Below are 72,089 nucleotides of genomic sequence, written 5' to 3'. Positions count from 1 at the left end.
CTCCACCCACTCCCTGCTTCAACCCTGCCTGCGTCCAAGATGTCCACCTGCCAGCTGGCACTTCCCTCCAGTTTTATCTCAGACGGTCATGTGTTTCAAAACCCCACATTTCAGAGACCCCCGGGGTTTAGATCCCCACCGACTATCTTAGTGGGAGTGTCTCACTAAGCAATGGCAGGTGCCGGCTTGCCTCAGAAAACATTCATGGGATCACACAGCTGCAGAGGTTCAGAGGTTATGGCAAATCACAGCACACAGCTGGCACCAGGTTTCACTGCACTCTGGCATCTTTGTGCCAATATCAGCAAATGTGGCTGCTCTCTGGGTTCCACTGGGCCTTTGCCCATGGAGAGGCCATATGACCTCTACCAAATGCATTCCAAGCAGGGGAACAACTTCTCCCTGTTTGACACATGGACCCCTCAGATCCTGCTGCCTGCTCCTGGGGATTCTCCCTGCTTCCTCACCAGAGCATCGCCAGGCATTGGGCTCCAGAACTTTAGACTGTATTGTTCTATGTTACAGATTATAATAGTTGAATTATTTGAAACAACTTTAACATCAAGAGTAATGGAAAACCTTGCAAATACAGGTTTCTGTGGTATTTGTTTCATAAATAATTTACACTCAATAGTAAGTTATTCATTTCACCAAGGGTAGATCAGAGGACCAAAATAATGAAGAACAATTAACCTTTAAAAATGTGACAGGGGCGCCTGGGTGGGTCAGTCGGTTAAGCGTCCAACTTTCACTCAGGTCATGATCTCACAGTTTGTGAGTTTGAGTCCTGTGTCAGGCTCTGTGCTGATAGCTCAGAGCCTGGATCTGCTTCAGATTCTGTGTCTCCCTCTCTCTCTGCCCCTTCCCCACTCACACTCTGTCTCTCAAAACTAAATAAATATTAAAAAATAAAAAATAAAAAAATAAAAATAAATAAATAAAATAAAAATGTGACATAATCTCCATCTGAGGATTCAGAAATGCTTAGGATACTTAAAATTGTGAAGGACCATGACTCATGGTTACCATATCCACACAACATTATTCAATAAAACCCAGAAAGGCCTAGAGCGTACTAATTTCACTGATCTAAGCTAAACAAAAACAAAAACAAAAAACTGCTCTTCTAATAGTAATAAATGTAGGTAAACTGTGCCAGAATTGGGTAGAGGAGATCTGCCTATTACAAGGTTTGACTGATTTTCATTGTTTTAGATTTACTGAAGTAAATTCACATATAGTAAAATGCAACTTTTATACCTATAAATTGGACACACTAATACAATTATATAAACTGCTCCACAATTAAGTTATATAGTTTTTCCATCAACCTAAAAGATTACCTTGTGCCATCTTGTCAGTTCCTTCCACCAACCCCAACCTCTGAAGACCACCTACCTAATTTCTGTATTTATCAACTCTATTTATGTTGAATTCAATTTAGATTCACAGGAGTTGCATTAAGAGTGAGTTCCTGCATAGTCTTTAAGTAGCTTCATCCCATGAGAACCCTTTACCTAACTAATCACAGTATGGTGTCAAAACCAACAAATTGACATGGTACACACTAGTACTGAGTAAACTAAAGATCATACTAAGATTTCACCATTTTTAAAATGAAATGAATTCTGTTTTTTTTTTTTTCTTTTGGTGCATAGTTCTATGACACTTTCCATTTAAGAGGGGCAATGATATTGGGAAGACTGGAGCCTGCTCTTGGTTCCTGTCTGCTCTATTTTTATCATCTCTATCTCAAAGCCATAGCATTCTCTATCTTTTCCACTACTTCAGGGATAAGTGCATTATCTTCATGAAACCACAGTACATAATCCATGTGTCTAACATTAACTTTACTGGTTAATTTCAAAACCTTTTAGCCTTCTGGGCTAATAGGCTGGGTTTTTTGTTGTGGTGGTTTTTTGGGTTTTTTGTTTTGTTTTGTTTTGGCTTTGCTTTGCTCTCTGCTGATAAATACATGTAAAATAAGTCTAGTGCAATTTACATAAGGGCTTCCCAGTATTTTCAATTCGAAACTTTGCATTTGCTTTTCCCACAAAAGCCCTACTTCAGAACAATTAGTCCGCTGTACCTTTTCTGATGGTGTCTATATAAAAAATTTAGTAAGCATAATTTCACTCTAGAATATTAAAGGAACATTTTCTAGACTTGAAAGAATTAGGGTTTTTCCATCGAATTCACTTTGAACGTTACCAGTTTAAAGTTTCTTTCTAAATCCTAGATTTCTTCAGGGTTAAAAAATCACTGGGAGGTTTCAGGTGACAAATAGGGTCCTCACACACAACTTAAGTGTGGACAGTTTTAATATTTTATTTCTAGTATTTGTGACAAATCTATGGGACAGGAATTATTGCTATCATGTTTAAAATACATAAACATGCACTGGAAAGTCTAGACATGGAGATCACGTGAGATGGGATTTGAACTGAACTCCCAAGTCTCTTTCCCCTGAGTCAGTCTGTAAAGCTTATTCTTAGGAAAAAAATAACTGGTCAAATCTCTCTTAGTTTAAAAGTTTTTAGTGTCTCCCATGTATCTCTGAAGTGAAGATAAATTTATTTAACATATAATATAGGCCAGTTTCTCGCTTGGTCTCAACTTCAGTCCCCAACTTTTCTTCTCTCCTATCCCAGAATTCACATTCTGTACTCTATCTCAGGCGTTCTCAAACCTGGGTGCACTTAAATTTCGAGTAGGAGCTTGTAAAACACGCCAATGCTAAAGACTCATGTACTAATAATCGATTCACAGTCTTGATGGTGAGTTAGTACATCCTCAGGCTTCAAAATGTCCCCAGGTGAGTTTTTAAAACTACTAAGGATTTAAATGCTTGTTGAATAAGCATTTGCAAACTCCTTTTTCCCATTTGATGCTTTGGTTCCTTTCCAACTCACGTGCCTGGAGTTTTCACTTATCTTCTCTATCTTATAATCCATAACCACACGCATTACCTTCTTCTCTTCTCATGCTGCGGGGCTCATCAGATTAAATTGTCTCCATCCAAGTCTCCTGCTGAGGAAAGATGCATTGTGAAATATTTGTAAGGCATCTCGCATGACCCACTTTATAGCCTCCAGGGAGGACGCAGATGTGTTTTGTCTGCTGCAGCCCCCCTATGTTACCCGCTAAAGCTCCTCACTCATGTATCAATAAAAGAGACTCAGCTGGATGAATATGTATGGTTGAAAATAAATACTTGATATGATTTCAATATTCTCAAATTGTTATGAGTTGTTTCATGACTTAAAATGTGACCTATCTTGGAAGAATATTCCATGTGTGCTTGAGTAGAATGTGTATTCTGATTCTGTTGCATGAAATGTTGTGATACATCTGTTAGGTCCCCTTGGTCTGTAGTGTTGTTTAAATCTCTCTTTTTTGGGGCGCCTGGGTGGCGCAGTCGGTTAAGCGTCCGACTTCAGCCAGGTCACGATCTCGCGGTTCGTGAGTTCGAGCCCCGCGTCAGGCTCTGGGCTGATGGCTCAGAGCCTGGAGCCTGTTTCCGATTCTGTGTCTCCCTCTCTCTCTGCCCCTCCCCCGTTCATGCTCTGTCTCTCTCTGTCCCAAAAAATAAATAAACGTTGAAAAAAAAAAAAATTTTTAAATCTCTCTTTTTTTTATTGATCTTCTGTCTGGATGTTCTGTTATTGAAAGTAGGGTAGTAAAATCCCCTGCTATTATTTGTTCCTGTGTTATGCTTTGATTTCATTATTTTTCTTTTGTGTATCTTCTATAGGTATTTTCCTTTTGATTATCATGGGGCTAACATAAGACATCTTCTGGTTTTATTTTAGGCTGATAATAATTTAACTCCAACACATACAAACTACACTTTAACTTCTCCCATACTTAATGTTATTGATGTCATACTTTGCCCATTTTTAAATTTAATTTTTTTATTGTTGAAGAAAACACTGTGTTTTTTGTTGTTGAGTTGTAAGAGTTATATATTCTGGATACAAGTCTCGTAAAATTTTTTTATTATTATTTTTTTAAATTTAAATTCAAGTTAGTTAACATAGAGTGTAATAATGATTTCAGGAATAGAATTTGGTGATTCATCATACATATAACACCCAGTGCTCATCCCAACAAGTGTCTTCCTTAATGCCCCTCACCTCTTTACCCTTCCCACCAGTCAACACCTTGCCAGCAACCCTCAATTTACTCTCTGTATTTAAGAGTCTCTTACGGTTTGTCTCCCTCCCTGTTTTTATACTACGTTTGCTTCACTTCCCTTATCTGTTTTCTATCTTAAATTCCACATATGAGTGAAGTCATATGATATTTGTCTTTCTCTGACCTATTTCACATAGCATAATACATTCTAGTTCCACCCACGTTGTTACAAATAGCAAGATTTCATTCTTTTTGATAACTGAGTAATATTCCATCGTGTGTGTATCTGTGTATTTATATATCTTCTTTTATTCTGGATACATGTCTCTTATTGATTGATAAAAAGAAGAAAATGTTATAATGAAAAAAAGGTTTGGCCCTTTTGTCATTATAAAAGGAATTTTAGATATATGGTTTGTAAATACTTTTTCCCATTTTGTGGATTGCTTTTTCTCTTTACAGTGTCTTTTGAAGCATAAAGCTTTTAGTTTTGGTGAAGTCCAAATTATCTACTTTTTCTTTTGTTGCTTGCATTCTTGGTGTCAAATCAAAGAAATAATTGCCTTATCTGAGGTCGGGAAGATTTTCTTCTACGTTTTCTCCTAGGTGATCTTATAGTTTTAGCTCTTGTCTTGTTTACATTTAGTCTAGGATTCATCATGAGTTGATATTTGTGTATGGTGTAAGGTGTCCGACTTCATTATTTTGCACGCAGACATCCAATTACAGCAGTGCTTTAAAATGGTAAATTGCTTGGGGATAAATTAAACAAAGAAGTATAAGATTTATATGCCTAAAAATAGAAAATATTGTTGAGAAAATTCAAGGAGACATACATGACTAAAAATACATCCCAGACACATGCTTTAGACTTAATACTGTTAACATGGCTGTACTTCCCAAAATGATCTATAGATTCAACCCACTCAAAATTGCACATGCCTTTTTGTGGGCAGAAATTAAGAAAGTCACTGAACATACTTTCTGCAATTACAACCCTCTGAAATTTATTCAAGTTTATTTCATCATCTAACAAATGTTCATCATCTAACATTTGTTATATCCTGTAGAATGTTCATGTGTGCTAGAGAAGAAATAATATTCTGTTCTTTTGGGGTAGAATTTTCTGTAGATATCCGTTAGATCTCATTGGTTTATACTAATCTTCAAGTCTTTCATTTCTTTGTGGGTCTTCTGCCTACTTGTTCTATCTCATTGAACATGGAATACTGAAATCTCTAAATATTACTGTCAAATTGTCTTTTTCTCTTCTCAGTTCTGTCAGGTTTTCCTTCATGTGTGGGAGGCTCAGTTATTAGGTGAATATATGTTTTAATTTATGCCTTTCTAATGGATTGGCCCCTTTCTCATAAAATTTTCTTCTTTTTTTTTTTTTAATTTTTTTTTTAACGTTTATTTATTTTTGAGACAGAGAGAGACAGAGCATGAATGGGGGAAGGGCAGAGAGAGAGGGAGACACAGAATCGGAAGCAGGCTCCAGGCTCTGTGCCATCAGCCCAGAGCCCGACTTGGGGCTCGAACTCATGGACCGCGAGATCGTGACCTGAACTGAAGTCAGACGCTTAACCAGCTGAGCCACCCAGGCGCCCCAAAATTTTCTTCTTTTTATCGATCAATAATTTTTGTCTTATATTTCATATGATGTTAGGTTAGCTACTTCAGCTCTCTTCTTGTTACTATTTGCATGGCATATCTCTTTACGTTATCTTACTTTCACGTTGTTTGTGTCTTTAAATCTAAAGTGGGTGCTGTAGACAGCATTCAGTTGGTTCATTTTTTCTTAAAATCTGTTCTGCAAATCTTTGCCTTCTGACTGGAGTCTTTAGTTCTGTTTACATTTCATGTAATTCATGGTAAGTTAAGGCTTACCTCTGTTCTGTTATTTACCAAATGTCCATTGTCTCCTCGATTCCTCTATTACTACTTTATTTCATTAAACCTTTTTTTCTAGAATACCATTTTTATTCCTTTATGATTTATTTACTGTATACTTTGAAGTTACATATCTTCCAACATGAGATGTTCTGAGCATGTCCGTCTTTGACCTCTTTAGGGATAGGATCCAGTTTTGGGCCACATCTTTCCACCTTTACACAGTTAGAAGAGGATTTCAAACCTGCCTCCAGTTTCAAAGTTTAGCTTCTTTGATTTCCCAGATAATTGAAATGACCTGCCTCCATGGAGTTCCATGGTTAGTTTTTCTGTTTTTGTTGTTCTCCATAAAGTTGATTCTTTGTCTTCAATATCCAAAACACACTCCTAAGCATCATAGATTTCAGGATGTTGGAAAGAGGAATGTAATGAGCATCTAATTCACCTTTCTCAGGCCAGCATTATTTTGGGAACTTCTAAATTGATGTGACAGGCTAGATGTGAAGGATTCACTCATCACTACTTCAAACAAGCTCTTTTATTTTTATTTACCTTTCTCTATACGGATATAGATTCCATACAATATCAAATTTCAAAAGATAGATTTTATGTTAGGACATTTTGCAAATCATCTTTGCACTCCAAAGTTGTAATTTTACAGAAGACAAAATAACTATGAATTAATTTAATCAGAGAGAAATTCTTTCTTCACAGATAGAAGACTTACAAAAATAGGGAGATATATCATGTTTTTAGATGGAAATCCTTGAAAGTATAAAAGACAAAAATTGTGACTCTGATAACTTGTTTGAACAATTTTATTTTGACTCCTAATGGGTAAATCTTGTAATTTAACAAAATAGCGTTGAAGTTAAAAAAATAATTTCCTAGACAATTTTGATAGTAGAAATAGCACAATTCTATACAGGTATTACAATATTATAGAGTATAGATCAAAAATAGTTATAAACCTTATTTAAATCTCCAATCATCTGATAATAAAAGGTTAAAATAAAAAATAAATAACTCAATTGAGTCTAATGTGCTTGTAGTGTAGAAAACTTTTAGGAGGTCATGCCTGTGTCTAGTTATAGTTCCTTGAACTTTTTCTTGCTCTGATTCTCTTGCCCCTTCCTAGGCCACTTGTTTCTCTATCTTAGAATCTATAACCACTATTTTTACTTTTTTCCCTTCCCTATATTTCTGGGTTTATCACATCAAATTGTTTTCAAATTGTCTTCAACCTTGCATGAGCTACTGGAGAGCCTCTAGGCAGAACACAGACTACCCCAATGTTTTATTCATTTGTTTTACTCCATCAAGCTCCTCATACACAAAGAGATTAAGGAACTCCTCAGACAGATCTGTGCAAATGAGGAAAAAAGTCAAACAAGATAACCAATCTCCAGAGCTATCAACTTCCATCTTCCCTACCTTCTCTGTGTGAGATAGGTCACGTGCGGGATCTTGGAAGGTAGCCTGGTGTATAACATTCCTTCCAGAAATGATGTAGTTTCTATTTTCCTGAGGAAAATACTGAGATTCAAAGGTAAACATTTTCTTTAAATGCACTAAGCATCCTTGTAGGCTTACCAAAGGACTGGGAGAGTAAGTAGCTCCTTCTTATGTGTGAAAAGAGGACTTTATTCCTACACTTTTTCTCACGTAGTTAGGAGGTCTTCTGTTTACATGTTGTATCTGGTTGATCTTTGGGTTGGGGTAAGGAAAAGGGACTAGTTGACCTTAATTTGGATTCTAGATATTGGAGAAGTTCCTTTGCAAGTAGTAAAATGTTAGAAACTTTTAGGAAATAGACCCAGGCTCTGTTTGTCCATTAGAAATGTAGAGACATACACATACATCTCTTTGTTCTGTCAGCTGAGAGAGCCTGGGAACAATGATACCCCGCAGCCAACAGCATACCTAACACGTAGATTGTGATTTCTAATCCCAGCCTCCAATGAAAGGAAGTGGGGGTTTTTAGAGAAATGGCTGATTTTAAGACTGAGGAAATAAACAGGAAATAAACAAGTTGCGCCTGAGGCATCTTGAAGTGCCAGAAAATAAAGAAGTGCTTAAATAATAAAACAGTAGTGGTTGTGCAAAGAGACACAGTTGCCAACTGAAAGGCCAAAACTGGAAAGAACTGTGCTTTGGTAAAAAGTGGGCTTATGAGGATAAACATACATTTCAGGTAAGAGACTGTTCAAATGAACAACAGGAGTTCAAACTGACTTTTTGGTATGTTATTAACTAATTGAGTGTAAGTTACTTGAGGCAAATGATCTTATCTGTTTTGTTTACCATTCTATCCCTACAGTCTCTCACTGTGACTGGCATATAGTAGACATTTAATAATGTATGTTGAAGTTTTAAAATGCTTTAATGCAGATATTGACAAATAATAGTTCTTGTGCATCTACTACCTAAAGCAAAGTATTGCATAGCCTATTGAAAACACTTCTACAAGTGCTTGAAACAATTTGGTCACACTGTTTTCAAGCTGCCTAAACTACCTTGAGGATGGGAGGGATGAATAAAAGCCTACTATTTACTTATACATTCATTGAGCAACTTCAGTTCTCCTTGCCTGTTTCCCAAACATCAGATGTCTCACAGGATTTCTGTTTAGATGCTGTATTTCATTCAGCCCAAAACACACACTGTATTCTGAAGTTCCCTGATCATAAGATTTATAGGATGCACTTGTTAATCGACTGTAACCCAATGTGCCTATCCTGGAAATTTTAATGCTTATGAATGGTGTGATCTTAGGAATCTATTATTATAAAAGCACTCTGATTATTCTCATCAGTGTGTGTATTTAAAATACACTTCCATACATGACATCCTATTATATGTTAACCATCTTCCTAGGCTTCCATTAAAGAATGAAAAATAATATAGTTAATATAAATCATATAACTTTACTATTTAAAAGAATGTTTAATGACAGAACTGTTTCATATCTTATAAGCCTCAAGCAAATAATAATAAATTTTAGGAGTTCTATAAAAACTTGATATAATTAGTATTTTAGAAACATAAAATCACCAAATCTTATAATTGGATGAAACATTAAAGGTTCTTGAGTCTCAGGGGCGCCTGGGTGGCTCAGTCGGTAAGCGTCCGACGTCAGCTCGGGTCATGATCTCGCGGTTCGTGGGTTTGAGCCCCGTGTCCGGCTCTGTGCTGACCGCTCAGAGCCTGGAGCCTGCTTCAGATTCTGTGTCTCCCTCTCTTTCTGCTCCTCCCCGACTCACACTCTGTCTCTCTCTCAAAAATAAATAAACATTTAAAAAAATTTTTTAAAAAAAGGTTCTTGAGTCTCATTTTTCCTGGAAATAAGCAATCTCTTAACCAGTAGGTATTACTAGGGTTTAGGTGAGAAGTCCATATATAACTGTAAAATATGTGAGACAAATGGGATGGCAAGAGGAATGGCTCTGTGGTTACAGAGCCACAACAAATCTTCAGCAATCAGTACAATAAGCAAATCTAAGTAGACCCTCCACTTTTTCTAAGGTAAGTTGGGGACCTTAGCATTCAGCCACAACAGACTAGCTTGTATCAAAACAATCTTTCCTTTGAAAACAACCAGAAAAATTAGATTAAATAAATAAATAACATATGCAATTTATTATATATTTACATATATAAATATATGTTATATAAATATATTCTATGTTATATATAAAATTACGTCTATAACTTATGCACGGGTAGTCCAAATTCTTTGTGGCAGATGAAGAAATGGAAGCTCTTCCTGACGAAGTGACGTAGTTAAGGTTGCACAGTTGGGATCAGAGCCCGTATTTCACCAATTTCCAGAGTTTAGAGCTCTTTCCTCCGTGTGCATCTGGAGTGGGTAGGACCTTCATTTGTTTCTTTGGTCTTAGTTTATGCTCCCTATAATCAATACTGCTGATTCTCTGGAGCAACCTTCTACTACAATGTGACATTTTCAGTCCTTCCAGGACATGGGAAAGGGACTAGTGAAGTGTGTGTTGGGGTAAGGGGGAGTGGTTGGACTTGAAAATAGTCAGCATAATTGGCTGAAGGAAACCCCATGGCAGGAGTTGTGACTCATACTTGGTAGTATTAGACCATGAGTTTGTACTTGCCAGATCCAGGAAGGAGTTTGTAGGACAGAGGGCTCTGGAGTCAGATGATCTGAGCTTGAATCCATGCTCTATCACTTAGTAGCTAAATGACCTTGAACAAGTTATCAATCTCTGTACCTCTGTACTCTGTATCCTCTCCAACGAGGATAATTATAGCACCTACATCATGGTGTCATTGTAAAGACTGAATGAGTTAGTACAAGTAAAACTCCTAGACGAATGCCTGACACCATTTGACCAATGTTAGCTGTGATGTAAGGGGGGAAATTGGATGTAAGCAGCAGTCATTGGGCATGACCAATAGGGCTGACCTATGAGACCACTAGATACCTTAGAAGTTTCAAATAGGGCCTGCTTCTGGAACCTACTTGTGGAGTGTGATTTTTAGGGTATTAAAAGGGTCCTTTAATCCAGAGCTGACACAATGCCTGAAAATCTCAGCCCCAGATAATGACATTAAAGACTGTGTTACAATCAAATGTGTTATATAGATGTAGTAAATGTAATCGTATCAGTCATTACCAATCTCATCGCCAATTCACTTATCATCTGAGTGAGGTAGTCATTTTAGCCGAGCCTTTGTGGTAGGAAGAACAGTCAAGAATGATACTGAAGGGGTTTGGTGAGTACCTGCAAATCAGTCATAGCAGACGCTGTGGCAGCCATATTCCCCTGGCATTCACCTCAACATACAGAAGGCTGCTTACTCAAAAACCTATAACTTTGCCTGGGGGTGCTCTCTTTTCTAACTGTCAGACTTCATTTAGCCCTTACTCAGGACAAGCCAGAAGTGCAAGAAAGTTAATGACCCTGGGGGGGGACTCTTCAGCAATGATGGTCGGGATGTCAGTGGCTAATATCCCAGCTTCCTAGCTCCTTCGTTAGAATAACTGTGAGGTGTGTTCTATACTATCACCCAGAGGTACCCCATGGGATTGAGCTCCCATTGTCCATGTTGGTAACAGGCAAAAAAGTGGACCTTTTGTTGGATTTTTATTCTCTCCTTTCTCACTCCACTACTGCCATGTTGGTTTACTAGTGTGCCTCATGACTCGACTACTCACACACTAAAATTCTGGTATCAACTCCAGTGTGTGTAGAAAGAGTGGCGTTCCCCTGGCCCGTGAAGCAATGCTCTGACATCAGTTGCATGTGTTACTTGACTCAATTCTGACTCTATCTACCCGGAGATAACATCAAGTGGCACAGGTTAAAGGCTCAGTCCAACAAGAATGCCCCCACTCCAAATGCCAATCAAAAGTCCAGGGTGTTGCATATGCTTCTGACCAATTGGCTATAAATCTGAAATTTCCATGACCCCCTCAATTAAGTTGCTAGAGGGGCTCGCAGAACTCAGGAAACCTGTTTGCTTGCTAGATTACTGATATGTTCCAGAGGATATTAAAGGATATGAATCAACAGCCAGGTGAAGAGATACATACGGTGAAGTCCCAAACAATGGAGCTTCTGTCCTCATAGAGTTTGGGGCCTGGCATAATGGCCTGTGGAACTATTTTGGTTCACGAGCCTGGAAGCTCTCTGAACCCCGGCCTTTTGGGTTTCTATGGAGGCCTCATTACACAGGCACAATTGACACTGGTCATTGGTAACTAATTCAACTTCCAGTCCCTCTCCATACCCTGGAAATCAGGGGGTGGGACTGAAAGTTCCAACCCTTTATTCATGCCCTAGCAACCAGCCTCCATCCCTAGGTGCCTTGCAAAAGTCATCTCATTAACATAAATCCAGTTGTGATGGAAAGGGGCTTGTGATGAAAAAAAGACAGCCATTTTACCTTTATTGGCTCTGAAGTATTTTCAGGAACTGAGGACGAGAGACCAAATATAATGACAAAAGATGCTTTCATTGCTGCTACTGCTCAGGAAATTCCAAGGCTTTGGGGAGCTGTGAGCCAGGAACCGTGGACAGTGGCCAAATACATATTAGAATTATAATTTGGTATATATTTCTTATAAATCACAATATCACACATTAAACTTGTGTCTCAGGATCTTCCTTTGTGGAAGCCCAAACCAGGATAGCAGCCTTCAAGTATTTGGTGGGGTTCCCTCATTCGCCTTCTTTCTGCCCCCCTCTCTTCCCCATCTTTCCAAATGCAATTCCAGCCCCAAAATTTAAGGGCTGTTTTTCTGACATAGCTATGACTGCAGTGTGGAATACACACCCTCTTTGCCTCAAAGATTTCTACGGCAATCCTCTTGGAGTAAGTAAGGAGTATTCAGGGGGCGCCTGGGTGGCTCAGTCAGTTGAGCGTCTGACTCCGGCTCAGGTCATGATCTCACAGCTCGTGGGTTGGAGCCCCGAGTCAGGCTCTGTGCTGACAGCTTAGAGCCTCGAGCCTGCTTCAGATCCTGTGTCTCCCTCTGTCTCTGCCCCTAACCCGCTCGCATTCTGTCTCTGTCTCTGTCTGTCTCAAAAATAAATAAACATTAAAAAAAAGAGTAGGTATTCAGAGTTAATAGTATCACACAACCCTCCTGAGAGAAGAAAGCCACACAGAATGACATTTGGGAAGGGGAAATTGTCAAAAAAATATTTTCCCTGCAGAGCTCAAGACAAACAATTCCTAAATGAAATCAGGAGAGTCAAGTTTGGGCTGGCTGCAGGTTATCTGACATCTCTTACATCATTACCACCACCAGCAAGATTTGCAGGTTGTATCCACCCTCAGCCTTGCTGACCCAGACGGTATTACAGTGAGCACACTAAGTTCATCAGCCTCCTTTAAAAGTATAGTTTTTATGGGGTGTCTGGGTGGCTCAGTCGGTTGAGCTTCCGACTTCGGCTCAAGCCATGATCTCACAGCTCGTGAGTTCGAGCCCCGCGTCAGGCTCTGTGCTGACAGCTCGGAACCCGGAGCCTGCTTTGGATTCTGTGTCTCCCTCTCTCTCTGCCCCTAACCCACTTGCATTCTGTCTCTGTCTCTCTCAAAAATAAATAAACATTAAAAAAAATGTTTTTAAAGTACAGTTTTTATGGGAATGCAAGCTGGTGCAGCCACTCTGGAAAACAGTATGGAAGTTCCTCAAAAAACTAAAAATAGAACTACCCTAGGACCCAGCAATCGCACTACTAGGCATTTATCCACGGGATACAGGTGTGCTGTTTCAAAGGGACACGTGCACCCCCATGTTTATAGCAGCACTATTAACAATAGCCAAAGTATGGAAAGAGCCCAAATGTCCATCGATGGATGAATGGATAAAGAAGATGTGGTATATATATACAATGGAGTATTACTCAGCAATCAAAAAGGATGAAATCTTGCCATTTGCAACTACATGGATGGAACTGGAGGGTATGATGCTAAGTGAAATTAGTCAGAGAAAGACCAAAATCATATGACTTCACTCATATGAGGACTTTAAGAGACAAAACAGATGAACATAAGGGAAGGGGAAACAAAACTAATATAAACACAGGGAGGGGGACAAAACAGAAGAGACTCATAAATATGGAGAACAAACTGAGGGTTACTGGAGGGGTTGGAGGGGGGATGGGCTAAATGGGTAAGGGGCACTAAGGAATCTACTCCTGAAATCATTGTTGCACTATATGCTAATTTGAATGTAAATTAAAAAAAATTAAAACTAACTAAATAAAGTGGTTTTTATACTGTAGGGGCCAAGGGCAGGCCATCCCAAGATGGCCTCTTTGGCACAAATATTATTTTGAGTTAAAAAGCAATGGAAACCCAGTAGATTTAAGAAAAGCTCCTTACATCTCCCCTCCCCCCCTCAACTACCTCAAGAGTTTAGATAGAGAACCTATTGCAAGAAGAGGACTCTCACCATGATAACTACAGTTACGTATGGTAGACACGGAGGAATCTGGCAAGACCTGTTTGATCAAAGTCCTCTATGTCCTATGGTTTCTGAGTGGCCCAGCAAATATTTGTTTACCAAACATTTACTTTTTTTCATCTTCCCGTGAGTTGCACTCATTCGCTTGGAAGTCCCAGACCCCTACCCCCTTTCCCTTAACTCAGAATGACATAGAGACCTTATTTTGCCTCGCTGTCTTTGGAATTTTCACTTCTGTGTGGATTCCCTGTTCGTACACTATTAAATTTTATTTTCTCCTGCTTATCTGACTCATGTATTTTTGATTCTTTGGCTGGAAGGACTTTGGAGGGGACAGGAAACTCTTGCTCCCTCACACTACAGAATTGGAAAATATTAACATTTCTAAATCTTTTAAGCATACAATGAATTGAAGAGAACAAGTACTTTAAGAAAATTAACATAATAAATCGCCACTTAAATTCAGTATTACTAAAATCTGACTAAACTACTGTAGTATTTAGACAATGATGACAAAGCAAAAACAAGGGACTCTGAAAGCAGTCTCTTTCAGACCAGACATACTAATTATTTTGTAACCTTTTTCCCCTTCTTGCAAAACAATGACAACGCTTACCAAGTCTTAAATAAAGGATGGCTCATTGAAACTTTCAAATAAATAATAGTACTCAATGTTTATATTGTGGATTTTTTCACCATGGAGCTCTAAGAATTATCAAATAATCAGGGACTTTTTGGGTTACCTACTTTACATCCAACATCATCTTAGCCCTTGCCTTAACGAAGAAGTTTTAAAAGTGATTTCAAGCATATTATCATTACATTCTTAACTGGTTCCAGAAGTAGAGATTTAGTAATTCATCATTTATTTTTTTTCAATGAATTGTTCACCAGTATAATAACTTTTCCGTTCACCCATCCATTCACCCACCCACTTATCTAGCTACTTACAAATGTTTCTTAAACAGCCACCACAAGTGAGGTCTTATGCAGGTCTCAACGCAGACATGGGCCCCAGCTCTCACGGAACCAACGATATAGTGAATTCTATAGCATAAATTCTAGTAAGATCTCTATAATTATACTGTTTCCATCTAAAATATTTTTTGAAATATATTTTTCGCAATTAAAACTCAGGAAATTAATTTGAGATATATAATATAAACTACACAGATATAAAGGTAAGGACACTTCGAAAGAGAATGGAGTCCTTGTGTAAAGATAGCTGAGTTCAACAGACCCTGACCTGTGCAGGCTGAAGTGATTAGATCACACAATGAGTTGTGCCCATCCCCCACTTGGCAAAGCAGGGTGGTGGCCCGTGGAAATCAACAGAGTAGTCAACTTCTGTTTTAATGTTTTGTTGAAATGCCTTTTATTTTTTATTTTTTATTTTTTTTAATTAAGAGAACAGAAGCTACAGGCAAGGCAAAGTTTGGGCTGAGTCTGTCCTAGATTCCCATGTCAAGTTAGGGTTCACAAATTCTTCTGTTTCCTGGTCTCTGAAGCGTCTAAAAAGGCAGATTAATAATTATTCCTGATTCACAGGACAAACTGAATCATCATGCTAAGAGAAATGGAACATTTCCTCCTGAGAGATCTACACATATTGCTTAGCTTTGGATGTCTCTCTGGGGGGATTAGCTCACAGAGAGAGAGAGTTCTTAACAAGAGTCAATGTATTCACCTTCACTGCCATGGCTTCACTACAGCAATTGCTATAGCTGTTTTCTTTTATTTGGATTAGAGGTGGGTGATACAAACCTGGTAGTTTAGATCTTTCCCTCCCTCTGCCTTGGGAAATTGTCGACAAAACTACAAGAGAATCACTGGGGAGCCTGGGTCGCTCAGTCAGTTAAGTGTCCAACTTCAGCTCAAGTCATGATCTCACGGTTCGTGAGTTCGAGCCCCGTGTCGGGCTCTGTGCTGACAGCTCAGAGTCTGGAGTCTGCTTTGGATTCTGTGTTTCCCTCTCTCTCTTCCTCTCCCCTGCTTACACTGGGACACTTTCTCTCTCTCTCTCCCTCTCTGTCTCTCAAAAATAAATAAACATTAAAAAAAAAAAAAAAAGAAACAACTACAAGAGAATCAGGCTTTAAATGTATAGACCCAGAATGACAGAATGAACTGTCTGTCCTGTAGGAATTCTGAATGACTCACACGAGCTTTCTGTTCTTATGCTCGTGTCTCAATTATAACAATTTTTCGGATCATAATGTAGTTGTTTTGACATTCTCTCCATTATCACTATTTTCTGTATGTCACCTTTGTAATAATTTTCGGAGCATGGTATATTTGTTTATTTGTGTGTCCATGTTTGCTCACTAGGCTATGAGTTTCTGCAGGGCAAGAGTTGTGTCTTTTCCCTTTGGTATCTCCAGCGACCAGCACAGAGCCCTATACACAGAGGAGATCAGTTAAGCGTTTGTTGAGTGAATGAATGAATGAATGAATGATTGGGAGAATCTCTCTGAATGCTCAATGGTGAGGATTCAGGAGTCTATATCGATTGGTTGTTAACGCAGTCGCTCGGCACAGTGGGCTGGTCTGACCACATGTGGGCCTGCTTTGCTTTTCTACAACATTATTAATATTCAGGGTATTACTATATCCCACTATCTTCTAATGGAGTTATTTTTGTAGCTTGGATGAAAAAAAAAACTGCTATATTATTTCAAACGATTGTGAAATAATAAAACAAACAAAAACCTCAAATGCCAGAAAACATAATTTTCATGGAACTTCACGAAAAACAGCTCTGCCAGATCCACTCACAAATTATACCCACAAGGAGAAAATGGCCTTACAGAGTACCAAGTGCCATCCATTATTTGTATAATAGGAACAAGAATGTTTGCCATGCAGCGCTGTGTGGTTAAGATAAAAATATCTTCTCAAGTAAGCCAGGGCATTTCCTCCACGTTAAGCCACATGATGGAACAGTGAGGGAGAAATGATTTATTGATTATAACATTGAAAAGTTACTTTTCTGAATCAATTCTTGTTTAAATAGGACAAGGTTGAAAGCTAAAGCCATTTGAGATTTAGGATTCGGACACAGGGGCGTAAAGAAATATGCTCGTCATTGTTTGGAGCATACATCAGGAAATTTTAGGTTTCTGGTTTTATCTATTAGGATTGAGTGGGGACGTATTTAACAGAAAGCCCCAAGTAATGGTGGATTAAACCTAAGTGTTTATGATCTTTCATGTAAAAGAAGTCTTTGGGTAAAGAGTACAGGATTGAGGGGCGCCTGGGTGGCGCAGTCGGTTGAGCGTCCGACTTCAGCCAGGTCACGATCTCGCGGTCCGTGAGTTCGAGCCCCGCGTCGGGCTCTGGGCTGATGGCTCGGAGCCTGGAGCCTGTTTCCGATTCTGTGTCTCCCTTTCTCTCTGCCCCTCCCCCGTTCATGCTCTGTCTCTCTCTCTGTCCCAAAAATAAATAAAAAACGTTGAAAAAAAAAAATTAAAAAAAAAAAAAAAGAGTACAGGATTGACATAAAGGCTCCTCCTCCTTTCTGCTTCACCATCATAAACACTTGGTTCCATTCAAGTTTGCCTCGTGGTTCCAGCATTGCTGCTGGCGTCCTAGCGACCACATCTGCACTCCAGGCAGTAGGAGGAAGGAAGGGGGAAAGGTCACTCCTTCCTGCCGAATCAGCTCTCTTTAAAGGAAATTCCTGGAAGCCCCCATCCAATGATTTTCACTTACATCTCTTTGACCGCTTCTAGCAGTGAGAGAGGCTGGAAAACACCATTTTCATTCTGTGTACATGTGTGACTCCAAATAAAATTTGAGTTTTGTTACCAGAGAAGAGAGGAGATGGCTGATGGGTAGCAAACCAGCAGCCTCTGCTACAAGAAGAACCAGACAGAACACAGCTAAAACAAAACATCATTTTTTCTCGGAGTTATTGGATAATCAGGGTACTAATGGGATCGTGTATGCAGAGATACTCCAAGTGTGAGCACATTTCATGCCTGAGGCCAGAGCAGGGATGCGCAGAAATACTCTCTAGGGGAAAGGCAGGCTATTGATCTGTTGAAAAGTCTCATGGGGTAGTTAATATTCATTACTTTGGTGAATTTAACAAAGTTCAGGGTTTGGTCTCCATTATCGTGGGGATTGAGACTTGAGACTTGGCACAATGAGAGTGAATTTGACTCTTTAAAAAGATTTTTTTTGGGGGGGTGGGGAGGGCGCCTGGATGGCTCAGTCGGTTAAGCATCCGACTTTGGCTCAGGTCATGATCTCACGGTTCGTGAGTCCAAGCCCCGCATCAGGCTCTGTGCTGACGGCTCAGAGCCTGGAGCCTGCTTCGGATCCTGTGTCTCCCTCTCTCTCTGCCCCTGCCCTGCTCACATTTTGTCTCTGTCTCTCAAAAAGTGAATAAATATTAAAAAAACATTTTTTAAAATGTTTTTATTTTTGAGAGAGAGAGAAAGACAGAGCATGAGCAGGGGAGAGGCAGAGAGAGAGAGAGAGAGAGAGAGAGACAGAATCTAAAGCAGGCTCCGGGTTCTGAGCTGTCAACACAGAGCCCGACGCGGGGCTTGAACTCGTGAACTGCGAGCTCATGACCTGAGTCGAAGTCAGAAGCTCAACCGACTGAGCCACCCAGGTGCCCCAAGAGTGAATTTGACTCGTAAAGAGAAGTCCAAATAACCCTAATTTAGAGGTTAAAAACTATTATCACAGATAGCAAAACGTGTATTTGTATGCAATAAGAAATGCCCGTTACAGGGAGAAAAAACAGTCACAGAGGTTTGCTTGGTGAGAGTGGGATTAGGAAACGACCAGGTAAGTCAGCTGAATGCTTAGTGGAATTGGGCTACAGTGAAAATGGTCTTGCTGGTCCCTCCTTCCCTTTTTCATCATTTCTGGTTGGTCCACTGCCTGTGTTGCCTCCTTTTCCCAGTATCCACAGCTGCCCTCCTCCCCTTCAGCCTGGGCTGCTAATCTTAAGAATTTTTGACCTTCAAACGGCAGTCTTGCAGGCTTGGGAACCTCACCATCTCTTCAGGGCGATCTTGTGGGTCTCTGCTTTGATCCCATACATACATGGAGTTTAAATTTTAACTCTCAGAGGACAATTTCCTTCTACTTACTTCTAAGTTCTCAAGACAAGCCTCAGGGTAAACCTCGAGTAGGCTGTTACATAGACGTGCACCGTCAAAACCAGAAAATGAACACAGTCTTTTCGCGGTAGGGAATAAAAGGTGATGAGGAGAGCGTGCCATTCTGGAGCTGACCGATGTGACTCAGCAAAAGAGACTGAAGAAGTTAACGTTAGTAAACAGGAAGTCAACGTGTGAAACCTTAAAAGCAGGGCTGAGTCACTCAAGATACAAAGAACCCAAATGTGCAGTCAGAGTGCATTTGGTGCTCAAATAACTTGCAAGATGACATACGAATGGCTGTGCAGGTGTGCCTCGGTAATCCTGTGAAAGGGTAAGCTTTGGAGAGATCTAGAAGCATTACCCTAAGACAGGTGGAGCTATCTCCTTTCTCCATCACATGTGTTCCCTGTCCCAAACAGAGAGCTTAATCAAGAGGAAGAGAGTGTCTGGCAGACTGAGAACAGCTCTCCTTTAATGAGACACCTTTCTGAAGTAATCAAGTTTGAAGCACTTCTCTTCTTATCATTTCAGGGTAAGTGGAGATTTATTACATGCAGAGGGTCAGACAGTAGGACTAATCCTGCTACCTGGTTCTGGACTGGTTTAGTCACTCACCTGAATGCGTATCCGTTTAGTTCTTGCATTATATTGGTCCTAATTGCTTTTAGGGCTGTCACGTTGTGTTAAAAATGGTTGGACGTAAAGTGAATCACGAAGCTCTTTTCAGTATCTGTGGAGAAGGCAAATGTGATCCGTCCACAGTCGCAAAGAAGGGAAACAGTGGGATCTTTTAGAATGACAGCAGCCAAGCGTGTTCCCCTACAGTCTTTGAGCAGTTTTTAAAATCTAGGTATTTACCTCCTTTTGGCTCTCAGCTTTTCTTAGAGGCCATAGAGGGACTCAAATAATCTCTCAAAGATGAAATTACCCAAACTAAAACACTATATATTTTTTTAATGCTTGTATTTATTTTTGAGAGAGAGACAGTGTGTGAGTGGGGGAAGGAGCAGAGAGAGAGGGAGACACAGAATCCGAAGCAGGCTCCAGGCTCTGAGCTGGCAGCACAGAGCCCGACGCGGGGCTCGAACTCACGAACTGAGAGATCATGACCTGAGCGGAAGTCGGAGGTTTACCGACTGAGCCACTCAGGCGCCCCCCAAACTAAAACACTATATACTTTTAGTCTAGTTTGGGAAGATTTTGGTATGTTTCATAAAATACTACTTCCCTGGGAGGATGAGGGATACTTTTCAATTGTGGGCTCCATCACCAGTACTCGTCAAAATAAACTGTTGATCTTCCAGTCAAAGAGTCACCAGATGTACCATAGCTGTTGACAGAAGCTTCCTCTCTGGCGGTCTTACCTGGTTTGACTATTGGATGGGAACAGCATGGAGTCTAAAATCAAAACAAGTCTCAGGTTTTAGTGAAAGTTTTCAGGATACTCACCAACTGTAATCAGAGGGCATCTCAGTAGTCCTTTGGCTAGATTAAAGAGACTAGCAACTGTATATTCCATAGATTTGGAATTTAGATGAAATGTATAATACCTTCTAAAAAATGTTTATTTATTTATTTTGAGAGAGAGAGAGACAGCAGGGGGAGGAACAGAGAGGGAGAGAGAGAATCGCAATCAGTCTCCTTGCTGTCAGTGCAGAGCCGGATGTGGGGCTCTGTCTCATCAGCTGTGAGACCATGACCTGGGCCAAAATCAAGAGACGGATGCTCAAATGACTGAGCCACCCAGGTGCCCCTGATGGCGACTCCAGAGTCTCAATTTCTCCTCTTTCTTCTCTTAGGAAATATAGTCTGGGATTTATGGGTCAAAATCAGTATATTGTTAATGAATCAAAATGACACAAAATGCAATACTGAAAGAACCTATTTACTACTTACTTTCAAAGTGGTGCTATAATTTTAATTAGGTTCCTTTTTAACCGAGTGCATCTGCTCGTCTGAGTATTTCTAGTAGAGTAATCTTGGTGACTGATTTCTAAGAACCGTGACAACAAACAACAACAACAACAAAACAAATAAAAGCATCCACCTTTATGTGAATGTAAGAAAACCCAATGGTGGCACCTAGAAATGAGCACTATTTATCCTCCGGAACCCAAATGAAATATGGCGGCTGAGATTGACTCTTTGGTTTCTGACTGTTGACGGAGAAGCCTGAATGACTCCCCCCATCCTCCACCACCATATTAGAAATTGTCAGAACTCTAATCACGAATCAGGGGACAGTCACGGTCAAGGACAGTGAGACTCTTGGGTGCCCTTACTGAGTTGCACTCTGGTCTTCAGTTCGCAGTTCACACTGTAGGATTCATAAAAAACAATCCTAAGACACTTACTGTCCTTTTCTATTAGATGTTTTTAAGGGTGGCTTTATCAGTGGCTTTCAGAATTGTTCTTTTATCAGAATCAATTGAATTGCTTTTCAATAGTGCAGACTTTCAGGTCCACCTCAAGCCTATTAAATCTGAATTTCTGAGCGAGGGATTGGGGCAATGTGTGTTACAAAAGTATCTTCACAAGGGATCTGATGCAGCTGAGAAGGATACAGGAACGCTGACACAAGGTCCTTCGACACAGATCACCCCAAGTTCTCTCCAGGCTCTGTGCCAGCCCCAGTGGTCCCACTTCTGGGCAGATAAGTTTATTTTTATTTCCTGGATATCGTAATTCATATAACTGATTGTGTTCCTCTTTTTGCATCGACTGATGTGAAGCATAAAGGCAAATATGGCTCCTTCGAGCAACAGTGTGGGAAGAAAATTGTGGCCCTTTGGGTATTAACACCCCTGTCTTCATCATTCTTCAAAGCTCTCATTCCCCCTTTGCCTCGGTTTCTTTACCAAATTATTTCTTTGTTTATAATTTAAAAAATTCTTTTTTTACCTTTTTACCCCCTTCACCCATTTCTCCCCCCCCCAACTCCCCACCTCTGACAATCTCCAATCTGTTCCCTATATCTATAAGCGAGAAGATTCTGCCTAGAAGAGAGATCATATAGTATTTGTCTTTGTCTGACTTATTTCACTTAGCATAATGTCCTCAAGGCCCATCCATGTTGTCACAAATGGAAAAATTTCATTCTTTTTTATGGCTGAATATTATATATATATATATATATATATATATATATATACACACACACACATATAGAACAGATAAAGAAATTATATATATATATACATACATATATATGTATATATATGTATATATACATACATATACATATATATACGTATATATATATATATATATATATATACGTATATATATATAATTTCTTTATCTGTTCTTCCATCAATGAACACTTAACTTCTTTCCATATCTTGGTCATTATAAATGATGTTTCAATGCAGATATTTCCTCTCAAGTTAGTGTTTTCATTTTATTCAGGTAAATACCCAGAAGTGGAACTTCTGGATCACATAACATTTCTACTTTTAATTTTTCAGGAAAAATATTTTTAGTTTCATATTTTGTTTTATTGCAGGTATTTTTATACATTGCCTTAAACCCTCTTTGGAACAAAGTGACATCAGTAAATAATACTATTTATAGACCTTGATGATTCTTTCTTAACTTGAGTTGGAGTGTTTGCACTTACTGTTTCTTATTTTATTTTATTTTATTTTATTTTATTTTATTTTAAAGTTGACTTGTCTATTTTGAGAAAGAGAGAATACCAAACAGGCTCCATGCTGTCAGCACCGAGCCTGAGGTGGGGCTCAAGCCCACAAACCACGAGACCATGACCTGAGCCAAAATCAAGAGTCGGATGCTTAACCGACTGAGCCACGCAGGCGTCCCACTGGTGCTTATTTTAAAAATGCAGTTTAGGGGGCGCCTGGGTGGCTCAGTCGGTTAAGCGGCCAACTTCGGCTCAGGTCATGATCTCGCGGTCCGTGAGTTCGAGCCCCGCGTCAGGCTCTGTGCTGACAGCTCAGAACCTGGAGCCTGTTTCAGATTCTGTGTCTCCCTCTCTCTGACCCTCCCCTGTTCATGCTCTGTCTCTCCCTGTCCTAAAAATAAAACGTTAAAAAAAATAAAAAATTTAAAAAAATTTAAAAATTAAAAAAAAAATGCAGTTTAGGATAAAATCCACGTTAGAAATCACAGCATAAACCTGGCTGAAGATGGAGCCTGGCTAAGGCCTTGCTTAATCACCTTTTGCCCTTTGTGAGAGTGTGAGTGGAGTGGGGGGTATATCGTTTGCCGGACCTCATTTCCATAAAAAGAAAACGCCATAGTCTTCTAACTTTTATTCAGAATGAAATCAGCATAGTAAAAATACAGCAGTTATAGATGTGGAAAAGAACTTGATTCCTTGACAAAATCAGTCCTAAGGGGGCAGGAGTGGTCCCGGACTGAGTTCCACTTAAACGACATCCAACTACATATGAAGACAAAGTGGCCTCTAGAACATCTTACGAAAACACAACAAGCCAGCTGGTGGATCCAAGAAAATCACTCGTGGTCGTAGTTTGCATGAGATGGGGCAAGCTTGCTTTTAATCCAAGCTTGGTATTTCTGGGTTATTAGGGTGTAGATTCCAGGCTTCTTGGGATGGCCACATTGATGACCTCCAGAGACTAAAGCATGGAAGGCACCTTTGCAAACCAAGGGGCCACCCGAGTCACCCTGGAAAGAAGAAAATAGATAGATACTTGGTAAGAAGCTGTTGAACTTTTTCTACCACCAATTATTGATTATTCAAAGGATTATTACACAGGCCCTTGGTTTCGTCGTATCCTGAAAGAGGGCCGATACAGCCCCTTTCTCAGTGTGGGTTGTCTCCGTTTCTGGCCAGGACAATGATTCTGTCCATCTGTCTGCCTGTCTGCCTGTCTGTCTCTCTCTCTGCCCACGTCTCTGTCTAGGACTACATGTAAAAACAACCTTTGGTAATCCGTGACTATAGAACTTTAATCCTTAAGGAATGAGTAAGTGCAAAGTTTAAAATAACCCACTGAAATGAGAGAAATGTTTCAAACTGTAAATTTCATGTTGGTGCTCCTGGATCTGAAATCAAGTTGCTATAGGAACAGGCAGAAAAGAGAAATATATTGTAGCAAATATATTGGTGGCAGGGACTCTATCTTACTTTTTTCCCTTTTTGCATTCTCGTGTAATTGAACGTAATGCCCTACACGTACACAACACTTCGCTAAGACTTGCTCAATGAACTGATTCCAGAGGACTCCGTTAAACATGTAACTAAGATCTGTCAAGGAAAGTGACAGAATGATAAGAGGGGGCTTTCAAGTCTGGAAAGCGACCTTTGCCTCTGCTGCCACTCACATTGCAAATTACAGCATGTTGTGCTCTGGTCAGCCATGACAATAGAGGTGTAGGGGGGTGACAGTGTTGGGGCACTTCAGATACACGTGGTCTCTGAAATCATTATACCCTCCCCTTGATAATGCTTAATACAGCATGATGCGAATAATGCATTCTAATGTCTTAAAGATCAGAAATTCATCTGCACCATTTGTCACTTGTAAACACGAATACCTGTGGTTTTTTGGTTTTGGTTTTTTTTTTTTTTTTTTTTTTTTTTTTTTTTTTTACTGCCTCAGGAAACCAAAGATTCTGAAAAGTATAACTATGGTTCCTTTTAGTCAATTTATCAACATTATTGAAGAAACACATACTATATATTTCAGATGCAGTCTGTTATCCTGATTAACAAATTTATGTATTTATGTATGTATGTATTTATGTATGTATGTATGTATTATGTATGTATGTATTATGTATGTATTTATTTATTTATTCTTTCTTAAGTAGGCTTCCCACTCAGCGTGGAGCCCAGTGTGGGGCTTGAACTCACAACACTGAGATCAAGATGACCTGAGCTGAGGTCAAGAGTTAGACACTTAATCGACTGAACCACCCAGGCACCCCCTGATTAACAAATATTTGGAGGGTGCTTATGTCTGGGGGAAGTTCTTATGACTCATTCACATGGGAGGATGAGAAAGAACAGAGAACTCAGTGGAGAAATGGAGAGGAACTTTCTGGGGTTGGGATTTTGTGTTCTCCTTACCTCCCCTCTGGGTTGGGGAGCGAATGGAGCCTTTGCACACAACACAGCATTCTGAGATGCCTGTTTGCCTGATGGTCTCTTACCTGGCAGGAATCTTTGTGGCCTCTGTCATCTCCTGCACATATCATGCCTTTAGTTATAACAGGGCTGTGGTTGTAATAACTTGGGCTGTTGCAAAGTTTTCGACTTATGACAGTAACGGTGACTTCATGCAGGGTATCAGAGATCCTTAAAAATTCTGGGTCGGTGGCTCCCCAGCCAGTAACCTGGCATTTTGTTCCAGCTCTAATATCATTTTTGGAGCTGGGGTGCAGCAGCTGAACATGTTGGTTGAGTGTTGCAGCCGTGTGAAGCTGACAGATTGAAAAGAGAATAAATAATCATTCGTTCCCAGTAGTATTCTGCTATTAGTCTAAGCGATGTATGTGTGGTCCCTTTGGTCTAGGAAGGCATCCCTCTTCTTGAATCTACTTTGGTGGTAGCCTGCAGCTGTATTTGTGGCTGTTGCTTTTCTGAAATGCTCCCCATTCCCTGTAGAGCTCAATGAGGCTTGGGGAGGGAGCTTACACAGAGCAGGAATTTTTGCCCAGTCTTAAGCAAACTGGCCTTTGCTCTGCATTGGATGGGTTTCTGTGGAATAACATCCATAGGTCATGACTTTGAGGGCTGGGCTGTTTCCGCTGGATAAGACCCTTGAGTATGGTCTAGACTGAGTTTGGACTAGACTAAGTATGGTCTAGACTAAGATATAACTCACTTCCGTGTCCCTGAATTCACTTGGTTGGCTCAGTTGTATAAAGGACTTGTATTTTTCATTTGCTAATGATAAAAGCATTTGGGAAAAAAGCTTTCAGTGGGGATCCTTGGGCTTGCTGGGATGTTCCCTTCCCACATGTGTGAGCATCATGACTGCTTTTCCTTGTATAAACACAGCCCTCATGCATTTGTGATCAATTCTTGTTTCTTTTAAGGCTGTATATAGAGTAGAATGGGCCTTTATAGAATATGTCACAGTTGCCTCAGACGTGGGGATGATGCTAACAAGATGCTTTTGATTGAAAACTTAACAACTGAAATATGCTATGCTATATAAGAATGCTGGAGAAATTGAAGGAAGGCAATACTACATACCTGAATTAGCATAATATCATTTGATTTACGATATGATGTAAATCTTGAGAATGGTATGAATTTTTTAATATCAAACATTTGTTTGGAGGCCTCATTCTTTGAGAGAGAGTGTGCTCCTAAAATCACTTTGAAAAGCTGGCCTTTGTGATTCCTAAAAAAAAGCAGAGAATAGAAGGAACAGAATAAGTACCAAATACCCCAATGGGGGGTAAAAATGGTGGACAAGGAACAAGGACCGTCTCCAAGGTAACACATCTAGGATTAGGTGGAGTGACAGAGGTCTTTGTGGACCCAAGCATGAATGGACAATATCAAAGGCCAAAGGTCTGCTCTCAGACTCACCCCAATTCAAAATTCCATAGTATTGGAAAAGGATATCAGAACTTATACCCTACTGTGGGGAAAAGGAATGAAGTTCTAACTGACTGAGATCAAGTTTACAACAAAATTATGTTAATTTATGTAGAAATACATTCTATTTCTTGAGTTGTGGGTTGAAATTTATATCCACCAATGTTAATTTTTTTAATTAAGGTAAAATATACATAAACATAAACTTTAAACCATTTTGAAGCATACCGTTCTGTAGCATTAAATACACTTACATTGTTGTTCATGTCTCACTGCCATCAATCTCCAGAACTTTCTCATCTTCCCAACGTTAAGTGTTTTAATAACTAAAAGGTAAAAACTCAACTCTGCATTTGCTAATCTTGTATATCTAGACCTCATCTCAGGGGCATTTGGAGAATAAGATCCATTACATGGCTGTCAGACAAGCTATGTTCTGTCCCTTCAATTAGAAAGGGTATTTGGACAAGAAAGGGAAAATGTTCCTCAAGGTGAAAAATAATTGCTAATTTTAAATAAAGACACTGTAGGGTTGGTAGACATTGAAAATTCCATTCTGGAGATTTAGAAGATATAAACAGGTGAGTCAGATAAAGAAACAATAGTTTTGTTTTGTTTTGTTTTGTTTTGTTTTACCCCTGGTGACACACAGTTGTAGTACCATTGTTTCAATAGTGCCACAATTGATTTGATTTACTGCATGTTGGACAAAATTACATTTACATCTAGTTATGACAATAGAAACAATTTTTTTTTAAGATCTTGACAAAACCTTGGGGCTTTTGGCATACTGTAAAAAAATCCCATTTTAACGTGTGCCTTTAGGAAGCCACTTCAAATCCTTTAGGAAGGAAGGAAGGTTATGAAAGGACATTTGTTTACATACAACTATTTCATTGTCACTTGACAAAGGGATCAAGACAGATTACAATAAAAACATCCATACCCACATGAGTCAGACGGAGAAAGACAAATGGTTTTTGCTTATATGTGGAATCTAAAAAACAAAACACATGAACAAACAAACAGAAACAGATTCATAGATACAGAGAACAAACTGGTGGTTGTCAGAGGGGAGAAGTGGGGGGGGGGGGATGGGCAAAATAGGTGAAAGGAATTAAGAGGTACAAACTTTCAGTTATAAAATAACTCAAGGGGATGAAAAGTACAGCATAGGGAATATAGTCAAAAATATTGTAATACCTTTGGTAACAGATGGTAATTACACTTATAGTGACCATTTCATTGTGCACGTAATTGTCGAATCTCTATGTTATACATCTGAAACTAATGTAATATTGCATGTCAACTATACTTTAATTAAAAATAAAAAAACCACACATTCCCATACCTACAGATTAATAAAGATTAACAAGAATTTTTTAAAAATACAAAAACATATAGGAAAAGGAAGAAAGTGTTGTTTCAGCTTTGAAGAATAAGCTCATGACTATAGTAGGGTAGTTTTGAATATGGTGGGACTGTGGCTGCTGGGAATGATCACTGTTCAGTTTCTACCAAAAGAGTTTATTTTGGTTTATTTGGGGAATTTCAGCTCTATTTGTTGAAAAGTTTTCCTATTGCAAAATCAGGATGGGGATGAAATTTCTCAAAGGATGTGGATCAGATTTCCTAGGATTGATTCAAACTCAAATTCAACATACTCATTAAATCCAAACTTTGGGGGTGGGGGTGGGGAGGGTAGAAAATGATACCAAAGCCCCGGGACTACTGCTTTAACAGAAAAGATGGATACATGCATAAATAACTAACACAAGGAAGGCTGTGAGGTTCAAATGCAGGGTGTGGAAGATGAATTTTGATTAGGGGATGGATGCCGAAAATTTTTCTGATCTTCCTCATCTTTTACCAATTTCCTTGATGAGTTAATGCCTTTGAAATGTTTTGGTTATTTTCATTTCCACTGGGACATGTTAATATCAAAAACAACCCAAGCAGACCACGAACGCTCTCTGACTTCCCATTTCCGGGTACACTTCATCTGTAATCTATACTACAAAGGTCAATTTTTCTTCCCACAGAATACCTGGAATTACCTGAGTTCTAGGTTCCCCCTCCTTAGCTAAACCCACGTCTGAATTCACACAGAAAAGAAGTCATGATACTGGCGTTTTTCATTCATTTGTTTGTTGTAGGGTTTTTCTTGGACCACCTGCTTCAGAATCATATGGAGATGTGTGTTTATATTTTTTTTAATTTTTTAAAGTTTATTTATTTTGAGAGAGAGGGAGAGAGAGAGAGAGAGAGGAAGAGGGAAGACAGAGAGAGTGAGAGAGAGTGAGAGAGAATCCCAAGCAGGTTCCATGCTGACAATGCAGAGCTTGACACGGGGCTCAAACCGTGAGATCATGACTTGAGCCAAAATCAAGAGACGGACACTTAACTGACTGAGTCACCCAGGTGCCCTTGGAGGGTTTAAAACAAAATACAGCTTTCTGAGTCCCACCCTGGACTTACCTGGAACAGAACTACATGCAGAACAGGAACAAAAATATTGTTTGCAGTCTTTTCTTGACATCCAGGCTTCTACTGAAACACCCTCACTATTGGGCCTAAAAATAACCCTTCTACCCTTCTCAGTATTGCTCAGGTTGATGTGCTGTATAGTCCTCACTGGTAAAAGGGTTCTCTGGCCAAAGGTGACACACATGATAAGTAGGGAAAGCAGGACTCAAACCCAGCTTTCGTGATTTCAAGTCCAGTGCTCTTTCCATGACACCTCTGTAAGCCCCATGCCAAGCCCCTTCGAGACTCTTATTTCCTCTGCCATTTGCCTTGGCACTGAGCCATGTTTCTGCTTAGACACTCCTCCAGGGCGGACAAAGACAGGGTCCTTATTTCCTGGAGGTCTCTTTAGTCTAAGAGAGGAGGAAATTACCTGGTTGTCAGAGAGGGGCTATTACAGTCCCATCCTTAACACGACTGGATCATCGGACTTGTGCCTCAGTGACTACCATGGAAAGTACAGATAATAACGTAACGACATTATATGTCATTTACTAGGTTATTGTGGTGTGTCAGGTTTTGTGCTAAGCGTTTTACATATTTTCCCTCATTTAAACCTCACAGCAGTCCTGTGAGGGAGGTATTACGATTATCCCCACTTTTCAGATGAGAAGACTGAGACGCAGGTAAATTAACAAACTTGAGAAAGTCCCACAGACATTAAGGGGAGGCTCCAGGATGCAATGCAGGCGGGACTGAAGTTCAGCTGGTTTGAGTCTGGGGTCTGAATCCTCACCATTTACTCTGGGTGCCCCGAGTTGTCTGAGGTGGGATGAGGCCATGTGGAAGGGGCGGGGGGGGGGACGGGGAGGGGGGTGGCGGTCATCTAATTACAGCCCAAGCAGGTGAGAGGAGGGGTGCTCCGTGAGGGAAGGCATAAGAGGGGATTCAGGAAGACGGTGGACAAGAGTTGGTGAGAATTTTGCTTCTGATAAATCAAAAGACTGAAAATAAGATTAGACAAAAGCCTTTTTACTGGTTTGCTTTTATAGTTGGCATGGCAACTAGTGGAGGGGCCAAGAGACGCAGTGGGGAACGGCTAGTGAGATGGGGGCACCCCAGATTTGGCCTCCTTCACAGTTTTGCTGAAAGAGGGGCCTGGAATTAGTAAGCTATTCCCCCAGGATGCTTGGGAGTACATTTGTGGGAAGCCACCATTAAACTATTTCATAAATATTTTGGATTTCATAAAGCTTAATATTTTTCTAAGCATCAATCCGCCTACATTTTTACACCCAAGTGTCCTGTACAGGAAATCTGATCCACATATTCTGGAGTTCTTTAAACTCTGGCCATTGAAAATGGTATTTAGCAAGAGTTGGTTTTTCTTTCTTTCTTTCTTTTTTTTTTTTTAATTTAATTCCAAGACCTCTTTTCCCCAATTTGTCAGTTTGAGGACCCACTCCTACTGAGTTAAGTTCATTTGACAAAATTTTAAATTCAAATTAATACTATTATTCACTTTTTGGATAGCACTTTATGGCTTGTGAAGGACTTCACACACTGTGTTTTTGGCTTAGAAAAAAAAAAAAGTCCTCCAATTTCTCTCCTTCCTTCTATCCGGCCTTTGTTGAGCGTTTATAATAAGTCAAGCTCTGTGTCTGGGTAGGTTAGAGTCCACTTGAATGTGTACCATAAGAATATTTGAAGATGTGCATGTTTTGAATGGGATGAACATTTATTGGTAGTCACCCTCTGCCTAGCTGGTCCCCGGGGGGGCACACATGCTCTGAATAGGGACATAAGGGTGACTTCTATGACAGCAAACCCTCATTTGAATGAGGTAGCCATTTTAAATTGGAAATCAGTGGCTTGCTATTTAGAAATAAAACAGAAGTCCTCACTTTCCACAGACTTCCAAATTCCTAATTTGTGTCTAGTCTTATTAAAAGGGGGGGCAAGTCAATTCAGTTGTTCTGTAGCCTGGAGAGCAAACCATTGTGGCCAAGAGATTCTTAAGTGAAGTGCTCTAATGTTCGTCAGGAAAGAAGTCCCCATCTCTTCTTGGCTTATGTGGGCAAGAAACATAAGGAAGAAACATACAAACAACAACAAAAACAAATAAAAAACAAACAAAAAAACACCCTCTCCCCAAACCAAACAAGTAAACAAAACAGCAGCAAACAGCAAATTGGTTTTCCATTGCTTTTCTTTTTGCAAAGGTTACAGCACCCCAAGAAGAGTGTTGGACTTTTTTTTAGCTGACGTAAGAGAATCACAGACCAAAATGTAGTATGAGAGGTTATGATCTGTCTTCGGAAAAGCTTTGTTCCAAGTATTCCAGAAAAAATAACTCTTTCTCTCCTTGTGCAAATCAGCTATAACTTTTTTGTTTTTAACTGGGAAGTCTGTTGTCCCTTTCCAGCTGTGATTCCCAAACTGTGGGCCTCAGGCCTCTGGGGTGGAAGGTGATGCAGAGGCATTAACATAAGGGGTCTAAAAATCCATTTAACAAAGCAGGCTTCTTGTACACATAACAATAACAGCTGCAATTTATTCGTATTTACTCTGTGCTAAGCAGACCAAAATATTTAAATTTTTTTTAACGTTTATTCATTTTTTGATAGAGAGAGACAGAGCGTGAGTGGGGGAGGGGCAGAGAGAGAGGGAGACACAGAATCCGAAGCAGGCTCCAACCTTCCAACTGACAGCACAGAGCCCGACGCGGGGCTCGAACTCACGGACCGTGAGATCATGACCTGAGCTGAAGTCGGACGTTTAACTGACTGAGCCACCCAGGCGCCCCAGCATACTAAAATATTTAAATAGATACTATTTAATCTTCAAAACCCCACAAAGTAGGTACTGTTATTATTATTACCCTTTCGTAAAACGGGAAAGGGAAGGTGCAAACTCAAGTTGTCTGAAAAGTTCTGGAATGCCACTCTCCAACTACTACTGTTGCTGCCTTCCCTGGCATTACACGGAGGACTTGGATTTGTCCAATGGCTTGCCTGGGAAAGGTGGCCCAGCTCTCCCTGAAAAGGAAAACTCGGGGCAGAAAACTTGGGTGTGCAAGAGGCTAAGTGAACTCCACCAGTTGGTCAGTGATCACAGAAGCTAAGGGTAGATCAGAATCTTGCCATTCACATGGCACAACATGGATGGACCTAGAGGGTATTATGCTAGGAGAAAGAAGCCAGAGAAGGACTAACACCTTAGGATTTCACCTACATGTGGAATGTAAAAAACAGAACCAAAAACAGTGAACAAATAAACAATAACGACAAAAAAGAGAGAAACAGACACAAAAATGTGGCGAACAAAATGGTGGTTGCCAGAGGGAAGTGGAGGGGGGGCTGGACAAAATGGGTGAGGGGGATTCATAAGTCACGGGGATGATGAATACAGCATAGGGAACAGAGTCAGTAATATTGTAATGCACTTAATCGTGTTGAGCCTCTCAGAATATATTTAATTTTTGCATCACTGTGTTGTACATCTGAAACTCCTTTAATATTGTATGTCACCTCTACTTCAACTAAAAAATATGTATGTATATATGAACAGAACTGTCATGAATACCCCTTGATATCACATGTGTATTCATCAAACGTTTCTGTGCTCATCACATTTAGAATGCTCAAAAACAAAATTGTCTCCCGGGACAGGGGAGCTTCTCTTTTGGCCAGTCGAGGTAGAACACGAAAGCCCAGAGCAGGGACTCACCGGGAGCGGCAGTGGGCTGCCGAAAGCACCCACTGTGGGTGGATCAGCACTCCACCGCAGACATGGTGGCCGCTGTACTGGATGGAAGCCATGAATGGCCTGGAATGTGGCGACACTTCTCTCCCTCCAATAATCTCTATGCTGAAACCTACAGAAGAAAACCCAAAGATTCAATCAACATGAGAGATCTGAGCAGATTGTTTCACGTCATTCTTCTTTTGACAGTAAATATATCATTTCAAGGATGGAAAAAAAACCAACAACCCTACAGTCACCTAAAAGTTATTATAATTTCACTGGTAAACAATTGTAAAACACATTTAATAATATCTAATAATATATTGGTTTAATCATATGTAATTTAACAATGATATCATCAACAGAAGAATTTAATCGTGCAGTTTAGAGGGATAGACATGGTTGTGAGAAATCATTTCATTTATAAGTAACAACACAATCACTTAGAAATTCATTTAACGCTCAGATGTGGTAAGTATAGGAGATACTTACACTCTGGAGTCATAGAAATGCCAGCTGTTAGGAAAATTAGAGAAAAGTAAAACTCCATCATTTCAAAGCCTTGCTTTAAGAAGCGCAGGTGAAATATCCTGACTGCACTGGCAAAGGAAAGAAGATTCTGAAGACTGAGTGTTGATTTTGAAAGTTTTAACTGTCTCACCACAAGTGTTCCAGAAGTAAGGTTTTTTCACACCTATGTGTGACAGTGTACATCTGTTTGAGGAGATCGGATCCAAGCTGTTGACACTTGTTTGATGTGTTATGCAATAACGATCTCATTTCCTGTAACATCTCCGATATCTGAGTACGCGTGTTATAAAAGGTGAAAGAATAATAAATATCCAAGAGCTTAATGAAGTCGCAGACAAAGTCCAAGGTGTTTATTGCTCTAAATCAATACTATTTTCCTGGCAGAAAATGGTGCCTATCGTATTTGGTTTCTCACCATTTTTCATTTGGACATAGATGTATTACGTAGAGAGACGTGGAACTTTGCACGGAGCATGATTGCATTGCAATAAGGCTTGATTGAAACCTGAACACCATCCAGAGAAAACCAGCTATATTTTGCAGCACACTTATTCGTAGTCATGCCGTTTACTTTAAATTTGACTAAATCTGGGTTAACTTTAGTTACATTTTGGCGGGGGGGGGGGGGGCGGAGATTTCATCATGTATTAGAAAGGAACATTAGCAACATATTTGTAATTTGGAGTCTCTCCTTTACCCATTTAAAAAAAAAATTTTTTAATATATGAAATTTATTGCCAAATTGGTTTCCATACAACACCCAGTGCTCATCCCAAACTCCTTTACTCATTTTTAAGTGAAAATTATCATACGGTTTTCCAGGGCCTTGATAATAATATCTTTTCAAAATGAAAGACCACATTTTGTCGTTCTCCCTGGGAACAGATGATACTGTATTACAGCCTTTCTATGGTACTTTCTCATCACTAGCAAAGCTATTAGACTTCATATTCCTCAAGATGTTGTTTGTGCTTCATGCTGATCAAGAGCATACATTTTATAAGATGAGTACAAACAGGTAAATCAGGCACTGGAACCCCAATCCAGAGATACCGACCAAAATTTACCTTGAATTAACAGACCTTATTTTCTTTTCTCTAAGATACATGCGTCTTATCCTCTATTTTTGTCATCAAGGAGAATTGAAATCTAGAGCTATTATGCTTGGTAGATTGCAAGAGAGTCCTACCAAACTGGTGTTTTTTAGCATAAGACAGTGGGGAAAATAATAAACAATTTTATAATTGTATATTATATCTTATACTTCAAAAATATAAGTGAAGTGTCTTAAATTATTTCCAAAGTTCTCTTTACGTGATCACTGATATCTTTTCAGTTCTTATGTCTGTGAGGAAGGCAGGTCAATTATACTCACATTACAACTGAAGAAACAGGTGCAGGGATGTTAAGTAATTGATCTAAGGTCACACAGCATGCAACTGGGACCAAATCGTTTGCCTGACCTGAAATACCTTGTTTGTTAACAAATACATTGCCAGAGCACAGCCTTTGAAAAAGATCCTGTTTTCACTTCCCAAGGGTGCAGCACTGGTGAAGGTCTTCTGAGTGTGAAATAAGCAGAATTAACAAAACCAGTTCAGAGCAGCGACTTCCTGTTGCAGAGTCCCACGGGTGAGACAAGGAGGAGCCAGATCAAGAAAAGCCACGTAATAAACCAAACTTGTTCATTCCAGCCAAATGTCCCTATGAATTTTCGAGTCATCTTTATCACCGCTGATGTGCCTTAGATCCCTCACAAGCCACTTTTCCAAACTGTAAAGTGGACCTGATGATGCCAGCTCCCTACTGTGTCCCTGTGATGTTGGGAACATAAAGAAAATAATGTGTGACACCCGGAAGTGGTTTGAACTGTGAGGAGGAAATGAACTGTGTAAAAGACAGAACTTCATTTCTGGAGAGGTCAGGGGCATGGTGAAAAACATCTGTGGGCTGATTGTTTCTGTGGAGTGAGGACTCACATCCACATAGGACCTTGCAAATGACAGGGCATTTTCAACTGAATTTCCAGGGAGGTGGCCGTCAGTCTTGTTTTGTGGATAAAGACCTGCTGGAGATGACCGAGTTAGCAGGTGGCTGGGTCAGTTCTTTTTTTTTTTTTTTTTTTTTTTTTAATTTTTTTTTTTCAACGTTTATCCATTTTTGGGACAGAGAGAGACAGAGCATGAACGGGGGAGGGGCAGAGAGAGGGAGACACAGAATCGGAAACAGGCTCCAGGCTCTGATCCATCAGCCCAGAGCCTGACGCGGGGCTCGAACTCACAGACCGCGAGATCGTGACCTGGCTGAAGTCGGACGCTTAACCGACTGCGCCACCCAGGCGCCCCGCTGCGTCAGTTCTTAAACCCTTATGTGCCGGCCCCAGGCTCCACGTTGCTTTCAACCTGATCACATGCCTGCCCTGCTTTGAGAAGTCTCTGGGGTTCAGGAGTGCTAAGCGGCAAGCTGGCTGTGCAGAGGGGGAAAGGATTTAGCCATATACCTTGCAATTTGACATGGGTGAGATTTAGTTCAGTCGGGAGGACCAGACTCCTAACTCTTTCTTGTAGCTGACCTGGAAACTTCTGAGAATCAATTTGGTTCATAGTAATGAGTTATTCCCTTTTGGCTTTTGGACCAAGGCACCGGTTAATAGTATCATTTGTTATTATATTCAGGATCCTGGATTTGAGAACAGTGAGCTGTGTAACATGATGAGCTCGGCGATCCAATTCATTTCTGGGTGTTGGTTTTGTTCTGTTGAGTCTGCTGTGGGGAGAGCCATGTTTGCTTTGGATGGCTTTTGCAGCAGCTGTGCCGGGCTGAGAGAGCGTGAGGTGATGCTCAGCGCCGGACTGGCTTCGCGAATTAGGGAACGTGTGGCCTGCTTTTGCTACGTGGTGTTCAGTGGTCCTCATTGGTTGCTCTTGGAGGTGCTGTTTTTTGAGCACAGAGTTTTTGTTTTCTTTCATCCATCCTCTCTCTTTTGATCCTCCAATATTTTGGGAGACCCTTATAGAACAGCTGTCTGTCCAGAGACCATGGGTGGTTGGCTCTTTCAATTCTCTCAATGGGGCTGTTTTTCCTTTACCAGCCTAGACACCTGCTTGATCACTTTCATTAGCCACGCCCTCTAAAGCCACGGCACTCAAAACGTGGCCCCAGAACTGTCTCAGTCTGTGACCTGTTCGTTACCTATCTTGGGTAAACTGAGGATAGAAATTGAGAGTCAGCTTAGAAGCTCTTTATGGCCATTTACCAGGGCTCCCTACTGCTTAATTTTAGTTAATGAAATGCTCTTTCATATTTGTTCCATCTAATCATAAAATAGGGCATATTTTTTTATGCCTATTATAAAATTTAATGTTTCTATTCACTTGTGTTACACTGAATAGAAGTATCAGTCCACAATGGACTAAAACTGAAACCAAACAAATTAACAAACAAAAAGCCAAAACAAAACAAAAACCCAAAACACACCTAGTCTTCCCTGAAGGTAGTTTGACCGCTGCTCTGTAGATACAGCTACAAAGCAGATCTGTTTCAAGCTTTTTCTGTCCCTTCCCTCTTAGCCTCCTTTGAAAAAATTTCCCAACACCAAGGCTTCCGAGACTCCCCTGGCTGTCCCATCCTTCTCAGCCCCAGGCATGTGAGATCAGGATTAGGCAGAATTCCCCTGGGTCCTTTCTTTATGGCCCACCACCCTACTAGCCTTGACTTCTGTTCAGTAATGGTTTAGCTCATTTGAGAAATGAATCTGCCAACAATTATGATGAAATTATGGCAGTTTTTTAAAAAAATTTTTAATGTTTATTTATTTTTTGAGAGAGAGACAGAGACAGAATGTGAGCGAGGGAGGGGCAGAGATAGAAAGAAAGAGAGAGAGAGAGATGTAGAATCTGAAGCAGGCTCCAGGCTCTTGAGCTGTCAGCACAGAGCCTGATGTGGGGCTTGAACCCACAAGCTGTGAGATCCTGACCCGAGCCGAAGTCAGATGCTTAACTGACTGAGCCACCCAGGCTCCCCGAAACTATGGCAGTTTTGAAAATTGGATGGGAACGGCCATTGGGGTGCTGTATGATGACATCATGTCCAAAGGTCCCAAGGCAATATATACACAGCATCAGATTTCAGCCGTCCCTGCCAGAGATTTCTTAAAATAAATGAGCTTGAGAAGAATCACTAAGGAAAGCAAAGTACCCCTTGACTCAGACCTGGGCTGGGGCTTTGGCCTGAACCTCAAGGGCAGAGGTTTTTCAGTGGTCTCAGTAGTCAACTGTTTCTCTTTGACAGAGAAACTGGGTGACCTGGGTTGCAGCACGTGCAGCACTGGTTTTTCCTAAGCTACTTAAAACCTTCAGAGACCTCCCCTTGGTGGAGCAGTGGTGGGGTGGGAGAGTGGGATGGTAGGAAATTTATCATGCCTTCCTCCATCTTAACTTTTCATCAAAACATATTTTGCCTCTGAATCACCTTCCTTTCTCAAACATGAATATATTTCCTACCCACCACTGCTGAGTTAAGTAACACAGTAGGCCTTTCACCTCCTCCTCCCTTAATTCCAAGTCAGCTATGGAACAACGAACAACGGCAGGGGATGAGAAGGGCAGTGGGTAAATACAAGATCTTGGCATAAAGAGCAACCACAGGAAAACACTTGACAATGGCAGAGGGGGCTCCTAGTGCTCCTGGAGCTGGCTGCCTGGTCAGACACTGTCTTTACTTTCTTTTTGTTTTCTTTTTTATCTTGTTTTTTCTTTCTTTCTTTCTTTCTTTCTTTCTTTCTTTCTTTCTTTCTTTTTTTTTAGAGAGAGTGTGAGTGGGGAGTGGGGGAGGGGCAGAGAGAGAGACAGAGACAGAGACAGAGAGAGAAAATCCCAAGCAGGCTCCATGCTGCCAGGGCAGAGCCCGATGCAGGGCTTGAACTCACGAAACATCGAGATCATGATCTGAGCCAAAACCAAGAGTTGGCTGCTTAACTGACTGAACCACCCAGCCTCCCTGACACTGTCCTTACTTATCTCAGCTGGGTCTCCAGGCCACAAGCTGCCCTTCTGTGACATCTCTTTTTCTTTTCTTCTTCAGGGTGGCTTTTGAGGTTCATTTTCACTGAGCTGAAATGTTATGGGAGACATGAAGAAAGTTCCACATGGGGTGGTCCCTGTGATGTCCTGGACCTGATGCAGATCCAGAAAATCTTGCACTCACGCTGTCTGCAATCTTTGTCCTAAAAGATTTACACATGTGAAAATCCTTTCACCAGGGATGACTGCCAAAGGAAGGTTTGTAGCCCTGACCTCTCTTCCCGGCACCAGGCCTGTGGGGACACTGGCCTTGCACAGAGGAATTGAGGACTTTTGAGCCTGGTGGGGTTTTAGGGAAAGAACTTGGGTCGGTATGTAGGTCAAGTCAAGGAAAGAGCCAGGTGATAAAAATCAGAAGAAAGGTGGAAGCAGGAAGGGAAGGGAAGGAAATAAACATGGAAGAGAAAGATGGAAACAATCATCTGAGGATGGAAGAACACGTCCATTTATATTTGAACATCTCAGATACTGTGGTGTGTCCCAAGCCAAATTTATCATCCTTCTACGACTGAAACATATCTTTAAAAAGGACTTGTGTTATTATTTTCAAAGCAAGTCAGTTGTTGGAACTAATCACAAGGGTTTCATAAAATAAATAAAGTCACAACAGACAAAATGGTAGGTATTTCAAAGGGGATGATCAGAAACAATGCTTTGGCCTCACTGGAACTCAGAAAAATCAATTGTTTCGTTTAGATGAGGTCAAGTAGAAATTGTCACATACACTAGTTCTAAGTATGATAGCAATACTCTTACCAAAGGTTGATGGCTGACCAAACAACACTCATGCACACACACACGTGCTCTTGAATTTCTCCATCTCCTGCCCCGACTATCACTGAATCCCTATCCTATTCTTTCTCACAAACAAATTCCGGGTGGATCAAAGACTGTCTATGAAAAAATGAAATAGTTATAAACCTAAGTGAAATGCAGATTTAAAATACCGTTTGAGAGAGGAACGTACAAAGGACCATCAATGTTAGAGCGTAAAAAGTTTTATGACTTACGTAAGGGAAACGATAGGTAACATCCAAAGACATTCCAAAATGTTTGTCATTTGTATCGAAAAACATCCCCCCCCCAATAATATCTTTAGTATATGAAGTTGTCTTACAGATCAATCAAAAAAGATAAGAGTAGTAATAAGTGGGTTCAGTTGGTGAGCAAATCAATATAAATACAAAGAGTGCCTGGGTGGTGGCTCAATCAATTAAGCATCTGACTCTTGATTTCAACTCAGGTCATGATCTCACAGTTTGTAAGTTTGAGCCTCATGTCGGACTCTGTGATGCCAGCATGGAGCCTGCTTGCAACTCTCTCTCTCCTTCTCTCTCTCTCTCTCTCTCAAAAATAAATAAACATTAACAAATTAAATAAATAAATATATATATATACACAAATAAAATAATACTTTAGTTAGGTGTCTTCAATAGGGACCTATCAATAATATTTTAAGTAATTACTTAAAATTATATTTTAAAATCTTGGTGATTATAGGATAAAAAATAAAGCACATTGCACAGTTTTTGAAAGCTTAGTGAGTATAAGTTTGATATGCTAACAGCATAACAACAATAGCATGTACTGATGACAAGACCACTGAGCTAAGAAGAGAGAAGTCAACAAAAGCAGAATCTACTAAATTCTCAAGGTTGACAGGTCAGTTGACGGATTTTTAGCAATGGTGTAATTGTGATATTTCTTTTAGATCTGGAACTGTAAATCGTCCTTCCTGCTACTGATTCCTTAGTTCACCTCTTCTTCTCTCCAAAGTCCAAAATACATTCTATTCTCACCAGAATTTTGAATCGCAGACCTTCTTGCAATGTGGCCATGTCCACTAGCTCTCTTCTACACACGCCTGACCTCTTTTCAGTCTAAACAAGACAGTCATGCTAACAAGGCCCATATATCAACTCCAGGTTTCTCTACTCTCTTAACTTTCTACTGTGGAACTGCCCAACTCCATGGCCCCCTTACCGTTTGCTTTCTCAGATGCTAGCTTAAAGAGTGCTGATGCAGAAATCATGGTCCCCGAGTGGGCAACCCCACCAACTTAAGAGCAGGATGTTCACTGCACTCTAGAAAGTCTTTCCCTCATCTCTTATCCATTCTCTAGGTCACAGGCCACAGGACACAATACCCTTTCCATACCTTCTTCATCTTCCCCAGGACCCCGTTTCCCACTTTACTGGATTCCATCATGCTACCTTGTGCTTCAGAAGAAGTTGAAGGAGAATCTGTCTCTTTAACTGATTCTCTTTTCTTCCTGGTCAAGTGGGAATACCTCTGTAGAGGGACACCTCTATTCTTTACCCCATCTCCTGGGGACTTTATCTTTTAATTATTCTTCATATAGCAACTTGAATTTCTACTTGTTCACTAGCTCATTCCTTCAATATTCAACTGTCCATCCACCATCCATCCATCCCTACATTAATTTTGTTTATGAGCTTACATAGACCTATCTATTCATGAAAGATATTCACTTGAACATGTTCGCTCCTCAGTTAATTATTCCTTTTCTTTCCTTCTTTCTTTCTGAATCAATTTCTTACTGTCTCTTGTCATCCTGACAAATTGGTTTTATTTCTCACTTCACTAGTGAAACGTATTTTCAGTGACTCTTGTTGGCTTTTCTCAGTCCTCATTCTTTTTGATTTCTTTGCATCCTTTTACTCTGCTGACCATCTTTTCCTTGAAGCATCCTCTATCCCTGACTCCTGATACCCTGTCTTTATATTTTTCACCGCTTTGATCACTATGTGTCTCTTTACTGCCACTTCCTCTTCCTGTTCTCCAACTTCTTTCTCAAAGTCTCTCTACTTTCTTCAGCCCAGCCTTTTCCAGAGTGTGTACCCATAGCACTAGCCATAGGTGCGATGATGCAGTTGTCCAAGCAGCTTCCGCAACAAATAGGCAATTCAACAAAGTTAAGTGTAGTTCTGGTCTTTAGGACTTCTTTTAGCCTTTAAATGGTAATGTGCATTGTTCAAACCCAGGGCGATAGGTAGAACTAGAGAATGTTCAGTTTCTCAAACCTACTTTGCCACAGAACATTTCTTTTTACAGAATGTCTCAGGACACCTGAATTCTATAGAACTCATGATGGAAAAGAGTGCACGTCTTCAGTCTTCCACCTTGACCTCTCTTTATAATATTGCTTCAACAGCTTTTTCTTCTATGGCTCTCCTGTAGCCTCTCCTGCTCTCTTCCACATGCTGCGTTTCCTGATCATTCCAAGTGGAAGTGTTTTTCCTTCTTCCAAAAGCAAGAGGAAGGCTTAGACTTAATCTTTCATATCTGGCTTGATATTATTATATTTATCATATCCAGCATATTCATCTGAGATCGTTAGCTTCTTGAGAACTGTGTCTATGCCCTTGGTATCAGCGAGAAAGGATTTCAGTTGCAAGTAGCAAAAATCTCATCCCAGAGGGACTTAAACAACAAGGAAATTCACTTTCTCATATAACAAGAAGCTCAGGGGTAGGACAGCGCCAAGGTTGATTAATTCAGGAGTTCAATGTTACTATCAAGACTCAAGTGTGCATCCTCAGTCCTTGTGTTCACTAACCCCATGACCCCAGGCGTCCCTTTTGGGTACAAGGTTAAAGGGGAGATTAAAGTACACAGCATTTCCTGCAGGTGTATTTTAGGATGCCACGCCTTTCCCGGAAGCACGCAGGCACATCTCCCTCCCACAAATTAGGGGTTCTGTTGGCAAGGTGGGAATGGGCAGAAGGGAATTTATATCTCAGTGTCTTGCTCCACTCCCCACAGAGAACAATGCACAGTCTACAGACTTGCTAAGTGAACAAATGAACAGATGGACGGTTGTGCCAAGTAATGTGTTTAGTCAAGATTTTATAACTTGTTACCTGTTGATTACATTTCCTGACTTTTTAGGAAGAAGACTCAAAATTTATCTAAGAAGGAATATTCATAGGTGAGTAGTTATAGTCGCTAACTCCATATTTGAAATATTAAAGCTTTTGTCCTCCCTATACTCTTTATATCAGTAATATCAGGAACAAGGAATAGAATAGAGCCATTTTGAGTAAATGTCTCCAAGGGAGTTCATAGTGCTAAAATCAAAATAACATAAAATAGATTCTAAATTAAGATTTTCATTGTTCTCATCAACAAAATTACAACGTTGGGAAGCTTCTTTTTCTTTTCCCTCATATTCAAGATAGCAACCATATTACATTGTAAGGGATTTGATGCCAATAGTTGAATCAGTCTGTACTTTAATTTAGTATTTCCTCCAGACATTCTTTGAACATGTGTCAACAGGAAAGAACATGTTTCAAAATCCACTTCTACTCATTTATCTCCTAATAAACAAAGTTTGAATATGTCTTTTAGTTCTTTCTATGCTTTCTGAAATTTGCCAAACTGTACACACACACACACACACACACACACACACACACACAGAACAACACCAAAAACCAAACAACTCTCAGAACTGGTGAAGGCCAAATTCCAAAGAAGGTAAAATTGACCATGGGGACCCTTCCACCTCCACTGTCAGTATCGTCATTTCTCTTAACGATCCTCATCCATAAGGATTTATAGTCAGCAAATACCTGCCAACATCTCACAGCTCAAAAATATTTTAAGGTGTTGCCTCTTTGTAGCGTGTTCTCACTTTATTTAATGTTTCTTAAGTAATAATAATAAACTGTACACATTCAGGGACAACATCTTTAATGATGGGCTGTCAGGGATGGTGGCAGGAATGAAGAAGGTTTGGGTAGAGATATGGCTTGCTCTGCTTAAGTCACACCACATTGGCATCAGCTACTCTGGGTAAGTAACAGGTTGGCTCTGGACAGATTTTGTTTTTGCATATTATTGGGAAACTGATAAGCCAGAGGCCCCTGAACTGCCAATGCTGAGATGTCTATAACTGTTATTACAACTAGAAGTGTTAAGGCACATGTGTTTCTGCCCAATGTGTGTGTATGTTGTGTGGGAGGTGGCCAGAGAAATATTTTAAAGTTCGGATTTCAACCAGAGAGTACTCTTCTCACTAGAATGAGTTTTGAATGCTTCTCTGAAAAAGCAAGAAGGTGAAGAGTGAGGTCCCAGGAACTATGGGCTTCCGATTCAGGGACTGTAGTCACACACACAGAAAAGCCATTTCCAGGTAATACACAGCAATTATAGAGGAAAGTGGGCAGTGGGATAGCACGGCCTTAAAGAAGAAGGCCCTGGGGTGCCTGGGTGGCTCAGTCGGTTGAGCATCCGACTTCGGATCAGGTCACGATCTCGCGGTCCGTGAGTTCGAGCCCCGCGTCAGGCTCTGGGCTGACGGCTCGGAGCCTGGAGCCTGCTTCCGATTCTGTGTCTCTCTCTCTCTCTGCCCCTCCCTTGTTCATGCTCTGTCTCTCTCTGTCTCAAAAATAAATAAATGTTAAAAAAAAAAATAAAAAAAAAAATAAAAAAAAAAAAAAAGAAGAAGGCCCTTCTCTGAGTGACACTGCCCTTGTTTTACTAATTTCCAGACACCTGCTGTAAGGACAAAGTCTCATGCAGTCAGAAGTCTTAGAAAAGTGTCCTTGTGACTCACTTGACAGGATCCAGGCCAGCAGATCACAGCACCTACTGAAAGATTCAAAGACACCAACTCAACCGAAGCCTAGGATGCTTGGTGTGGGATCTAAATCATGGTGCTTAGTATTCTATGAGATGAGGAGGCTTTCAATGATTCATAGTTCAGGGAAGAATAAAAACTCTCTTAGCAGACCAGTCCCCTTTCCATCCCAGACATCTAGAACAGTGTTCACTGTTTGCTCTTTAGGCTTTCATTTTGTGAAGGTGTCAGGAGAGATCCACAGAAAGAAGAGACCAGTAATGAGAAAGGTCATGTGCATCCAAATGACCAATCCTCTTGAAGAGAAGGATTACAAAAAAAAAAAAAAAAACGGATATAAAATCTCTTGGTCAAAACCAACATACGGTATATCTATTATTTTATCTTAAAAAAAGAATTTTCTGGGGGAAAATCTCTTCATACTCAAGTTTTAAACTACTAATAATTACCACTGTCAACAATTGGCATCCAGAACTATATTTTTAACTTATTAAATACAAGATTTCAGTTCCAATGGGAAAACAAGGAATATAAGAAGTAGGAAGCCAGAATTTTGCCAAATGCATCAGAACGAAGCCAAGACTCCATAATCATTTAGCAGTGAAGGCTTAGTCTTTGCTGACATTCATTTCCTAGACAGAGAATTGAGTCCTGGGCACAAAACAAGGTCAACATGGAACATACACAGAAGGATTATCTGAATATGGACAATGCTAGTAGGAGACAAGGGACAGTTCAGATAAGTATATGACAGGGTTTATCGTTTTCTCCAATACATTAGTAAACACAAAGTTTAAGCTTGAACACTTAGCAGTAATACTATTTAGTTGAGATACATACATACATATATATATATATTCATATATGTGATTTTCAAGGTAACTGCTTAGTAAACAACATAATTGGACTTAACCATTATCAACAGATCCTTTTATAGTTTAAAGTCCTGAGTTAAAGAAATAGCCTATGTGGAGTTACTTATCCACCTGAATCAGAAGTCCTAATTCTGGTGCCCATAATGTATGGTGCCTATCTTTCAGGATGTTGTTTCAACAAAGCATATTTATGTTTGTTTGGACCACAAGTGTGAAAATCACAGGATATTATTGCTGAAAGATACTGTTTCGATCAGACCCTGGCAGGAAACAGAATGTGACTCGGGTGGTTCAAATGAGGAGACTTTCATGAAGGGACTACTCACAGATGTGTGGGGAAGGCAAAGGACTTGAGTGTGCAGGGACGCAACAGCAGGGAGCCCCTGCGACTTCTGGTGGTCCATGAGATCTCAGCTGTGGAGGAAGGTGCCCAACCGGAGCTGTAAGCATGGAAGGACACAGCCCCCACCATAAAGGCAGGCCAGAGCAGGGAAGGAGTAGGGAAGAAAGCCAAAACCTTCTCTCCTCCTCTGATCAACCCAACAGAAACTGGAAGGCAACTCAACCCAACAGAAACTGGGTGAGGTAGACCATGGAGGGCATGAAACACAGAAGAAAGAGGCAGAGACTAGATTTGGGGTGGGTGGAAAGCCACCTAGTACCTTAAAAATCTGTCCCTTGTGCTCAGACGGTTCATAGACAGGGTCCCAGGGGGGCAGAGTAGGTAACAGGTGTGTGACTATATGAAGCAGTTTACACCTGCTAGAGAGAAGTGTTCACTTGTTAAAGGTGAGCAGGCTGGCCTCTCCGTGGACACTTGGATGCCCCAGTGCTTAGAGCAGTTAGTCCTGGTCAGCCCATGATCATGCCAAGAGAGGGGCTGAGGCTTCCCCAACCACCAATGCTTCTAAGGAAATTCTGCAGCTGGCTTGTGGCATCTCGGTCCTCAGCCAGGAAAGACCAGTCTCTCCCCAAGCACAGATGCCTGAGTTGAGGAACTGACATGTCTCGTTACTCATGTGTGCAGCCTCTGATGACACCAGGTGAGAAGCTGGTGGTCCCAAATCACGCAGCCCAGAGTATAGATCTGTCTGGTGCACTGCTCTGATCTCGTCTCCCCAGTGAACTCTGCTCTGTCAGATCTGGTGCATGTGTACTTCTTTGCCAGTTGCCCTTGTTTACAAGAAACCCAGGCAGGAACCGACAGGGTAGCGTGGGTGGCAGCAAGGCTCCCACAGCAGACGTGGAGAGTCCCCTTGTTCCCAGCAGTTCAGCCAAAATCTTTTTTAAACAACTGCATACCCACTCATGAGGCCAAGATGACTGTGCAAAGCTCATCTACATTGCTTTGCAAAGCAAGGTGATCCATGGGGTGGATACTGAATGTCGTGACCCAGTATGTGTGACATTACTCTGGCACCTGACCTGTGGCTGGTGGGCAGACATCATATCGGGACAAAGAATTAAACAGGAAAGCAAAATACATGTGCCCTTTGAAAACAGTTACATAAGCATCCTCAAATAAATAAGTAACGTTTATTTGTGGTGCACTGCGAGTTGCTCAATGCCATCTGCATTTATTTTTGATGGCTTGACCCACTGCTCAGTTATGTCTTTAATTTCTTCATCACAAGGAAGGGTTCGACGTCCATACATTTTGTTGTTAAGAAAAACGTTGCTTCTTCTTATTCTGCTGAAGTCCACTTTGTCAGGGATCCAAGTGCTTAGAGCAACTAAATCTCCTGTTGACTCCTCCTCTCAACTCAATCCCTGAAAATTAGTTGGAACAGATTAGAGCAAGCCCTCTGACAGTCGTCTTTTGGTTTGAGAGGGGCAGGAGCTGGAAGGCTCATCTGTTCTTTGATCCTCTGTGACTTCTCTGATCCTGGGAGTCGGGATGACTCATCTCATGCAAAGTCTGGTTGTTCTGCTCCCCTGGAAACTTCAGACTGTGATAAATAAAGCCCGCTCCTAGCCGCCTTGACCTTCAGCCTTGCAGCTGTATTCTGCAGACCCCAGAGCCCGCCCCCCACCCTCCCCAAACCCCGGACCAATGCTGAGCTCTTTCTACATGTACAAGGCCATGCCTACAAAAATAAACTGCTTTAACACTTTGGGGCTAAACTGACTTTTTACTGTATAAATTAAGCTTCATCCGCACCTGTTCCCCCCAGTAAATAAATGGCATCAGACAGGTTAGAGGGTTGCCATACAGCCTGAGCATCTGTCACTTCCTGACCTTCTCTCTCCCCTCTTTTTCCATTATGTACATCCAGTTGGGTGCTCTGAGACCAGGAATCATGGGGTCACGGAGATCCATGGCAGGAGGAGACATCTGGTAGAGCCCCAGCCCAAGGCTACCGTGTTATTAACCCATTTTGAGCGCTCACTGCTTGCCAGGAACTGGGCTCCGTGTGGCAGTTCCACCCTGTGACCCACATTCTTGTGTGTTTCTGCACCTGGGGACATCAAGGCTCACAGATTTAAATGCTGGGCTCAGTTTGTAGTGTTAGTAAGTTGTACAGTCAGGATCGGCACTCAAGTGGCCTGACTCCCAAAATGGATGTCCTTAGCCACTACTGCATATGGTGAAATAAATTTGCTGCTTCCACCCTTTACTTCCTGACAGAGGAGTGAGGAGTCACAGGGAGTAGCGGGCTTGGTGCTGGAGGGGGCGGCGGAAGCCGTAGGCACAGGGCAGAAAGGAAAGTGATCTGATCGATGTTCCCACTAATGTGCCAGTGATGTCATGCAGGCACTGCTTCCGGCCTGTTCATTTTATAAGAGGGGGAAGTGAGAGCACACTCCTTAAAACATGGCTCCTGGAGGCCGCAGGCAGGGCGGGAGGACGCGGGGGCGGGGGGGAGGTCCATCCCCTTCAGTATCACTTGAGGAGCTGGGGTTTGTGAGGCTGTCTCTGAAGTTTGCTTATTTCTTCTCAGAGGCTTTGCCTTTTCTTGACCCCGTTGGATGCGCAGGACCTGAGCCAAGCACTGTGAAGACCACGGCAATAATCATAAAATGATTTCTGCTCACAGGAACTGGGTGGCCCCCTGGATGTAAAGGGCAGGGCTAGAAGTGTGGAGATGCCAAGGTGGGTGAGCGATCGGGGAGGAGATCGGCAAGGGCAGCACACAGCCCCTGGCATCTCAGCCTCGAGGGAAAAAGTATTTTGATGGATGGAGAAAGGAAGTTAAGCGGGTGGATAGAGGGGCCAGCCTAGGTCATATTGGTCATTGACTGCGGACCCATTGGCCTACAACCTGGTCATTTTTGTTTCCGATGAAGAGAACATTTAGTCACTTATTAACCTATAAATACTAATGTTGTATGTCTATTACAGGGCAAGATTTTTTAAAACTAAAAAGTTTAAAAAATGTATTTACTTAAAAAATAAATAATAAAATTCAGAGGTATTAAGTGTTTCCTAACTCTGGTTTCCTTAGTAGGTGAGTAAGCAACTTAACCTGAACCACTTCTTCAGCCAGACTTTTTCTGGATCTAAGCTCAGAGCTCTGGTGTATTTAGGGCCTAAGAAGCTTTCTGGTGCCACGTTTATTGCTTCCACCCACTCCTCCTCCTTTCAGATACTACCGGTCTTTGATTGCCTGTTCATGCTAATTGCCCTGGCAGTGGGACTATATGTGGAGGAAAGCATTACTTCGCATTTCGAAGACTTGGACTCTTCTAATTGAATGTCAAGTGCTCTGATGATGTACCTTCCCCCTAGAAAGAGAAGCATGTCTTTCTGCAGAGCGTTTGTGTAGCTTTCCAACTGCAAGTACATGGTATTGAAGACTCACCATGTAAGATTGTTCAACAGGGTGGGTGCCTCACCGTTTTTCTTGTTGCTACTGTTGCTTATGTGGGTTGTGTGTGTGTGTGTGTGTGTGTGTGTGTGTGTTAGCCAGTTAGGAAGAGGTTATCATGGCAAGCGTGCCACACACGTTGTCCCCTTTTCAAACAGCTTTACTAACTGGTTTCCTCGAAGGTCCCTTCAAAAGTGCCCATCAGCTAGTCCCTGGGAGGATCAGATACCCTACAATTTCTTGTTTTCAATATAGGCTCTTGTCTGGGTATGGGATGCTTGAAAGGTGATCATTTATGGCCTTATTTGAAGTTCCATAATTTTAAGTTCATGAAATGAAGGCATTAATACTGAAAAATTAGCATGGGTCAGTGCTCATCAACTTATCCATTATAATATGTGCTGATCCCTTATAAACCAGCTTTGTTGACTAGACCACATATAGGTTAAAATTTTGATTTGCCATCCTGAGAACACTTTGAAAGAGTACAGAAAGCTGAAAGTACGTTGGATTCCTTTCATTCACGGAGACATTGTTTGGTGTTTTATTCAGTGAGTACTTCCTAGGTATATTTACAAAGGAGCCAGGCTCAGCATGTTGTCTAAAGTGGTAATGTGTGCAACAGGCTCACAATCCACCATTAGAAATGTGAGCTGGGTGTATTTGTGCACTTTGGAACTGAAAGTAGGATATTAAACTTGGGTACATGGATCTCATATGTGGGCACACATATATACAAACATGTAGATATGTACATATGTGTACACACATATATGTATATGTACAGCACATGTATTTCACCCTAAAATACCTCTAGTCTGATCAATGTCAGGCAGCTTGTGAGAGTTAGGTGTTCAGTTCCATCACGCAAAGTTGTAGTGGATTAAAGTTTGGTAACAACATTTGCTAAGCAAACTGTTGGCGGTGAGTCAACAAAAGTAAAAGCAGGCCTATTTATTTGGAAACTACTATATCTCACTGAATCTAAGACGTTATCGGTCGGTATAAGAAGGCCATTATTTTTTTGTATGTCATTAAGGGAAAAATATTCTTCCCATGAAACTCTTACATAATGCTTTTATATCTTGGGAATTTGTAATTTGTGCTTTACAAATAGTGTTTGTATTTATTGAAAGCACTCGTGGGGGGTTATTTGGGTATAGATTTCCATCATTTAGAACTTTTGAACATTCATAGGAAGAAAAATATAAATTCAATAAAGTGGTTAAAATATTTCCAAATGACTCTAAATTCGTGTCTGGTCCTTCTGAATCACACGTCAGTATCACGTCTTTTTCAGAGAGTATAGGCTCTGGGCCATTAAGATCATCAGTAATGCAGCATGACTTAGAAGCCAACCCTGCTACTGTCTGAGGTTCTCTTCCAAGTAACTGGCACATGTCTTCCAAGTTTTGATGTGTACACGTAGGCAATGACTTACATCATAATGGCAGAATTCCAACTTCAGTGATGTTAACATGTGAAAGAAAATGTGTGTCTCGGAATGAGAAAAATATGCTAAAAATTTTGTAAGCGTATTATATAGTTAAAAAATTCTAGGTCAACCCCTCAGAGACAGGCTTTGTCTATCAGAGATCTCCAGACCAAGGATTAAGTACTAATTCTGCTGACATGTGCCTGGGAGAAACCATTGGTCTAGAGGTTTCTGAAATTTTTAAGTTTGTCAGAATCGAGTGTCTTGTTAAAAATGGTGATTCCTGGGGCGCCTGGGTGGCTCAGTCGGTTAAGCGGCCGACTTCGGCTCAGGTCATGATCTTGCGGTCCGTGAGTTTGAGCCCCGCATCAGACTCTGTGCTGACAGCTCAGAGCCTGGAGCTTGTTTCAGATTCTGTGTCTCCCTCTCTCTCTGACCCTCCCCCATTCATGCTTTGTCTCTCTCTGTCTCAAAAATAAATAAACATTAAAAAAAATTAAAAAAAAATGTTGATTCCTGGGGCACCTAGGTGGCCCAGTCGGTTGGACATCTGACTTCAGCTCAGGTCATGGTCTCGCAGTTTGTGGGTTTGAGCCCCGCACCAGGCTCTGTGCTAACAAACAGTTCAGAGCCTGGAGCCTGCTTCAGATTCTGTATCTCTCTCTCTCTCCCACTCCCCTGTTCATGCTCTGCCTCTCTCTGTCTCTCAAAAATAAATAAATGTTAAAAAAAAAAAAATGTTGATTCCTAAGTCCACCCCTGACCCATCCAACTGGAATATCTGGCTGTGCCATTTTGACATCAGGACACTCTGATGCACATGGTCTGGGCAACTGCACTTTGATGCACCCGGCCCCAAGCCCTGTCTGAGGCACCGTCCATGTGCATTAAGCTCTCAGGTTGTAGGCTTGGAGGCTTCATGAAGTCTGTGTCAGTCAAAAGAAAGTAAGATGCTAAGAAGAAGGAGAAGGAAAGGAAAGGAAGAAGAAGAAGAAGAAGAAGAAGAAGAAGAAGAAGAAGAAGAAAGAGAAAAGAAGAAGGAGGAAGAGGAGGGAGAGAGAGGGGGAGAAAGAGAGGGAGAGGGAGAGGGAGGAGAAGAAGAAGGTCACAACATGGCCCTTCACTGGGAGGATTCCAGGAAGAAAAGAGCCAAGATATTTCAACACCAGATTAGAAAGTGAGTCTGAAACTGCCAATTCGTTTAAAAAATTCTAAATAAGGGGCTTGGAAGTTACACTTCTTATTTATCTTCTGGTGCTTACCTTGAACTTTTAAAAAAAAATCACTCAATTATTTATTCAACCCGTATATCATGTAAAGGCTAAGGCTCTTCATCACCAGACAAATTCCAGTGAGTCTGATGAGGGTGGTCCTGATTAATATTTTATTACATTATAAAAGAGGTCAGCTTAAGGTTAGGCCAAGGAAGTGCCATGTTATTAGAGAAGCAAAGGAGCAGAATCATTTCCTATGATTCGTGTGTTAATCAGAAATCCCCGTCCTTCCAAAATTCCTGGTGAAAATTCCAAACGTCTTAGCACTAACTTCTAACATGACTTTTTCAACCTATGTTCTCTTATGTCAATAGTTCTAATGTCTAAATGACTTCCAACGCCTGAGCTAATTCTTTAGCCATTTAGGAAACTGGTAATTAAAAAACAAAAACAAAAAACAGAACAAAACAAAAAAAAAGCCTCTTTTGGCCCACAATTTGTGAGCTGTCTAGTCGCCCCATACCAGGATGGGGCGAGGAAGGCTGCAGGGAGAGGAGGTGAAGTCTTCCAACAGGGAACGCAGACGCTCAGCGGTCGTTCTGTGAATTACGTGAATGAAAAATTATGCCATCTTGCAGAAGGTGAGGGGAATGGAGGAAAGGGTGAGGCCTGAGAGAGATCACCACAGGCTCATTTTCTTTCGTGGTATGTAATTTGTCTTTTAGAATAAGTCCTACTGTTTTATACTTGTTTAGAGTGGACAGCCTGTTTCCCCATCTATCTCACCCTCTGATCTCTTTGAGAGATCCCATTGTCTCTTTGAGAGAGCGGGCAGGATTTCCATCTTTTAGATTTTGCTGAAACAAATGACTTTGCGTGACTCAGGAAGGCTGGTTGGTGTCTCATACAGGACTGACAGTGGAACTCAGACTCACACTTGGGTCTTCTGGTTCCAAGGTGGGAGCTACTTTTGCCACTCATGCTGCCTGTGGTCTTGTATCAGGACAGCACCTGGTACTTCTGGGTGTGGCTTTATGTGTGGAGAGGGAAGGACACTATATGACTGGAGTCTCTTGCAGATGAGTTCATAGATTCAGAACCTTGATTTGAGATGGTATTTCTTTGGGGAAAACATTTGCTCCAAGACATAAGATCATTTTTAAAGCATGAAACAAACCTTTAGAATTTTGGATTCTTGATAGTCATAGCCAGGGTGAGAGCCAGGAGAGCTAGCTGTTAGAAAAACATGCCCACCAGAATCGGGGGAATGGGGGGATAGAGTAGAGGGCAGATAAGTAGTGAGAGCTCCTCCCATGTTCCCAAGTCTAAACTTTCTCACTCTCAAAAACCTCCTGGAAGTGTGAATGCAAAGGTGAGGTTTCTAGATTTGGTCAAGGTTAAAAGACAACCAGTTTCCGCCTGCTTCCTCGGGGAACTCCACGGGATGCAGAGCCCTGGATATGGCGGCAAAGCTCTCTGAAGGGCACCCGGACATCCAGGGTTGACGTTTGCAGTAGGCATTGTGGGTATCTTGTTTGTATCTTCTCAAACTCCCCCACACTCATTATTCTTGCAGGACTGTTTGCTGTAAGCAACTGCGACTGCCTCCCAGCTGCCCAGAGAATTCATCTCCTCCCTAAGATACATCAGAGGACCCCATGCAGGCAAGAACAGGTGCACGTCACTTTACTTTTCAAAGCAGGTGTAGTTTTTTGTTTTGTTTTGTTTTAAGTAGACTCCATGCCCAACGTGGGGCTTGAACTCAGGACTCTGAGATCAAGAGTCGCATGTTCTACCGACTGAGTCAGCCAGGAGCCCCCGAGCAGGTGTAGTTTTCAAAAATTGCCTGTAACATCCAATCCCCCTTTACTGTTAAAATTGTCTTTATTAGAAATGAAAACTTGGAGAACTGAAGAGATGGTATTTCCTTGGGGAAAACATTTGCTCCAAGACATAAGATCATTTTTAAAGAATGAAACCTTTAGAATTTTGGATTCTTGATAGTCATAGCCAGGATATACCTTTGGGTCTTCTTACCTAATTACTGAGGTAGACAGGAGGGATGAGGGGGGTGGTCTAAGGTGTGCATCATGTGACTCGCCTAAGATGACATAGCTTGTAGTGGCCAAGCTACAATTCCTGCAAGCTGTTCCCAGCGCAGGAGGCTCTGGGAGGAGTCCCCAGAGCCTGTGACAGCTGACCCATGACTGCCGTGAAACTCAGTTTGGCAGATGGGTTCACCAGGTTCTATCAACAATAGAGGAGCTCCCAGGAACGTCTCGGGATGGATGCGGGGCTACCAGACCCAAGGCTGGAAAGCCAAGAGGACAGAAGTTGGTCAGCTGTGCAGGAGCTGACACAACAGGACTCTGCTCAGACCCCGTTCCATCCCCAGCTGCTTCCGCTATCCCTGGAAACCTCTATCTCATTCCCCCAAAGACGCACCCGGTTCTATAATTCAGTTCAGCCTGTTCAAGAATGCGGGTTTCACTTTGCTTCCCCTGGGAAACATGGGTGCACATTTTAACTTACTACTCTCTGAAAATGATTTTGGGAAACAACTGGTCACATGTACATGTTTACTAAGTACTGAGCTCTAGTTACGTGCTGTACCTTGCGTAGGCACATGCAAATTGCCATCAGCTGGTTCAAAGCAGAAAGACTTTCAGAAGGTACCAAAACCCCAAACTAAACTAAAAACAAAGTCTCATCCACCTAAGTTTCTCCACTTGCCCCTTGGAACATTTTGCCTTCAGGTCTGCCTTTATAATTGAATTAAGCCTATCTGGGGGTGCCTGGTTGGCTCGGTCAGTAGAGCATGCAACACTTCATCTCAGGGTCGTGGGTTTGAGCCCCACGTTGGACATAGAGATTACTTAAAAAAAAAAAAAGATTAAATAAAAATAAACCTATCTGGTAAAGAGGTTTGTGAGGAAGGCACAGTAAACATGGGACAATTTGACTTGACCATGAGGGTTTGGAATCCTTTCAGAGCCTTTCCCACTTTGCCTATTCAGAAAAAAAAAAAAAAAATGCTGGGTATTTGGTTACAAGCAATCAGAATGTGCAGGATTAAACACAAATTGCCAGAGCACATTACCTAGGCTTATTTTCCTTCTTGGAATAATGCCAAATTTAAAGGACAAAATCATGATGGGGTTTTTAATGAGCAAGGTGTACTGGGTTGAATACTCAGTTTTATTGTTTCTCTGGCCGCCATTGCAGAAGGCCACAGGCTTTGAATCCCAAGATGGTATGGTTTGACCCACTATAACATGAACTTGCCTTTTCACAGTTGTAGAAAGCTTATGTGATTTTGACCTTTCTCACTCTTTGGTCTGAAATCTGATGCAGGGCAGAGCAAGGTTAGAGACTTGACAACCCCAGCACACGGCAAGCCAACCCAGGTGGGCCTCGTGCCCTCATCAGAAAATGCGTTGCCTTCACCTTAATTTGTTTTGTTGCAGATTAAAGTTGCCATTTTTTTGTTGTTGTTGTTTGTTTACTCATGCTCCAATTTCCTAACCCTGTGTGGCCATTGGTAACTTCCCTCAGAAGAGTGGTTGATCTGGGTTCCTGGTTGGGAAAGACCAGAAATACAATGAGATGTAAATCCCATAGGGATTGTGCTGGGACAAACAGTTTTTGTCGGGTCTTGGAAGGAATGGAACGTTCCCCAAGAATGAGATGTTAGAAACTACGTGTGGAGATAGTTCCACTGCTTACGAACTCTGCTGAGCGTATTTTCTCCACCCTTTTGGGTATGCATTTAGGCTCACTATTATGGTGGATTTGGGACTCTCAACTTGACATCTTCTCTCTGTTTACTTGTCCTTCACTGAAAGTGTTATCAGTTTTTGGAAATGCAGAACATGGTTCCATGAGCTCCTCTTCTTCCCTCAGCACTTGTGATATTGACCTCTGCAAGGCTTCTATTGTTTCTTCCTTAAATTTCCATAGAAGACCAGGAAGTTCTTATGCTTTGACTATTTTTCTTTATTCACTGCCAACTCTATGATGATTATATTTTTAAAATGAAAAATAGCCATCACTTAGTGAATGTGTGCTACTTGATAGACATTTTCCATCCCGTTTTATAGGTCCTAACAATAGCCCTGTGAAGAAGCTGGTGGTCCCACTGTACACAATGACAAAACGGAGGCTTAGAGATGTTAAACTCAGTTTCTGAGCTTTTTAGGTAGTGCGTGGCAGAGCAAAGATTCAAATCCAGCACTGGCAGAATCGAAACTTTATAGCAAGACCAAAGTGATAGGCAGGCTGGGTCCTGCCCATAAGAAATAAGGGTGCAGGGGTACCTGGGTGGCTCAGTCTGTTAAGCATCCAACTCTTGATTTCAGCTCAGGTCATGATCTCACAATTCGTGGTATCAAGCCCCACGTCGGGCTCCTTGCTGACAGCCCAGAGCCTGCCTGGGATTCTCTCTCTCTCTCTTTCTGCCTCTCCCTGCTCATGTGCTCCCTCTCTCAAAAAAACAAAAATAAATAAATAAATAAAACTTTGAAAAAAAAAAAAAGAAAGAAGGGTGCATATAATGTTTCGTAATTTGAATGAAATAGTGGCCGACATTTAAAAATTAGGGCATTACATTTAAAAGTCTAGATTCCAGCTTCTCTTAAAAAAAAAAAAAAAAAATAGAAGATTCGGCCCAGTGGGCTCAGAGTCCAGCATGGAAGCAGTCAGCCATTCTTGGGGAGGCACTGCTTCCCTTAGTGGGGGCATGCCCTCTCAGGTGAGCAGCTCCCCTCCCTCTCACGTACATCTGGCATATCTTACCACTTTACCCACTTAGGTCACTGGATTGGTACCTGTATGTGTTCGATTTTGCAGTCCTTAGTCCAGTCTCTAGAAACAGTCTGTTTCAGGGTTCGAGTCCTGGCTTCACCGTTTGCTAACTTTGTGCCCCTGGACAAGTTACGTAACCCCTCAAGGCCTCAGTTTTCTCACCTCTGAAGTGGGGATAAGAATAGTCCCTACCTCTTGAGGCTGCTTTGAAAATTCAACGTGGCACTCCATATACAGCGCTCTACACGGTGTCTGACACATGGTAAGTTTTCTCTAATAGATGCCATCGTCAACCGTTATTGCAGTTAACCACTCTGCTCAGAAAGTGGTGTTCAGTAACCTTTTCCAAGGTCAGCCCTAAGTTGTGAAGGAGGCCATCAGAACAGTAGTCACAGAAGCACCACTGTGCTTAACAGGCAACCGAGCGCATGCCTTCGACACTAGACTGACTCCGTTCGGGTTCTACCTTGGACATTAGGGGGACCTGAGCAAATTATTTAACCTCATTCTGACTCCATTTCCCCATTCAGGAAAAGGGCACGAGGATTGTATCTACTTGATGAGGGTGTGGTGAAGAGCAAGTCAGTTAATACGTGTAAACGGTTTCAGAACAGGTGATCGGCATACACTGGGCCCTCAGTGGATGTTACCCACCGCTGAAAACAATAAATCAGATTGTGCGTCTGATAAGCGTGTGTTTGCTTCTGGGGAGATGCCGATAGAATGTGTCAAATTGGATCGCATGGGAAATTTGGAAATTGGAAGCTGGGACTCTTGCTTGGTTTTCTACCCCCTCGGTTCCGTGACGCATTCCAGATTCGGTTCCTTCCACCTTCCTAGAAGTGCGCTTTGGAAGGCTACTCAGCAAGTCACATCCAATGGCCTCAGCCTCATCTTCTAATGGGGATAAGAATTCTGGAGACCAACTAGCTTAACGAACACTGTCGACTCTCAAAAGAGGAGGCTGAGGCTGAGAGAGATCCTGGGGCTCGCCCATAGCTAATTGGGGACAGACCAAGAGTCATCCATCAACTTTACTGGTTGAGTAGTTGCTAGAATGACGGCGGGTTTGTGCCTATTTTGACAAGTCGGGGGTGGGGCTGGGGACCCGACGTGTGGCTGATATAAGAACTCTGCTCTCTCCGCTCACCTTGCTCTTTCTGGCCCAGCCCCCTTCCTTCACGAGGCCCTGGTCCTGCCGATAGTGTGAGAGGACGGCTTTGTCTTCCCCAGGGGGACCTAGGCCCTGTGACCCTCCATTGCTTGAAGACCCTGTTTCCTGAGGGGTAATGTTTTCCCTTCCCCGGGACTTGCCTCTCTGGGCCACGTTCCGATTTCCCTGCTGGCTCGCTTGTTTCCTTGGGCTGACTGCCTTGTTTGGTGGTTTTTAGTGAGGGCTCTGAGAGATGCCAGGAGTGAGGGGATAGAGCTCCGAATGGCCTCAGTCATTGGACAGCCAGACTCGGTGATGGATGAGCCCTCTCCCCAGGGAGTTCTGGGTCAGAAGTCCAACTGATAAGTTTTTCCAGAACTGAGGAACCCAGAAACAGCGCCAGCAGCATCGTACCTCTTTTGTGGGTTTCGTATTACTTTGAAAGAAAATTCTCAGCTGCAGTTCCACATCTTACTAGCAATGCAGCTCCATCCATGATAAACTTAGATATATGTGCCATGAATTGTTTTAGAGATAACATTTGGGGGAAAGGGAGGGAGGAAGGAAGAGAGGGGTCTTTAAAAAATCCCTTTCCAAATATTTCCTTTCTTCTAAGTATTGAAAAGGCACAATATAACCCTTTCTTCTCCCAAGTGAGCTCATAACTGTTTACGGAGGGGAAATACCAAATGTTTATTTATTTTGTTTAAAGGAGCTTCTTTCGTCCTGATGATTCACGTCGATGTCATTTTCCTCCTGACTCCAGAGGCTCTGAGACAAAGCCACAGCCCAAGTGATATGCCGGTGTCAGAACAATTCCTGTCCCGAAGGAAGGTATGCAACCTTCTTTATTCCCCCTTCACAGACGTCCTTGAGCCCTCGAGACGGATGTGAGCGAGTTTTTCAGTGCTCATGCAAAACAACCATCTAAACATAACAGATGACATCAGCTTGGGCTTTTCAATTCCTGGATGGCAGCGGCGTGTTAATCCAGCCTTCATCCTGGATTTCATAAACTAAAACAAGAGAGCCTGGCAAGAGGACAGCGCTGCTGCTGGGTTGAGGAAATTGATGACGGGGAAGCATGCGGGCAACCCAGTGTATAAAGCTCATAAACGTGTAGGCAGAGGCTCGGCTACCACTTTGGACAGCTGCTTCCCGCCAGCAGAGAACCACGCCGCCCGCAGGGAGCTGAGCCAGAGCCGGCGGGAAACATGAAGAGCCTCTTGCTGCTAGCCACGCTCCTGGTACCCGCGCACCTGGCGACGACCTGGAGCCCCAAGTACGCGGTCGACTGCCCCGAGCGATGCGACCGCGCCCAGTGCAAAAGCAGCCTGAGCTGCAAGCGGACAGTGCTGGACGACTGCGGCTGCTGCCGGGTGTGCGCCGCGGGCCTGGGCGAAACCTGCTACCGCACCGTCTCCGGCATGGACGGCGCCAAGTGTGGCCCGGGGCTCAGGTGTCAGTTTTACAGTGAGGAAGATGACTTTGGTGACGAGTTTGGTATCTGCAAAGGTAAAGAGTGACCCCTTGCTCCTCCCCGTCCAGGGCACACGGAGGGCTTTTAGCCAGCGTGGGAGGCAAGGAGGCTTCCCTTCGAAGGACGAGAGGGAAAGTGCAGGTGGCTTAGGAGCAAGGCCCCACACGGGTGTTGTCACAGGGAGAGAGAGAACTCTGCGAACAGCAACTGACAGCCAGTGTGCAGGAAAGCACAGAAAGCAAGACAGCATTTCACTCATTATGTGTGTGTAGGAGACCGAAGGAAAAAGTTGCAATGAGAAATCGTGTTACCTCCCTTTCTGGAAAACTTTAGAAACTTGACAGGTAATCTGTTTGGATGGTTTAGGTGCTGTCTCCTCTGCAAGGCAGTGATTACAGAGGTCTGCGCTTAGATAACCGCTGGTGGTGTCTAGGCTGGGGCTTAGTGAGTCTTTGATGTTGAAAGGGTCCATGGGATGGTGGGCATCTCTCAAGATCAAGTATTTCTGATGAACGGCTGATGCACTTTATGAAACAGGGTGGGGTTTGATCATGAAACGAAATGACTCACATTCTTGAAGGAGGGTACCCTGAAGTATAAAACAAGCCTCGTTCCACTTTATGGAAGTGTTTGATCACCTAGAAAAATGGCAGATGGTCTCAGACAAGTACAAATAACAGTCAAGAAAAATAAAAATTGGAAGTCTGTGAAGAATGAGAGTTTACAGACTTAAAAAAAGTGTCATTAGGTTGAAATCATAGCTAAACAATGTAGTTACACATCTGTAGAATTTATTTCAAACTCAGTGACTGTAGTTTAAAAAATGTTTGGGTCAAAAGAATGGTGATTTAAAATATATATATGGATACTTCATGATCTCATAATTAAAAGCTATTATTAAGATGAAACACAGGCTATAGCCCCATGCATCAGTTTTATAATACAAAGCAGCTTTTAAAATGATTAAAGAGGCTGGATAATGTATTTCTTATATTTTCTTTCTTATTTCATTCTTATACTTTAATTGAAACAGTTGTATGCTTTTATGAATGATAATAATCCACCATTGATCCAGTCTCATTCATACACCTACCTTTTAGACAAATATTTTATAAATCAATTACCTTTTCACCGCAAAACGTAACTAAAGATTAGGAAATGGATGCTTGCAGGAGGAAGAGAATTTTATTTTTTGCTCAGTTTAGTTTTGCTTATAACCACTAAAAGGTAGAATATTGAGGAACCTTTGTGTGTGTGTGTGTGTGTGTGTGTGTGTGTGTGTGTGTGAACATTCACGAGCATTTATTTAAGCTGAGGAGAACCTGTATTTACTATAAATTACAGGATTTCACGTAAGGAATTTAGGGAGGAAGTAGTTCAACCGATCATACTTGTGACATAGCAAATATTTGCAGTGGATTGTTTTTTCTCTGGACACAAAAATTGCCTCTATCAATGGGACTGTAAATGCCCTGTCACATGTGGGTAAAGAAATGGCACAAGGCCTATGGGATCTTTAGCAATCTACCCTTCTACTGAATGACTGAGGCAGCTGTTAACGGGATAGATTCTTAAAATGCACTTAAGATTGTTCTTCTTGGCATCCTTCAGACTGCAAGCGAGTCTGGTTTCAAACATTTTTCTCTCTGCTGGAAACAGTGACCCTGTGTGAAACTCAGCAACTTCAGACAGAGACGTTGGATTTTGCTGTAGGCGGACTCCCTCTTTCAGCCTTGCACAGAACCGTATACGTTAGCTGCACATCCAGATGTTTTCTCAATATTCAGATGTTTGGCGTTAGGCTGCCGAGTTAACAATCAGCCAGCCAACATCTATTTACTGAACACCTGCTATCCGCCCAGCACTATTCAATATGCTAGGGGATGAAACAGAGGCATAATTGAGAATTTGGCTAAAGTTTGAGTTTTCAATGTCACTAGAGACGCACTCAAATTCCAATCCTGTATGCTCTTCCGAAAGAGGCTTTTGGGGATCCTTTTTAAGGGCTGTTCTTGCGAGCAGGCAGGCCAGTGTTTAAAACCAGGCTCCTCCGCAATCTGAAGAATGCCAGTGAGAAGAACTCTAAATCTCTTCCCCAAATAAAGTTCATTCATGTCTACCTCGATCATTCTTGTGGAATATTAGATTGCTAAGGGCTCGGCTGCTTCACAGTTCGTTTCTCCCCCATGTGTGACTACACGTACGAGAAGATTCTCATGCCAAGAGAATATGTATTCTGCATCTATTCTGCTTGGCTGTTAAGGATAGGGAGGTCTATCAGGATGCTGTTTATGTCATAACAATCCTGCATTTTTAATAAGTGATTTTGTTCTTTTCTGAGCGTAATATGTTTGAGTCTATGTATGACAGCACTGAAGCTCTAAATGCTTCCAGATTTGGGGAGGTATATAGGCAAAGTCTCAGCTTTCTCGTTCTTCCTAGCATGCACATCTTAGGTTTGCAGAACATTTTACTAGAAAATCCTCTTAACATCCAGGGGAGCTAGGTGACCTGTACTGCCGTGTCAACAGATAAGGTAGCTGATGAAAGCTGGCACAGACTGAGGATTGAGCACTTGGTGGACAGCTGGCATCGACACCTCTCTCAGTCCCTGGGTAGCGTGGGGTCCTTTCCTATATGTTGCTATTTTAAAATAGCGAGTTGTTTGTGAGTATGGTGGATTCAAAGACAGCATCACATCTTTTATTTTTTTTAATTTTTTTTAACGTTTATTTATTTTTGAGACAGAGAGAGACAGAGCATGAACGAGAGAGGGGCAGAGAGAGAGGGAGACACAGAATTGGAAGCAGGTTCCAGGCTCTGAGCCATCAGCCCAGAGCCCGACGCAGGGCTCGAACTCACTGACCGCAGGATTGTGACCTGGGCTGAAGTCGGACACTTAACCGACTGAGCCACCCAGGCGCCCCTAAACTCCTTCGCAGCTGATCCGTAGGTCTGTTCAATTGCCCACCTCACCGACCTGTCACGGAAGCAGTCTCGGGAACCTGTCTGTTGGTACCCAAGCAGAAAGTGACCAGAATTAAGGTTGGTTCAAGGATGTTGGTTATGTCTAGCTGTCTTCAACTAAACTCCAGAGCAGGACACTAGAGCCGAGGTGTCCTGCTCTTGGGGTGTGATTTCACATTTGTGACTTAAAGTTTCAACTTCCCAAACTTGGGTTTTTTTAAAGAAGTGGTTTGTATCTGACAGTCAAGGTTCACGAGGCGTGTTCAGATATGGAGGCTGTGCGGGCAGGGGCTCGTGCACAAGTAGGAGCTCCCTCTCTAAACCTATCTTGTGTCCTCAGACTGTCCCTACGGCACCTTCGGGATGGAATGCAAGGAGACATGCAACTGTCAGTCTGGCATATGTGACAGAGTGACTGGCAAATGTCTGAAATTTCCCTTCCTCCAATATTCAGTAGCCAAGACTTCCAACAGGAGACTTGTTTCTACAGGTAAGAATTGACTTCAGTATAGGGGCACCTGGGTGGCGCCGTTGGTTAAGCGTCCAACTTTGGCTCAGGTCACGATCTCATGATTCGTGAGTTCTAGCCCCATGTCTGGCTCTATGCTGATAGCTCAGAGTCAGAAGACTGCTTCACATTCTGTGTCTTCCTCTGTATCTGCCCCTCCCCCCCTCCACCAAAAAATAAACAAATATTAAAAAATTATTTTTAAATAAAAAAAAGAATCGATTTCAGTACAAACATCAGAACAATAATCTCACTTTCAGTTTGAATAACTTAAGCAATATAGAGGATTAGAATAAAGCATTGCTTTGAATGATTTTGTTTTTTATTTTAGTCAGGGGAAAGGGGTGGTGATTGAGTTCGGTTGCTGTTGTTGGTTTTTTTTTTTTTTAAAGATTTTATTAATAATTTTGAGGATTATACATTTTTCCATAAAGTTTACCCAGCCATATGGAGAATAAATATGATTGATTACCAAAGCACCTGTAATAAGAAAATAACCAAGATACACAAAGTTCCCTAAATTCTTCAGTGATGTTTATGTATAGTAGACAAAGTTACTTCTCTCTCAACTTCACATAGAAAAAATACCCTCAAGAATTTATTAGATAAGGTTTAACAGCCAAGATAGAAAATATAGGACACTTCTTCTTTTCTTAACCAAATGGAAGTATCTCCAAAGAATATTTCCCAGCATGTGTTTTTATAGATTTTGGAGAGGATAAGAGACAGTATCTGTGACTGAAACTTGGGAATTATCTCTAAGCCTTTGAATGAAATTGTAGTAATAGCCACATGATGCTTGTTCATGCATGTGTATTTCTTATCAGGTTGTTGGAATGTGAGAAATACCACGTATAAGATGGTGCTGTGCACATATTTGGTTACCTTGTTGGATAAACGATCAGTATCGTAAAACTTCATTAAATTGAAAATAGCACATTTAAAACATGTGGTCACAGAAACTGTTAGTATCAACAAACTATGCAATTTCTCCCCCTTAGATATAAATAGTTGACAATCCAAGTCCATTTTATTTCGTTTTTGTTTCTGGTTCTTTGCGCTTCAAATTAAGATTTGAAATATTTGGCAAATGTACTTATTTCTTAACTTTACCTCCTTCTTACACATGGATACAATTAAGTATCCATTAAGAGAGTATCCATTAAGAGTACATTAAGAGAAGGAGGAAATATTGTGCTAAGAAGGGAATTATTATGCTGAAGTGTGGTTATGCCCCTAAACATTCATCTAAACTGAAACCCCTGTTTTTAGAGCTATTAGGTGAGCATCTTTGTGACTATTTGATCTGGAAATTGAGAAAGTCATTAATAGGTTAAATACTTAGGACTTGTCCTATGGTACTTAAAAAGCAAAATGGAAAAAGATTGAGTTTTAAGTCCTAAAAAAATTGATATTAAGGTGAAATTTACACAACATAAAATTAACCATTTTGAAGTGAGCAGTTCAGTGGTAGCTAGTACCTTAACAACGCTGCATGGCCGCCACTTCTGTCCAGGTCTAGAACATTCTCATTAGCTCAAAATAAAACCCCACTATCCGGTAAGCAGTTGTCCCCATTCCTCAACTCCCAGCCCCTGGAAACCATCAATCTTAGACCTGCACATTTTTTGAATGATTTGACTACTCCAGTACAGGTTTGAAACTTACTGTCTCAGGACAGTCAGCTGTCTCAAATGCTTGCATCTTTTTTTGTTTTATTTCGCCTTCTCAAAACTGCAGACTACAAAACACTGTAAAGAACTTCTGAATTCCTCTTCATTCATTTATGGTTGTGCCTAAACCTTTTCCACCAAGAGAGAGAGAATGGACTCCCTTGTGAATCTTATTGGTGTTTGGGAAGAATGCTTGGGAGGCCATGAGAACACCTTTGGAGTAATCCTCAGGAAGGATAATAATCCTCACGTCCGTCCCTCCCATTGTATACCCAGCCACATGCCCTCTTCTCCACTGGACTGTTGGACAGTCTCTTTCCCTTCGGCGTGTCACCCTTGCTTATTTGCTTGCAGATTCTGCAGATGTTTTGACTACTAGATAGATGCCTTGGCCACACATATTTTTCTGGGTGGAAGTTACATTAGGGGTTACACACAAAAAACATTTCTATACCCAAATTAGGTATCAAGATTCTTAGTAGAAATCTATGGGAAAAGCATTGTCTGACCCGAGGTGTGTGGGTTTTTTTTTTTTTTTTTTTTTTTTTCCTGTTAGCTAAGGAGCAACAAAAATGATTACTGGTTAATCTTGGTAAACCTTAGGTTCAGGATGGGAGCAGAATATCCTAAAGGCTTTGTGGAGAGGCAGCATAGGAGCTCCGCTGCTCAGTGGTACCTTGTCTCCTTGTGACTTTCCAGGGTTCATGTGCTACCATTTATAGGAGGGGGCTTGTCTGGCTATCAACTTCACATCACCTCTGTGCGAATCTGTTTTTAAAACCTTTGTAAATGGTGCCAACGTTCGTCAGCACAGGGACTTCTGGAGGTCCCTTCTATGCCCTGATTGCATGAGCTCGTCTTCTCTAGATTTCTATCTAATGGCTACTACGATCTTGTCAAGTGGGTTTCCTATTTCCATTTCTTGTTGTTGTTGTTTTGTAGTGAGATTTCCAATTTTCTGAGATGGGGAATTTATAAGTAGCTTTTTTTTAGGGGGACAGGGACAGTAAGATCTGGAATATTTGATTACTTTGCATACATTCATCTGCCGGGCTGCATGAATCGTACAGGGCTCCATTTTAGGATGTGCACTGTTGAGGCAAATACACTTTGCTACTCTTAGAAGCAGACAAATTTCATTTTGGAAAATTCTAAATATTACAAATTTTTATTTGAGCAAAAACCGTCTTTATAAAAGTTCTGCCCTTTGGTCTGCCTTCTGCCTTGTGGAGCCACAAAATAAGCTAACCCTTCTCCCATACCAGATAATAGGAAAATCTTATTAAAGATCTACTCTTATAGCATTTGCTCATTCCATAAGTATTTATTAAGTGCCTACTATGTTCCAGGCACTGTAGTAGCAATGAACAAAACAAAGCCTCTGCCTTCTTGGAGCTGATATTCTAGTGGTGGAGTGAAATAACACATAAATAAAAAAGGCAAATGCATGTGTAAGATAATGCCTGGTGGTAACAGGTGTATGAGGAGAAATCAGTCGGCGGTAGGGGCTGACTCAGATGGGAGGTGCCGATTAACAGAGAGTGGGTGAATACAGTGAGTATAGACTCTTTGAATCTATAAAAAAAATATTGTAAATCCCTTGTAATATGAAAATAATATAGGGGCGTCTGGGTGGCTCAGTCGGTTAAGCATCCGACTTTGGCTCAGGTCATGATCTCGCGTTTCACGAGTTCAAGCCCCACATTGGGCTCTGTGCTGACAGCTCAGAGCCTGGAGCCTGCTTCAGATTCTGTGTCTCCCCCTTTCTCTGCCCCTCCCCTGCTTGTGCTCTCTCTGTGTCTCTCAAAAAATGAATAAATGTTAAAAAAATTTAAAGAAAATAATATAAAACTGTTCTTGATCTTAGGGTTATCAACATTTGGACTTGCATGATTTGTATTCCTTCTCATTTCAGAGCATGACATGGCATCCGGAGACGGCAATACTGTGACAGAAGAACTTGTAAAAAAGAATACCCGCTCGCCTGTAATGAAATGGTTAAATCCTCGCTGAGCCTGGGTGGGGTTTCTGAGAGAAGACTCTTATCTTAATGGTCATTCAACACACAGCCAACATTTTAGGAACTGTCTAGATTATAGCATATGGACATGTGATATCGGGAGGCCAAGTGTGGGGGTCCAGAAAAAAAAAATAATAAAGTAGGCTACTAACAATCCATAAAATGCATATGACTGAACACTTTTAGATCTTTGTGAAATATATGAATACATACAGATTTGTTAACTATGTGTTTATAGTAATACTGAAGAACGGAAAACACAATTTAGATCATATTAACGTGGACGCAGATCAGCCCCAGAGGAAGCTAAAGCTGAAGGCCACAGTGCCTGTGACTCGGATGTGCATTGATGCTGGGATACAGGATGGAGGGAGAGTTTGGAGCGAGAGAAGGTGGGGGCGGGTGGGGGAATATGGTATTTAGGTCTTCCTTGTAGTAGCACCAATAGAATTTAATTGTGCTTTTCTTTTTTTTTTTTTTAACTTTGGGAAAAGTAAACACAAACCAGCCCTGAAGGAAGGGGGATAGTTGAAGCTTGTAAGAGATTGGGTAGCAGCCCCCATAGTGAGGCAGGTTTCAAAGGCTGCTACATGTCATTCCCAGATGACCGCATCTGAAGGGAGATTCTGGGGCAGAGGGCAAACTCCTGTAAATGGTTTTAAAGAAGGCCACCTCAGACCGAGAGAGCCAGGCAGTATTTTTCCCACTTAGAGGAGGTGGGAAGGTAAATATTTACATAATTTTGTCAACGATTTATGTTAGTATGAGTCATCCTAACAGACATACTCATCACCCTCTACTGTTCGTTTAAAATGGGTAGAATAAAGGTATAACACTCTAAGGTTTCCAAACCCCCAAGGCATGGTAAATTTATTATTAGTAATTATAGTAATATTTACAGTAATAAGCACAAGAGAACCCTGGGAATAACTTAGTCATGACAGATGTATACAATGTCAGAAAATGAGCAACAGAAGGAATTTATTGAAAAGCCAGTGCAGTGACTTAGAAGTGTTTTAGGTTTAAAGTAGAAAATACTTTTTAGGAGGTTTGGAAGAGAGTCAAGAAGCGTCAGCTTTAAAATAGGGCTCATTTTCTTATTTTTCTTTCCTTCAAAGTCAGTTGATAAGTGGAATTATGAGCACACGGAGGATCTCAGCACAAACGGGACGGTTGTACTAGATTTTGTTAGGAAACATTTGCAGACCTATTTTATTTGGAGTGAAGATTATTTAAGGATTATTTCACTATTTGCCTATGTTTTATTCTCAAAGTTTGCCACAGAGTTGTGAATGCGTGTGTGGGAAGGTCTTGGATCATGAGCTGCATAAGCTGTTGGATTTGTTTTAATAGGAAAAGTTTATGGCTGCTCAATAAAAATACAAGACAGCTGCTCTGAGTCCATTCATGACTTTGTTAAATCATTAAAAGTTATTTAAGATTCACTTGATGGAGTGCTGGATGGCTCGGTCGGTTGAGCGACCCGCTCTTGATAGCTCTTGATTTCAGCTTTGGTCATGATCTCACGGTTCATGGGGTCAAGCCCCGGGTCGGGCTCTGCACTGACGGCACGGAACCTGCCTGGGATTCTCTGTCGCCCTCTCTCTCTTTCCTCCCCCATTCGCTTACACGTGTGCTCTCTCTCAAAATAAGCATTTTTTTAAAAAAAGTTTCATCCAATGAACAAAAAGTCTCTGTGCCTATTAAAAGTTGGCTTCTCAACTGAATTTGCTGCTACAGATAAGCATTTTCTGTCAAAACATGAGGCTAGAATATTTATTTCTTTGCCTCACATTTTTGGTCTACCCATGGCTTATAGTTCCCTGAAACGTAGGTCCCTAAATATTAATCCATTCTTTAGAGACAAAAACAAAACAACGCTTCTGTCAGTGTTTTGAAGATACTGACACTTTAGAAGGTGTCTGCAAAGACAGATCTTTCGGTGTCTGTAAAAGAATAGAATAGCATTTGGCTTTGGAGCTTGAGAGTATCGTGTCCAAGAACAGTACAGTTTCACTTAGCTTTATTATGGGCAAATTAGGAAATCATTTAAATGAATTGACACAATGCCCAAAAAAAAAAAAATTGTCTGTATTAGCAAAAACATCAATCTGCCTGATCTTTTTCCTTTTTTTAAGATGGAAGAAACAAAGTGAATGAGATAAAAATTTCTATCAATGTGTTATCAATGCGAGATATTCATATTATTATTAAATAAGAACAATGTATATTTTTATGTCTTTACATAAGACATATGTTTGTATGTTTTTACTCTTACCAGTGTGCAGTGGGTTTCAGGACATGCTTTCAGGGAGTGAGATTACTTAAATATCTGCATCTGTATCTGTATCTGACTTGGCCTGCAGCCCAGGCTGCAGTCCAAATGTCCCTCTGGGGAAGGGCTGACAGTGGAACAAGAGCTAGACCAGGGCAGGACTTGCCTTGGTCCTTGTTCTGCAGCCTGGGAGATCATGGTCAATATAATTGAACAAAGGTGGGTTCATCTGTTCTCAGTCGCAGGCATGTTTTCTAGTTGCCCAGCTTCCTGTTACTGGGACCCCTCTGTGCATTTCACTTCAAGTGCTGGTACTGGTCTGTCTCAAATTGCTCTGTAGCCTTCTGACTCTATTCTTGATGGAAGTGGCCTCCAAAATCTTTGGATTTTGTACTTTTTGACTGCAATACTTTTGAGCATGCAATTTTAAACTGAATACATAGCGTAGTGTTAATACACTATGTTCGTTATAGCACATATACTCAAAGTAGAAATTTTTAAGGGATTAAAAAATAAATAGAAACAGGAGTTCTGAGATTTTTTTCCTACACCCCTATGGACTATCATGGGAAACACTGGAGAAGTAAAAGAAAATGCCAAATGTCACTGGTTCCTAGTGAGGCTCAACCTCATTTGATATTGAAGAGAAACCAAACTGGCACATATTCCACACAACAAATAGTTCTGGAATGAATGGATTAATGGATGAATAGTTGGAGGGATAAATGGATGAATGGGAGGATGGATGGGTAGATAGGGGGGTAGAAGGATGTTTGGGAAGAAAGATGGAAGAGACTTGGGTGAGTGGATGTCTGGAGGAATGAATAAACAAATGAATGAATGAATGAATGAAGCAGGTGACAGGCCTATCTCCAGCAGAACCGATGGAGCAGATGGCCTCCCATCCCTTTCATCTACCAGCTCCCATCTCCTTGATGGCTGTTATCCTGCCTATTAGGACCCTAGGAGATTGAAAAACTGGCTGCATCCGTGAGAGTCAGTAAATCTGACAAGTAAGGTTGTCCAAGGCCACAGCAACAGGGAGTGCTTCTCCATCAAGCAGTGGGACATCACCTGCGGTAACAAAATGTGTAAGGTAACTTTAGTGGTAGCCAGACTGCATTGTCATTTTCTGTGAAAGGCAGTTCAGGAGGACTGTTGTTTCCATTCTGTATTTGTTTCCTTTCCTTTATCCTGAGGTCCCTAGGAGTAAAGGATCCATAGATATAATTCAACATCACAACAGATATTTGGAGGGAGAACTGATTATTTCTGATTGCCCATATGTAGTGTTAATCATTGAGTTAAGGCCTGGCTTTAAAAGGACGCATGTTATAGACCTGCAATTCTTTATTATTCATTAGAATTACCTAGAGGCCTTGCTAACACACAAACTGCTTATTTGTTATGTCTGAGATGACGCCCAAAGATTTTCCACTGTTACAAGTTCCCCAGGCGATGCAGACACTCTGGGTCCAGGGGACCTTACTTTGAGAATCACTGATACAGGGATATCTAGACTTGCCTAGAAAGGAAAGAAACTAAGGTGTGATCGAAACCAATTCTTGCTGGCCTTATGAAAGAATGTGCTGCAAGATTTCTTAACCGGTTGTTTCATTCAACTTATTTTTGTTGTTTAAAGATACTTAACTAAGCCATGGGGAGGGCTGAAAAATGTCAGAGAAACTTTAAATTGTGGGGACTTGTCAGGGACAAGTGGCAAACCATCAAAGAAGGATGGAGGTGAAAGAACCAGAGAATTTGGAAGCAGGGAGTTTGTGGTCTCACAGGAAGACATTCAAGAAGAGTCACCAGTGGCACCATGTGTCATGAAGAGACCAGGGAGAGCTAAAGAGTCCTCAGGAGGACCATTCTAAAGCAATGATAGAGTCTGATGTGATTTTATTAACCCAGTTAATACGATTCCATTTATACAGGTCCTTGTGACATAACTCTCACAGAGTAGATGTGTTTATATGTTTTCCAGCCCTCTAGGAACTACGGGAGTACACAGAAATCTGAAATATTGGAGTTCAGAAGAGAAGCCTAAAGAATTCTAGTCTAAACCTTTTATTTTACAGATGAAACACCTAGACCCAAATAAATTTGGTGATAAAATGTGTGTAGTAGTGAAAACTACTACTTATCATTGTACCACTTTTAGCCGTTCAGTATTTTTAAAGGAAAACATTCATATTTGTAGTTTACCTACCTCATATTTAAAAAATATATACACATAGGGGTGCTTGGGTGGCTCAGTCGGTTAAGTATCTGACTTCAGCTTAGGTCATGATCTTTCGGTTCATGAGTTCGAGCCCCCCACATCGGGCTCTGTGCTGACAGTTTAGGGCCTGGGGCTTGCTCCAGATTCTATGTCTCCCTCTCTCTCTTCCCCTCCCCTGCTCATGCTCTGTGTCTCTCTCTCTCTCTTAAAAATAAACATGAAAAAAATTTTAGAAATATATACATATATATCTATATTAAGACCTAAAAGGTATACATCTTTTCACACAAAAATTCTATTGTTATGAATTTATTCTAAGGAAATAATTGTTTTGAGCGTACAAAAACATATACAGTAAAACCTTGGTTTGCGAGCGTAATTCGTTCCGGAAACATACCTGTAATACAAAGCCCTTGTATATCAAAGCGAATTCCATTGGCTCAGTTGTGATCATGTGACATTCGGCATCACATACTACTTGTACAGCAAGACATTGCTCCTTTATCAAGTTAAAATTTATTAGAAATGTTTGCTTGTCTTGTGGAACACTTGCAGAGCAAGTTACTCCCAATCCAAGGTCTTACTGTATACAAAAAAAAAGTTGCAATGTTTTGTTAGTAATTGTAAGTAATCTGAAAAGGTCATTGGTGGGGTATTTGATAAAGAAATGGCAGTGTAGCCATGAACTGACTACAACCTAGCCATTGTAAATGATGAAGTGTGTTTAGAATGACTGACAGAGGACACGTTCACTCCAAAGCACAAGGTGACAACGTAATCAGGGCCAGGAGTTGGTCAGGCGTGTGGCTGCCTAAACACAGAGTCCCTCTCCCCAGTTCGAAAGCAGCTATTTTTTTTTTTATTATCAAGTTAAATAACATATAGTGTAGTCTTGGTTTCTGGAGTACAATCCAGTGATTCATCCCTTACCTATAACACCTATTCATCCCAACAAGTGCCCTCCTTAATACCCATCACCCATTTTCACCATCCTCATCAACCCTCAGTTTGTTCTCTGTACTTAGGAGTCTTATGGTTTTCCTCCTTCTTTATTTTTATCTTATTTTTCCTTCCCTTCCCCTATGATCATCTGTTAAGTTTCTAAAATTCCACATATGAGTGAAATCATACGATATCTCTCTTTGACTTATTTCTCTTAATGTAATACCCTCCAGTTCCATCCATGTTGTTGCAAATGGCAAGATTTCATTCTTTTTCATCATCGAGTAGTATTTCAGTGTGTGTGTGTGTGTGTGTGTGTGTGTGTGTGTGTATGTATCACATCTTCTTAATCCATTCATCAGTGGATGGACATTTGGGCTCTTTCCATAATTTGGGCATTGTTAATAGTGCGAAAGCAGCTACTTTTTAAACACTTTAGTTTTTTATAGAAACAACAATCCTCTTTTTGCGTTGCTGGTTTATTGACCTACACTGAATTTTTATTCAGGTTTGCAATAGTGATAACTGGTGCAAACAGGTTCGGTAACAAATACAACAGACTCTTGGTATGCCTCTATTTCAACTGCAGAAGTGCAAGTCTTCAGGTGCGCCCCAGAGGGAGGTCTGTGTGCCTGCA

The 72,089-nt window shown here is 41.3% G+C and overlaps 2 protein-coding genes across 2 annotated transcripts; one reads left to right on the top strand and one right to left on the bottom strand.

The window, feature by feature from the left end:
* Positions 1-23,357: 23,357 nt before the first annotated feature.
* Positions 23,358-33,503, bottom strand: GZMK (granzyme K). The gene is made up of 5 exons (XM_025924295.2): positions 33,347-33,503; positions 32,837-32,984; positions 26,291-26,441; positions 25,243-25,512; positions 23,358-23,751 (listed from the first exon to the last, which is right to left on the bottom strand). Exons 1-5 carry the CDS (start codon positions 33,405-33,407, stop codon positions 23,578-23,580), a joined length of 804 nt encoding a protein of 267 aa, XP_025780080.1. The 5' UTR covers positions 33,408-33,503; the 3' UTR covers positions 23,358-23,577.
* A 24,403-nt stretch (positions 33,504-57,906) lies between these two features.
* ESM1 (endothelial cell specific molecule 1) lies at positions 57,907-67,403 on the top strand. The gene is made up of 3 exons (XM_025924673.2): positions 57,907-58,878; positions 62,151-62,300; positions 65,907-67,403. Exons 1-3 carry the CDS (start codon positions 58,578-58,580, stop codon positions 66,002-66,004), a joined length of 549 nt encoding a protein of 182 aa, XP_025780458.1. The 5' UTR covers positions 57,907-58,577; the 3' UTR covers positions 66,005-67,403.
* Positions 67,404-72,089: the final 4,686 nt, after the last annotated feature.

Source organism: Puma concolor, chromosome A1, assembly GCF_028749965.1.
Source record: "Puma concolor isolate L17-30 chromosome A1, mPumCon1.1.hap2, whole genome shotgun sequence".
Taxonomy (NCBI): domain Eukaryota; kingdom Metazoa; phylum Chordata; class Mammalia; order Carnivora; family Felidae; genus Puma; species Puma concolor.
The sequence above is the reverse complement of the archived record's forward strand: the minus strand, read 5'-3'. Positions and strand labels throughout refer to the sequence as shown.

What these genes read in the sequence shown, in the direction of transcription:
- GZMK (XM_025924295.2), bottom strand. Translation starts at nt 33,407, where the DNA reads ATGATGGAGTTTTACTTTTCTCTAATTTTCCTAACAGCTGGCATTTCT. An exon ending in CATTTCTATGACTCCAGAGT is followed by an intron (nt 32,985 to 33,346) that starts GTAAGTATCTCC and finishes TTTCTTCTGTAG; the next exon opens with GTTTCAGCATAGAGATTATT. An exon ending in GCAGCCCACTGCCGCTCCCG is followed by an intron (nt 26,442 to 32,836) that starts GTGAGTCCCTGC and finishes GCTTTTTTTTAG; the next exon opens with GAATCACAAAGGCCAGCTTT.
- ESM1 (XM_025924673.2), top strand. Translation starts at nt 58,578, where the DNA reads ATGAAGAGCCTCTTGCTGCTAGCCACGCTCCTGGTACCCGCGCACCTG. An exon ending in CGAGTTTGGTATCTGCAAAG is followed by an intron (nt 58,879 to 62,150) that starts GTAAAGAGTGAC and finishes TTGTGTCCTCAG; the next exon opens with ACTGTCCCTACGGCACCTTC. An exon ending in CAGGAGACTTGTTTCTACAG is followed by an intron (nt 62,301 to 65,906) that starts GTAAGAATTGAC and finishes TTCTCATTTCAG; the next exon opens with AGCATGACATGGCATCCGGA.